Below are 72,089 nucleotides of genomic sequence, written 5' to 3'. Positions count from 1 at the left end.
AAATGGCTGGTTAAATCCAGAAGGACACAGCACTGCTATTTTATTTATTACGATCTTCACAATTCTAGGGGGTACATGGTAATTTACAAATGTAACAAGACCAGAGTTCTGCCCTGAGGAGCTGTTTTAGCTTAAATTAGGCAGACCAAGCATAAACAAGTCTGTGTAACAAGAACATCTAGAATTTAAATAGTAAATATTAAAAAAATAAATAAATAAAATTAAAAAGTAGTGCTTGAGGCCACAAGTCATCCTTTAATTGACAGCAGTTCAAAGGAAACTTTCCCAGGGGTAAGGCATTTCATAACTGCCTGCTGAGGGCTCCTTCCCTATCCCCCCGAAGCAGCTGGCTCCAGCAACTGCTCACAATGGGGCTCAAGGCTCATCACGGTGGCAACCGAGCCACTGGGGCTTTTCCTCTGAAGGCTCAGGGATGGCAGTGGAGGAGGTGGCTCCCCAAAAGATGCTGTGACATGCAAGGGAGGGACAAAGGAGAGATCCATGGAGCAGCAAAATGCTGAACAAGGAAGGTGAGACAAGGGGTCAGAGCGGGAAAGTCTGAGCTAGCCATGAGTCAGGGCCTGGACAAGGATGCTGGAAACCTGGATTTCATCCCGGCCTTGACCTTGGACAAGCTCCTGTGTCTCCATTAGCCTGCTTCCACTCCCAAATGCTGTCTGCCTTCATTATGTAGATTAGAAAGCTCTTCGAGGCAGTAACTGGCTCTTGCAATGTGCTTGTGCAGCACCACTCACAACAGGATCCTCAGCTTGACTCAGGCATGCCAGTGTTGCTGCAATGCAAAAGAACTATAATAATAATAAATAAGAAAGGTGTAATCACTTTGAAATCTGGAAAAATACTCAGAGACAGGCAACTGAAGGGAGTTCAAATGAATGTCAGCTGAAGATCTCATTTCCAGTGTTGCTACTAATTATTAAGTATGAAAAAAATAGTTTAGAAGATCCAAACCTGGCTTTGAATGATCACTCAGAATGGCTGGGATAAATTTTTCATTCAGTAAAAATAGAAAAATGTAGAATTTTTGCATTAATTATGTTTTAGATGAAAAAATACACTTTTCAGGATTTTCCTTCCTTTTTCCAAAAAATAGTCATCATTTATAACAAAATAAGCACTGAAGTTACTACTGAGTACTTTTACTCCCCCCCCAAAAAAAAATACTTTCAGGGCATTAAATATTTGAAGAATTATTTTGTTAAGAAATTGCATTAAAGGATGCTGTGGCCTGTTTCACAAGAAACAAAAAAGCCCATTCTGGTCCCTGCACAATGAAAATAACTTTAAAAGTTCAAAATTTGATGAAACTGTTTTCCCGATTTGAGGCCTGTTCTATTTTTCATGTAGTGTTGACAAGAGCTAGATGAGAACAAAATTCAGTTTCCATCATCTATTCAGTCTCTGGCCTCTCTAACGATTAACAAAAGTGCTGTTTCGCTGGTGTTTTCTTGTTAAATGGAAACCCGTCCCATAGAAACAGAACTTGAAACCATCAAATCATTTCACAACCAACAGATGGTAACAGCTATATAAGCAGCCCTCAGCTGGTTTTAGCCAGCGACGTGGAGGTAAAAATTGCTGTATCACGATCAAATTCTGTATGCTACATCCATCTTTTTAAGATTTCCTCTCTGAAATTTCTGTGGCCTGATTTTGAAGCAAGATGCCAGAGCAGGGCATCCTTCAGATGCAGAGAGCATCCTTCTCTGTAAGCAGGGACCGAGGTCAGCTCCCATTCGTGACACATCTTTCTGCAGATGGGGATGTTAAATATGGAGTGCCTCTTTAACATTTTATCATGCCACTTGAAACTTCGAATCAGCACATGTAAACCAACCAAATCTTGTTGCTACTTCCCCTGTCCACCAAGAGAAGGTGGGCCCTGGGGGCAGGCTGCAGGTGGCACAGGGCTCGTCCCCATCTCAGTGCAGCAGGGTGAGCTCATTGCAGTGTTTTCCTCCAGCGTGATGCTGTGTCACGGGCTGATAGCATCGCTCTGGCCTTTAATCCAGGCTCAGCAGAAAAATCAGGAAGTATCTGAGAGACAAATAAAACAGTGTCCCATTGTGCTGTCACCTAACAAAATCCTTTCAACTTAGCAAACTGTTGTTGTTCAACTGGTAGCTGCCTGTCTCTCCTCCATAGCAGCAGTCCCCACTTCTCTGTGTATAAAAACTGCTGAGCAAAATGGTCACTGTAAAGTAAGCTTGCACCCAATGCTTTGCTCTGTCTCCTAATTAACTTCTTAATTAGGAAACCTTTAAAAAAAATTTCAAGGGAAATTGAATTCTCTGTTCATGTCTCCCACCTAACCTGGCACACAGAAAAAGATGAGAAGAAATAAGAGAGAGTTGAAAGACTTGGTATAGTTTCTGAAATCCAGATGAAGCTGTTCCTCACCACAAAGAAGATTTTTCAGCTTTGTCCTGACAGTTTATAAAAGCATTTATTTCAAAGCAAGCAAGCCAGGAAGGCTGAGGGGAGTGGTGAGGAACAAGACAATGTGGGAACCCGTCATCTCTGCACCCCACGTTCTGGTTTCAGCCTGGCAAACTGATGTGCGTGGGGAAGCTACCTCTGCTGCTGCCCTGGCTTTGTGCAGAGACGCTGCCCTCCTGGGGCTCCCACTCCTTCCTCCTTCATACACACCAAAATCACCAGAGAGAAAAAAGAAAATAGGCTAAAGGGAGGTTAGCTGGCTGCATTGCATGCCCAGCCTTTTCCCTCACAGGTGTTTGTCCCCTTCAGGAGAATTTCTAGATTGGGCTTCAGGTGCCACTCACAAGGGACCTGGGAAATAGTCAGGAGTGCAGGTACTTACAAGGGATACATAACGTGACAAAGCACTCATTGCACTGTGCCACTATTCAATGCCACCACCAGGCAGAACAGCCTTCACGTACACACACAGCTCAGAAAAAGTTTGAATTCAAGAAACTTCACAGAAACTACGCAGAAAAAAAAAAAAAAAAAAAAAGAAAGAAAAAAAAAAACTTTAATACACTAACACTTTCTAGCTTCCAGTACAGTGACTCTCATGTAGCTGTGGCATTCAGGCAGGGTTTGTATGCAGCACTCTGATGCATCGTGATCTGGACAATTCTTCTTGTGTGTGTTTTTTTTTCTGCCCATTCAAACACCTCCACTGTACTCTTTCCTCTGCCTTAACCTTTGGGGCACTAACAAAGAGCAAGCTATGAAGAGCCCATAATGTTGTGGAAATAAGAGATAAAAAATCAGTTATGCAAAAGGAAGAAAAAAAAATAAACAAAACACAACCTGAGGTTTTGCAAAAAGCTGCATAACCTGTCTTCAGGGCTGGAGGAGAAACAAATGCATTTGGCTTGGATTAGTGAGAATTAAATCCACCTATGTGTAAGCTGCAGTATTTTTGCCATCAGTGCCCTTTCACTGTTCCCTGTAAAATATTGTGGCTATTGCACAGTGTTAGCTGTTGGCAATGCTGGAATTATGTACGTACCTTCTTGAATCTAACCTACCAGTAAGCTGCAGGTCTGTTCATTTTTACTTTTAGTCACAGAAAGGAAGTCTTTTTTAAACACACAGTAAAAGAACAGATGAATACTTTACCATTTACCTTAAATTTAAAAAAAAAAAAAAAGGAAAAAAGGAAAAAAGAAAGGAAAAAAAAAAAAAAAGAGGGTTCCAGCACTCTGCCCTCATTTTTATTTGTTTTTGCAACTGCATCTGCAAAGAAATTGCTGTTTTCCTGGGATGCTTTGTTTATTTATTTATCTACCTATCTATTTATTTATTTGTTTATTTATTTATTTATTAAGGGAACTCTCTGCAATTCCTGGGCGAGCACTGCCACCTACCGGGCCGTGCCCGGGGCTGCCGGGGGGCTCGGTGGCCACCCCCGCCCGCGGGGGAACCCCGGCCCTCTGACATCCCGGGGTGTTAACTGGGGGCTCTTATTCCAACGGCAAATGGCGAGAGCCTCAGAAGGAGCCCTCTGACCCGAATAGGGTGCCGGTACTTCCCAAAGAGGGTCACCCCCCTGGGATGGGTGGCAGCACGGGTGGGCTGGTGGTGCAGCACTTGGACATCCTTGGGTGACCTACTAACTAGTGGGGGACACAAACCAGCAGCACCAGGCTCTGCACCACCCATCACTGCTGGCGGGGGGGGGGGTCACTATGTCTGTGACTTCAGGCTTGCTTTTGATTTTATTTATTTATTTATTGACTGGACAAGTAGGATTTTGCTGCGAGACTGCAGTCCTAAAGAAAACGCAGTGGAGGGGTGGATGGGTTGCTCAAGTTTTCAGCAAATCAGTCCTGGTCACTCACTGGTCCTCCTCACTGCTGCATACCACATTGTCACATTTTGTGACTGAGCGCTTAGCAGGATTTTTTTTTAATTTAATTACAGCAATCTTCTCAGAGTGACCGGCCAATTTTTCTACACCGCCTTCTATGCTGCTCCCCTGCTCTTCAACCCTGAGCTGAACAACCAACTTTCATGTTTCTGCCTTTGGGAAGCACAGGGGGACAGCAGGGTTGTCCCTCCCAGGGTGGTGGGCAGGGCCCTGCTCCTGCCCCCAGCCCACCTCCACCCCATCGGGTGCTGGAGGCCTAGACTAGGAGCAGGAAAGCAAGAGCCCTGGAAAAAAAATAAAAATGTTTTCCTCTGCGTGTTTGTGTGTGTGTAATTTACATAATAATTGTGTCTGTTGTCTGCAGACATGAATTCATTACAGCAGGAGGTAGGAGAACAGCCAGCATCAATATACATTTCAAATTCCTTGCTACGTCCTTGATTTATACGGCACAACCTGAAACACTGACGAGCTGCTTGCCTTTCAGGAAACTAACTGCACATAGCAGGAGAGCTGAGAGGACCGAAAAACAAATGAACACTTTTTTTTTTTTTTTTAAAGCACTCTGTTTTTCTGTTGTTGTTGTTGTTGTTTTAATAATTTTTAAGAGTTGCCTGCTGTGTTCCGGGTATCCCCCTGCTCCCCCCACTCCTTCCCTCGCCTTCCTCCTATGCATGCTCCATTGGCACTTGCATTAATCCAGGCCCAAAAGCACCAAATTGATTCACTGTAAGGCGGGCACCCAGGGGCAGAAGATTCAAGGAACAAATGAATTCATCACCCCAGGGCCTCGGTGCCAGCCTAGCAGCAATACGGGGAGCAGCACAGCCCCTCTGCTGCCCACCTGTCCGCGGGACACACGTGAGCCAGCACACATGCTCCAAGAAATGTGGTGCTTAGAGAGGGGTGTAACAGGAGAAGGGAGACCTGCAGAAAGAAAGAAAGAGGTCAGCAGTCATTATAGATGGACCTTCATGGCAAGAAAAACAGGATTAAAAAAAAAAAAGAAGAAGAAAAAAAAAGCTTTCAGGGAGATACGGAAAATAATGCTTTGCAATTACAGCCCACAGCTGCGTGCTGCACACAGGTGCAGCTATTACGGCAATGAACAGTACGCGCTAAAGGTGCCATCCCTATGGGTAATGACAGTGGGACTGAAAAGGTATTTTCATTTGCAGCTCTGATGCTGGGAAGAAAAGCGAAACAAAGCAAAAAGTCAGCCACGCAGGGCTCAGCCTGTTTGGAGGCTCTGGAGCAATGGGTGAGCAGGTGGGTGCTGGCCGAGGAGCTCCTCCACCATCAGGCTGGGGAAAGCCTCCCGAGGCACTAGGTAGCGTCTGCATCAAGGCCACGAGACTTTAGCCAGCAGGAAAACTGGCTGCTCCTTCTTTGCTGTGAACAGGAAGTTTGGGGAAGTGTCTTCCCTTTCTTTTGTTTAAAACACCTGAACTTAGAAAGGTACCTGGGAGCAGTGGAAAGCTGGGAGTCTCTCCTCCAGTCTCTTTCCAGACTGTTCTTTCATCAGAAACAGGAGATATTGAAGATGCTTAGCAGAAAGATTAGAGGTGTCAACGGTGAAAAGTGGAAAAGGGATTACCCAGTGCAATCTGGCATTTCACCCCGTGGTTAGCATTTTATTATTATTATTTTATTTTTTTAAATCTGTGGGCCAGTAAATATTTTTCTACTGGCAGTGGAGATGCAAAAAATGCAATTGTAAATCTCCTGCCATCAGCTTTGCTTTTTTCTTTCAGAGTTCTTAGCACTTGTCAGCAGACCCATGAGTATCCATGGGGATAACCCCACCTTAGCAGGCCACAGGAACAGCTTTCAGGGGCACGAGGTTGTCCTCACCCCCCTCACCTCTGCCAGCCCCGAGGTCTGTGCTGCTGCAGAGACGGCTAATTCAGGGCCAGCAGTGGGCATGAGGCTCAGGACCAGCCCTGCTGGGATCACCCAACCCAGCAGAGCGTGGGGCAGGGTGCGTGCCCCCGTCCTCTGCCAGAAACCAGCTGGATGCAGGCGGAGGAAATGGATACCCCCAGCACCGCCACAACTCCATCCTTTGGATTCCTGAACAGGTCCCAGCTCACCAAGGTAGGCAGAACCGAGGTCTTTTTATAGGCCTTGAAATGGAGGGAAGCATTAAAATTAATTTGAAACTTCACAGGAAGCTGGCATAATGGAAACAAAAGTGGATTGATGCACTGGCTGGCATACCCGCGCCCTGGGAAAGAGCTCAGGCAGCCGTTTCCAGAAAAGCTGGAGCCTGCTGGAGGAAAGCACAAAACAGAAAACACTGCTCAAAGGAAGCTCGCAGACAGAGTGGCAATGTGGAAGAAATTATAATGATTAATACGGTGCCTGAAGTGTGCAGGGGACTGCAGAAGATTGAAAAAAAGGTCCCGGATTTGATTTTCCACTGCTCTTCATCATCAGCAGTCATTTTGTACCAGTGTAAAGTGGGAGAGTAATCTTACCAGCACAGAACAAGTGCATTTTACGTTGCTTTTCTCTCCATTTTCCTGCTGCATGGATCCCAGGGAAAGGAGCAATCAAGACTGCTTGTCCCTGACCACTGGGGATCAGGGTCCGTGCTAGGACATAGACCATAAACAACAGACATAGGCATCAGGGGAGAGGGAAGGCACTGAGAGCAGCTGCCACGTCTGTCTTTGGGTAGGATGGGAGAAGGCTTGGAATAAGAACAAACTGGGGGCAACATCCATTGACCAGCTGCAGGAAAAGCACAGTTGTAGAAGATAGAAACTCATTTCTTCTCTTAATTTGATTGGAGTCAAGAGTTTTACTGTGATCAGTCAATCTTTTCTAAATGTCAAAAGCAAACCCAATTAGACCCTTAGATAATAAGGTTTTCAGGCTGCCGTTTAGATTCTGCCACCTTCCTATATCCCTCACAGCAGGTCACCAGCAATAAATAAATACAAATAGACAGACAAAACAGGTATAAAACACTACCAATCCCAAACATCAACTGTTTGCAACGGAGCCAGATTTCAGCTGACGAACAGCACATCACCAGGGGGTTGTGGGTTTGTCCCATGAGAGGCCACCAAGGTTCTGGTAATGGGGCTTTTTCAGAATGAAGAGGGCTATGACTTCAGCTCCTGTTTTGTGCTCTGAAAAGCCATGGTGTGAATTAAGAGGCTTCTCACTCAGATTTACTGTGAGTGGGATAATGTTCTTGCCAGGTCTGACCACAGAGCCTCAGTTCAGATGATCATCAAACCAGACTGCTAAAGGAGCTTTCATTAATACTGAATTAAGTAACTTTTAAAAGGGGTTAAAATGATGGGAAAGGGGGCTCATTAGGCATATAATTCCCTCAGTAAGTTAAAAACACATAGGTTTGCCAGTGATTTATTTGCTGCATGATGCCCGGAGCAGCTGAGGTTTGCATGTTGCACTTCACCATACCACACAACTGCAGCCTGCAGTTTCACTATTTACAATAAATAAATCAGAACTGGCCTATACAGGGATGACAAAATCTCTGGACATGTGGTGAAGGAAAGGATTGACTGCACCTGACCTCCTCCCACTGATGCCTCAGCATCCTGCACCGTTCTATTTTTAAAAGCTGGAACACAGACCCCTTCTATAAGCTACATAAGCCACCAAGCACAGAGTCCTGGTGCCTTTTGCTCTCCTGGTATGCTGTAACCACACAGCTTTTCCCCACATAACCTCAGTTACACACAAGCGCTCCTCATTTCTGATTTACAGTCTGTACATCACCATGCGGCTAGGTTTCTCCCATGGGTTGTGCCTCTGTGACAGAAGTAGTATGCTCTGTCTCTCTGAAATCTGGCTTTATAAGGCTTCACAAAGACATTGAAATGTATAGTGACGTATCTCAATGCGTGTTTATGTTCTGTGATAACGTTTGGACGAGGCTTCTGACAGAAAGAATAAAGAAAGGGGCAACATATAAAGCAATAGGCTACTTCCACCTATATCCAAGAGCAGACAAACAAAGGCAGAACAAAATGTTATAGATAGATCTTTTAGTTGATTGTTTTTAAAGTAGAAGAGGAACATTTTGTATCTGAATATCCAGAATATTCATCCAGCTCAGAAATATTTATCTCCTTACTTACATGCTCTTGCGGCACTGTCCCTGAATTCCTTAGAGTCATTAAGGGATTTTGTCCTCAAGTCATTCCCATTAGGGGAATATTCAATTTAGAAATTTGCCTCCTGCTCAGAGTTCGCATGTGAAATTCATGCTTCATATCCCTCCTCACCACGATTCAGGTCAGTGCCCTACCCGCTCAAGAGACAGACACTTAACAATTAAACAGTCTGCTAGGCTCTGCCTATACCACGGAGCCTGGAGCACTCCCCAGCCCTGGGATCCACGTGCCCTGGCTGCTTTCACTCCAGGCAGGGGTGGTCTCGCCCCACGGGGAGGCACGCTGCTGGTCCCCCGCATGGACAGTGGGGGTCTTTGGCCACAGAGCCAGCCCTAGGGCAGCTGAACACTGCTGAAGAGCTGGGAACAAGCCCCCAGAATTACCTCACAGTGCCTGAATACCTTTTGTAAGGTCCTGTCCATCACTTCAGGGTAAGAGCTAGGAGCAACCTGAAAGGCAGGAGGGGGGAAGGACATTTCTTGGCCTGGTCAGAAATGACGGGGCTCTTCACAGTGACAGTAGGAAACAAGTTATTTCTCCATTCTCAGACTTTTGGTATTAAGAATTAGCTATTCACTTTCCAGAAAACAGGGAATTAGTCTTTCCAGACTACGTGTTTAGCAGAGAAGAAATGAATCTTCATGAGCTCAAGACATATTCCCTCTTCTTCTCTTAGCCCCTCACCCCCCGCCTCATATCTCTTCAATGCAGTTTTTCAAATAGTTTAATAATATTCACAGGGACATTAGATTAATTGGATTTTAATTCCAAATGACTGTGAAAGCAGAGAAGTGAGTCACCAGCCCATGCTAATGAGAAGATCTATTAAGGACCTTTCTCTGATAGACACATAGAGTAGGGTTATAAATATTTCATATTCAATTAATTGAATTTTGCCCCCTGTTATATGATGCTGCCCTGGAATGTTAATCAACTGGGACCAAAGAGAGAGAGAGAGAGGAAGAAAGAGAAGAAAAAAATTCTAAAAGAGAGGCTTGAAACAACATCAGAGCCATTCCCATCCCCAAATCCTCCCAGTTCACACAGTGCCTGTACATCAGAGCAGAGGCTTTCATACAGACTGCATCTGGTTCCATACAGTGGATAAATTAATGTTAATTAATCAGACAGTCATTTTATGAAGAACTGTGCGCAAAAGGTTATTTGAGCCCTGCTGCAAATAGATTTATAGGTATAATTGCCATGTTGAATGACCCTCTGTACACAGGCTCATTAAACTGGCCATCAGTCAAGACGTCTAATTGAAGCAGGCTAATAGCACGCCACCGGGACCATGTGGCTGTCTGCAAACAAAACCGCTCCACACAAGGCAGCTGGGAAAGCCTCAGATAATGCCACTCGCTCTCCTGCAGGCAGTTCCCAGGACCATCCTCCGTGCCCACCTAACCCCAGGCAGGAAGTGGAGAGGGGAGCAGGGCACTCCCTTTCCCATCGTGGCTTCACATCATTGTGAAAAAACGTGTCAGGGGAGAAGCTCCCTGCTCGCCATCCCTTGTCACAACCTCTCTGTGCTTCTAGTTCCCACCTCCACTGTTATTTCTGCTGTCCGCTGCCCAAAGCCATCTGCCTTTCTGCTCCCCATTATCCTTACTGAGGATTGTCCCTCATTCCACACACCCAAGGGGCTTGGCACCGCACAGCAAGGATGTGGGTAGCTGTGAGCTACTTGCTGCATTTAAATAAACTCATGGGGGTCACTTTCCGAAGAAAGAGCAGGTAGAGGTAGAGTCTTGGAGGAGTGGGATTGACCCAAACCTTGGGAGGGCAGGGGGGAAGCATCGAGGTGACTCAGCTCCTGCCAACCCCACGGTACAGAGGTGCACGTGGCGGGAGCAGAGAGACACCGGTGCTCCAGATTCACAGTGGATGCATCTCCTTGCCTTGTGTCCGCTTCCTTGTGCCAGTGTGCACTCAGCCCCAAGAAGAGAGCTTAGTGTTTCTGTGACCCAGTCTATAAAAATATCATCTCTAAGCAAAAACTGTGCCACCTGCTGTGCATTGGGAGGTGTCATTTAAGAGTAAAAGAATGAAAACAGAACGCTTCAGAGCCACAGAAAGGTAAACCAATTAGTACACTTAAAAGTATTCAAGCTATTCACCAGGTCTTTTGAGTTTGCCTTAAATTGTCTAGCTCCCTGATCAAATATAAACCAGCCATCTTTCTGAAACAAAAACAAAAAATGAAAGTAAACAAACAAAGCACACTAATACTGAAGCCACCAAGGCAAGAATAAATAGGCACCATTATGAACAAAGAGAAAGCCACGTGTCAAAGCAGTGACAACGTCACCAACTTAAAACATTCCTGAAGAAGAGGGGCACCAGCTTCCACTACTGGACAAGACAAGGGATGCTCAGCGTGTCGGGGTGCTGGCCGTGTTTCCCTTTACCCTGTCCCACGGTGACTGGTTTAGCCTCAGTGTGCCCCAAACTCTTTTGCCATTACTGCAGGGCACGATGGTCTCATGCTGCATCCAACAATGATTCAAAAATGCTCCCAGACCTGCTGCCACCATTCATGCCAGGCCCTCCCAGGCAAGCTGCAGCGCTCCTAATCCAGATGTGCAGGGAACCACGCTACAGCAGAAAAGCCTCCTCCAGGCAAGCCTTGGGTCTCACTTCCAGAGCTGCTCTGTGAATGGATAGCAAATGAGGTCTTCAGGGCAGCCTCGGGGCACTTCTCAGCACTGTTTTTCCCCCATCCTGTGGTTCACTTCCACAGGCAATAATTAAGTCAGGTGAAAGAGAGTAACCCAAGTTTTTAAGCATCTTTGCTCCCAATACAGCAGCATTTCCTCCTGTAGTTTTTTTTTTTCTTTTTTTTTTTTTCCCCTTCTAACTAGATCTTTTCTTTCTGGGTCCAAAGCAGAGCCCATTTGTTATGACACAGCTGAAAATCAGCAGCTCCCTGCAGCTAGCCTGGCTGTACTGCTGCAAAACCACCCAGCCAGCACGCTTGAATCTGCGCTTAAAGCCTGCTCACCCACAGAGGGCACTAGCTGTAAATGTAACCGAGCAAATGCATTTCCACTTCGTGTCACACCAGCACTCTGTCGGCAGGCTGCGACTTCAACCCAGGAGCAAATGCAGATGCTTCATGCACATCATCACTGTCGTCTCTAAGAAGAAAGGGAGCAGCAGGCTGGTGATGTGCGAAAGACTAGATCTAGATCTAGTTTGCTAAGTCTGCTTTTGCATATACAGAGAGGTAAGTGCAGGTTCACAGATCCTACCAATATCCCTACCAATGGGGTAAAAATCCATGGCCTTCTTACCCACCTACCTCATTTTAAGCAATGCAAAAATCCCAACTATGTGCTACGTATACATGCAGAGCAGCCAGAAAGGGAGGAAAAAATATCTGCCTACCTCGTATCCCATGTTTGTACTGCCTCCTTTGCTTGGCATGCTCCAAGGGGACATGCAGGAATGTACTCAGGCAGGGGGACAGCTTACAGGACAGTAACGGAAAGGGCTTTGTGCTTCCAGCCCCCCAAGCAAATTGCTGAGTTTTTGCTTCTTTAAATACCAGCCCCAGAACTAAGCTGAAAAGTTTTACTCTTCATTCAGGCCTCTCTCCCAAGTGGACCTCAATTTCTAGTTCAATTTTAATGCTGCCAAATATGTTGAAAAATAACAGCTAGAACTCATCTTCAGTCCAAAGAGTGTGGAGGTTGTCTAATTTTTATATTCATGTATCTAAAATAGAATCTTTGTTAAAAGAAATGTAGTACAATCTGCATTTTTCAGTTCTGTCTGATGGTCCCGTATTTCTCTTTTATAAAACATAAGGATTGTTTTTGTCTCTCTGTGATGACAGCTCTCCAGCTTTTTGCAGCACCAGAAACCCAGAGAGTGATTAGAAACTAACATCATATTGGTAATCACAATCTTGTTGTTCAGTTGCTGAAGCACACCTTCAAGTCATAGTATTCCAAGAAGAGACCAGTAATGCCAGGCCGGTATGTGAGATCCCAACAACACGCATCCATAACCTGAATTTCTACTTTGGTTCTTAGAGTAAGTTACTGTTAGCAAAGGAGGAGTCTCCTCTAACTAGTAGTGTCTGTTCACAGTCTTTCTATAAGGCAGGAGTTTCTCCCCCTGAGAGATGACAAGGACAGGGAGACTCAGTGCAATGGATTTAGAAAGACAGTTCCAAAGCTAATAGACTTTTTTTTTCAAATGAATATTTCATAGTAATTTAAATCCAGTATTACTATTGCAAGACAGACTTGTCTACATAAGCTGCCTAATCTACAGTAACAAAGTACAGCAAAGATTTTAGATTTCTTTTCTTTCAGCTTTAAGATTAGCCCAACTAGCAAGTTTCCTTGAGATGTAATGTCTCAAAAAAAAAAAAAAGACTCAATTTTAATTCATTTAGCATATTGCATAAAACCCACACTAACAGTTCTCCTTGAAGCCCAGGGCTCCTGTTTTCAGGCAGTTGCAGACTGAGAACACAAACTCATGGGAGAATAAGAGTTTGCTCCCTAACCCTGACTTCATCACACTGTAGAAGCTGAAACCTGCAGCACAAGTAGATGGCATTCAAGTTAGCCACTTCATCTCTCATGAAACCCTGCAGAAGATGCTCCACTGGCAATGCCTGGCCTCCCCTACACACTCAGTTCAGGAGAGATTGCAGGCCAGGGCACGAGCACCGTACATACAGATCACAGGGCACAGAGCACCAGATACAAACCAGCAACCCCTTAAAGTGCATTTATTTTCCAATGCAGGTGCTGAAAAGCTGACCTGATGGAAACGTTTGCCTTCTGCAGACTTGCTGAAGACTGGAGTATATGAATATGCCAGCATCCGAGGGAGTTTTGCTAATGCTTTTAATCTCCTTTCTCACCCAAGGAGCAGCCAAGGTTTGATCTAGCCCAGTGGGATGGGAACAGCCCCAGTGGGCAACACAGCTCTCACAGCCGCTCTCCGAATGAATTGTTAGGTGCCTAAGATGCAACTCAGGTACATCAAGGAGGAAAAAAACACACAGGGACAAACAAAGACAGGCCAAGTTAGGGACAGGTCCTTCTTCCACAGACATACGTGGGTGTTTTCTTGTCTTTATTTCAACAGGAGCACAATCTAAAGCACATCTATCCCGTAAAATCTAGCAGACCTAAACAGCTCCCTTTCTGTGAGGCATTCACCCATTTTCACATTTGACTTTCATTTATAATGCCAGGCAGTGACGCAGAGCAGTTTGTTTATTCAGATCAATCTTTTAATCCCATCTTGCCTTCAAAATAAATTACCAAATAAACTCTTCCATGAGCAATACTCTAAATCATGAAGTGGTCACAGGACAAAATCTTCCCACCACAGAAAATAAAATCAAACATTTTTAAAACTTGTTTTGGTTTAGCTGATTTGTTTCCTCTCAAAACATTAGGATTCTGCAAAATTTTAATCTGACATGAAAATCAGAGTGCAGTAAACAGCACATTCTTTGCTCAATCACACACCAATTACAGAATCAAAAAATACCAATACTTTAACAAGAGAATTGCTGCTACAAAATCCTGAGAAAAACATTCCTGGAGAAGGGTGAGTTTTTTTTGTTTTTAATTATTTAGTTGTGTTGATGTGTCCCGTCAGTCTGTTTTGCTGGGGTAAGTGGATTAAAACAAACAAATTTTTTTTAATGACACAGCACTTTGCAGCAAGTTATCTCAAAGCACTACAAGTCCTTAGAAATTAAACCTCACAACATCCCTGTAAGCTAGGGATTTTACAAGCAGAGAAACTTGCACTGAAAGGCTAAATCACTTGTCAAGATTGCACAAGGACTCATTTTTGACTCTTGTGTTCATAGCCCATCACAATCTTTATTTTGTACGGAATTATTTATTATGACTGATAATTACTGTTCAGGTTTCATTTTAGTGTTATCCTGGTGGAAAGTAACACCTTCACAAGACAGGATGCTTTGGAGTAACAAAAAGTCTGATCCATTACAAATCTTTTTCAGATTTAACTCATAACCATGATCTTTAACACTCTAGATCTGCATTGCTTCTCAGTTATTTTCATACTGAGATGGAAGTGCTGCATCACTCTAAAACTGCAAAGTAAGGCTGATGTAGCAATGAGCACTGTGTCATTAAAGAAGCACAACTCTACAGACCACAGGGTGCACGTCCCTTCTTTTACTAGTTTTTTCTTCCCCCCTTTTGTTTTGCTTTTACTTGGCTTTAGCTTTTGGCCAAGGCAGTTGACAGTGTTCCCAGACACCTATTCCCAAGGGACTTGTCTTGCCCTCATACCAGCAGATGCGACTCCGAGGAAGGTGAAATACCTTTGCTGCCAAGCTCAGGCTGCAGTCCCTGCTCTGGGGTTTGCTGGGGAAAACCCTGCGCAGAAAGCAGGCAGAAGGCAGCACCAGCATGTTGAACAACCTCTTTTCTATGGCTTTCTACTCATACCATCTCTCTCCTCAGCCAAGATACAAAAAACCCTCCTGCCAGCCACCCACAGCACCAAACTATCAAGCAGCTGATCTAGCTCTTTGCTAGCTGCTTCCTGTCCCTTTAATCACCAGATTCTTTGACTAATAATTGTATATTTCTGTAAAAGGGCAAAAATGCCTCTCCGTGTGAAAAAGTTTAAATATATAAAAACACTTCATAAAAATATTTATTAAAAAAAAAATCAAAATGCCCCATGAGCCTGTAAACATAGCCTGTAAATCTCTGTTAACTGGAGTCGTTTGAAATGCAGTCTTTCAGGCTCTTAACTGCCCTATCCAATAAGATTTTAAGATAACTGATAGAAATGCCACTTGTCTTGTACTTCTACTCCCATTGCTCCCTTTTTTCTTCTTTGTTTCCAATATGACAGTTTGTTTCCCAGTGTCGGCAATTTTGGAGATATCATTTGTCTTTGCTTTTAACAGAGTTCTGTATGGCCTCATTTTGAGGCTTTCTTACGGACCGGGCTTGAGGTCTGATTGGTAACACGAGCAACACCAGGATGCTTAGAATGTGCATGTGAAAATACATGGACCTGGGAAAAAGCAGAAAGAGAATATTACATTTTTATTGGTAGTAAGATGAATTGTACAGCCTCAATAAGCCCATGCAGAATTTAGTGCTAAGGGATGAATGCAGAAAGTATGAACATGACCTAGTAAGGACCAAAATAAACCCTTGATTCTCACGCAGCCTATGCGTCAATGAAAATGTTGCCATGGATGTTAATGAGGCAAGGAATCAATCAGCAAACACTAGAATCCGAAGTCTGACAGCTCGGATAAACTCACATAATTTAACTCTAGACTTAATACAGTTCATCTCTCTTTTAATGTTAGAGTATACAAGGCTGCATTCTGAAGAAAAATTCTTCAAGCTTCGGACATAAAATTGTATCAGTTAAAAACAATAAATAATAAGCAACTGAATGGAAAAGAAAAAAATCATTTCAAATGCTGAAATCTGAAATAAACCAAAAGTTCACCTCTTATCTGAGGAAGGTTAGATAATGGCAACTACAGAAGGATCTTGTTTTTGAAGGCTACTACTCAGGGACACTTTAATTTGATATCATATTAGATATCAAATATTTTTATTTCAAATAATTTGGTATACACAGGACTGAACAGAAACCAAAAATACTTAAACTAGCCACATAAGGCAACTTGGTGAGGAGCCAGTTTGGGAGCAGTAAGGTCCAGCTCTTAACCATGGAAATGCACTTTTGTATGGTCTCACTTATGCTTTTTACCATAGCTCTTAATTTCTTTGCAAGGTGCTTACTACCGCTGTTAGGTGTGTGGTGCTCTGAAAGTTCATGCCCTGGTCCAGAGGCCTACAATTTCCTTGCTTAACATTCTCCGCATTTAATTAAGGTGTTAATTAAGTTCAAATTCATTAGGGCAAAAAAATACTAAGGTGATGATCCAGCTTTGGGCAAGGGTGGAAAATCATTTTCTCTGCTCAAAATTTGGGTAAAAGTAACATTTCTCCCTTCTTAGACACTGCCATAGTAATACCAAGTTCTTTACACATATTTGTTTCTTTTGTTTTAAAGTTAGCAATGTAATCTCACATTTATATTTACTACCTGGAATGGCCTCTTGTAGCACAAAGGGAACAAATTTACGCACATGGCAGATTTATAAATGAGTTTAGTATTTTAGTCTTTTCTTTCCCTTTTTGTTCTGATTGCTCTTTACTACTTTTGCCTTGAAAGAAGAAAAAATAGATATCAATGTGGTAACTGGGAAAGCATTTTACTAGAACTAGGAAAGATTTGGAGTCATTTCTATATGGTAAGTTTTCCGTGTTGAAGTCCAATGTTTTAAGAAAAAGGAAAGAAAAGGTCAAAATTAAAAAACCTTTCAAACAGACTTACTGACAGCAGCTGTCTTGACTATCAGATTAATGTTTTTATTCTAGAGGAATGAATCATCTTTCTTCTTAACCAAAACCTGTTATTCTGACAGTTCACTGTAGAATCAAAGAAAAGTAAAGCCATATAGAATAGTCTCCCTTTTTAAATTATTTCTGAATTTCTCTATTTCAAGCTATGTTTACTAGAGTATATTCAATATACTCTGCAAACCCAGTGCTTATTTGCACTTATTTTTGAGTGACCTACGGAAGTATTCACACACAAAAAGAAAAACATAATGATTTCAAGAAGTAATAAACTGTCTGGTACCCTCCTATCTCCTGCTGATCAGTCACCTCTTCTGCTCTGTGCAGTCAGCAGCTGGAAATCTGTTCTTGTCTCATTGAGTCCTTCCTACTGTCAACTCACATTGTTCTTAACCTCTCCAGCCTTGACCACTGCTAACGGCTGAGACTTGACTGCTTTGAAAAAGGAAGCCGAGTATGTGAAAAGTCAGATTAAATAACACAAAAATACTGAGAAGCAAGGGAGAAGGGCTCTACCTTGGCACTACTAGCTAATTAAGTTACAGGAGTACAGAAATCACTCCTTACGTTATCAAATATCCTGTTTGAATTCCTTTCAGATCTGACGAAATGCCAACTGCCTTTCAGCGTGGCTTGCATTATTTAACAAAGCCACGCTGGTCTGAGGTGCCATAGTCAGGAGAAGAGAACTTACTTGTAAAACTTAACTGTGGGCTCAACAGCCAGCATCACAAAGGGTGCAACTGTATAGCAAACTGCTAGTTGAGTGACAACCCAGGTAGCAACGTCATAGGCTATCTTGAGAGGCACCGATGAGAGGAAGTAATGTCTGCAATTGCTTCTTATCTGCGTGTCAAGGAAAAGTAAACAGAAAGTTACATAAATTCATTTCTTAGGCAAAGTCACGCAAGCGTACTGCAGCATATGTATTACACTTATTATCAGCATTATCACCAAAAAGTTTACATACTCTTTTGAAAGCACTGAGAGTAGGAAGGCAGGCAGAAGTGCATTAACCGTCATATCTAAGATCCCACAGTTAATCAGTGGTAAACAGAGAAGTGTCCCAATTTCCTCTGCCATAATCAGCAGAGCAGATTCTCATGCAGGAATCTTGGACAATATCCTCGAGGAGGGAAGTTATGATCTGATCTTCCTCCCTCCCATTTTTTTTTTATTACTGCTTTTCAACTGTGAAACAAAGTTACTTTATATGAACAAGTATGTGTTTATACCTGCTCAGTTCTCTACAGATTTGAGTTTAACTTCACATCCGTGAAATGGATCCTCATAAATGAGAGGCAAAGCACATGTTAAAACAGTATGCTCAGCAACTTGCTATAGCCATAGGGGCTAATACTGACCATTAGCTTAATTCACCTTTCAAATAGACCTGGTTATTAATCCACATTCAAATGCTGAAAGAGAACAGAGGGGCTTCCCAGCCCTGTCCAACTGGCTGGTTCAGCCTGAAGGATAAATTGCACCAGTGATAAATGCAGCCTCAGTGAGACATGAAAGCTGTTCTGCCTTTGGTGGCTCTACCCAAGACCAGGCCCATAGACACAGAGCCCAGTTCACCCCATCAGTTGCATCCACATGACAGCATTCCAGCTTGGGCTAACGCTCAGCCTATAACAGTTGTGAAAGAGCAGACCCAAAGCTAATTACAAGTCAGCATCCATGCAACATGAACTAGCAGAAGTCTGATCTCAAGCTTAACCTTGAACACCATGCTAATTTGACTGCACAGACATAGCCGGTAGTACTACCAAACTCCCACCTAACTATACACTCAAAAGCAATGTTTTCTCTGACAGCCAGGGGCAGTATTGCAGCACACAGAGAACTAGTGCTGGCTTTAACTGTTGGGGGTTCTTTGTAATTAGCATTAAAGCAGAACAAAATTTCAGTGAACATCAACCCTGCAAAGGCATGAAAGAGAGCTCGCAGCAGGGACAACCTGCTTGACTGTGCCAGGGTGGTCCCTGCAGCTGATAGCTGGATAACGTCTAGAAAGGGCCTTGGAAGAGAACAATGAAAGGTACATACTGCTCTGGCTGCGAGTGTGATAAGGATTCCAGTGAGAAATGTAAAATAATATCCAGGATAGATACCATGCCACAGGGCCGACAGGATAAACGTTAAGGCTGTAGGGTACCAAGGAGCTCTGTCATAGCAAACACTGTGAAGAGGAAAACAAAACAAGAGGCTGAGTACAGCAGAACAATGGAAACTGCAAATCCCTCTCAGTTTTTAACATCTTATTCTGTTTTCTTACAGGTCTCATCTTGCCTCGGTTACAGTCCAGGGCATAAGGTGTTCTCCCTTTGATAAAATGGAAGGTTAGATGGAAAGAGTTAGCAAGCTTTTATGCACCGAGTATCCAAAGAGTGCCCTGTACAAATACTCCCACTGCTCTCAGCAATCAAATAAATAGAATAGCAGAGAGCAGGGAAGACTTCCCATTCAAGTTTATATTTCTAATCTGGAATTGCACACTACTCTTCAAAACCCTGATGGTAAATCAAGAGCAAGTAGAAGGACAAACAGACACCACCACACCCCTCATGGGTGAACAGAAGTATTTTTAGGCACTGTTATCTGAGAGATGCTGGGAACAACAGGGAGCGCCTTTAGCTATTGCAAAGCAGGGGATTCCTGCTAATTTTTGCCGCCCAAAATCTTACTCCAAAGATGGAAATGAATGATACCAGTTCAAGAATATATTATCAGGTCTATTTGGCTACCTGAGTTTAAACAGAGATGCTGTGTTCCAAAGAAAATAGTAAAGATAATAATGTATTTCTTACCAGGAACATCATTTGAATTATGAAAAATAGGAGATGGTAAGATAACATTTAACAAGAAAAATAGTCACAATAACCATGATATATTTGTGCCTACACTTCAGACACTGCGTTAACTGACTGTACACTGAGCTTTAATCGTGCCTAAAAGCGTAACAAGTAGCAGGAGACAGTTCCATCAAAAAAAAATGGACTTAAGCTAATATTTACATAAGCCTTATCAGACAGAGATTAAAATCGGATCATCTCAGTGCTATAATAAGTCTCTTCTCCATATCCTAAACAGGGACTCAGTAGAAAGCTTCTTATGATAACGCCAAACTGGACTACACCAAGGCTCTGAAGATTCAGACTTCTCCCCAGTTCTAACTGAAATGGATCCCAGTGACACAATGAGGCTTGCCTCCGGTCGTAATACGCATGGGAAACATCATATAGCACCGTGAAACATTACAGCAAAAACAGTGGAGGCAGACACCAGCCTAAAAAATGCCATCAAAATGCTATTATTTTTCATTTTGGAAGATCTGAACAGTTCATTTCTGGCTTTGCTGCTCATATATAAAATGTGGACATTTTAGCACTTGCAACAACAAAACTTCATAGCATCAAAACCCACTGTGTTCCACCAACTGTTAAAGAGAGGGAACAAAGAACAAAACACTATACATTGATAAGACTCACCATCAGCATTTTTTCAGGCCATCTAAAGTTTTTGGGTCTCACAAGCAACTTGCTGTTTCATCCCACTTACCGTTTTAACCAGGCAGCTGTCTGAATGTTCCAGTTTTCAATGTACATTTTAAAACTTGTCGCAGTCTAAGAAAGAAGTTCACATGAAACGTTAGCACTGAAACATTTAAAATAATACTTGTATTTTAAGTTAGAGAAGTGATAATACACGGGAAATATTTATTCTAGTAGCTAACTATTGTGAAGATTGTGCCACAGTCCATCATTACACTAATATATTTTGGGAGGGACATTAACTAGGTTGATTGCTCACTGCCAGCGCTCGGCACTTGCTTTGTTTTGTAAAATTAAACACAATGTTTGGTTATTTTTCAAATTACAGGAAATCTGAAGAGCTTTCTTGTTTTAAAACGTTTGGCCTTCCCACAGCTCATAAACAGCTTCATTTCTGGAAGAGAAATCTTGCCACCCACTACACAGTCTGGAATTCCCTAGAATGCTATTAAAACAAAGCGTTATAAAAACTAAAAGATGTGCATTATTATTTGGAGAAGGAAGGAGGAAAATTGCAAAAACACGGACAAAAATAAATTCAGGACTAAATTTAGAACTAACTTTCAGTTTGCTATCCAGCTTGAGAAACTGGAGTGGACTCCAGGGCCCTGGGGAAACTACCTGTACCTCCTCACAGCATCAGTTCCCCCGGCTTGAGGGGACTGCTCGATCCTGTCCAGCATCAGTTCCCCTAATCCTGGCCAACTCCTTCTCTGGCAGTTCCCTGTTCCCACTCCCCCTTGCTCCTTGCTTGCTGACAGAAACTTCCCAGGGTGTTCTCATCAAGTAGGAATAAATAACTGGTCTCCACTGATTCAGTGAAACTACATTATTTTGTGCTATCAGCTGAAGGCATGGGCACACCAACCAGAAGGGATAAAGACAACAGTTTCCAGGGGGAATATTCAGATACTTTTGCCTTTTCACACAGAATCCTGACGATCGGCATTGTATCCTCTGTTTAAAAAGTTAAAAACGATTAGCAATTCCCAATGCAGCACTGCCACATTTTAATTGCATTACTGCATGACTGCACCAAGAGAAGCCAAGAAAAATATAATTTCTCTTCCAACTAATATTGTCACTCTTTTTTGGTCTCCTTTAAGTTCCCGTTACTCTACCAAGAGAGAAAGTGGTCACCAGCTGCCAGAATATGCATGCTGCCAATGTTTTCTTCAAGCCCTCCCCCACACATTTAGCCACCCATGTCTTTTTAATGTCCTCACAACTCCTGACACATGCTTGTCTTCATCCAACCTCTACAGTCCAGATTAGACTGTAACCACATTTAGCACTCAAGTTCCCAACCCTTAGCAGTTTTACACATGGAAGTGGCTATCCTGCTCAAAATGCACTGCACAATCACACTTATCCTTTAACTCCCAGAATTGTTGTTGGTGCATACAGGAACAGTTCAAGGCTTACATGAAGCTGTACCCTCTCTAGCCTCTCCTCATCGCACACATGACCAAATCAATGGAGGCCTGGTATTTTGTTTTGTTTTTTTTCCCTGCTGACTCAGATGCTCTTTCAGATAAGACTGGGAAATTTGGAAAGCCACAGTACATCATCCCTCCTGGCAGGACTTCTGAGGCCAGTATGACCCTTCTGCTTTATGCTCCTGGAAATAATTTCTCCACCCTGATCTCTGTTACTCATCTGAAGGAAAAAAATTCTGCAGAGCCTACAGTTCACCAGGTAGAGGAGAGCAAAGGCTCCTGTTTCCTTTGTTTGGCTTTACTGAAGAGCACTCTCTACACTTTACTATCCTCATTCAAACAGGAATTGCCCTAGCCCATCTAGGCAAGAATTGTTTCCCACCCTGAAACTGAATTAGGTATTTATTCAAGATCTCTGAGTAGTACCTTGCATGCTATTGCTATCCAGGAGTATAAAGCATTTTTGGGATGTGTATTCTGTACTACTCAAGGAGAGATGTATAATAAGGATTAGGGTAAAAAAAAAAAAACACAGAAAGGATGTTGAGAAAGTGAGAATGTATATACTTTCAGCTTTGGCATTTTTAAACATTTTTCAACTAATAATTACAGGGACCGTTTCATTTTTGAGAAGAGCTATTGAAGCACACTTGCTTAATCACAGGTCATTCAGCAATAAAGCAGTTAACTTGTTGTTTTCATCTGCTTTTCCTTTTAAAAGCACAACTACAGAATTACAGGGGGAAGTTCCTCCTATTGCTAAAGGAAAGAAGCCTTTAGAAAGCAGTTTTAGACATGTAAACATTTTTACATCCCCCTTGCACTCAGAGAATATTCTTCAGAGCAAACAAATAACTATACTGGCCATTTCTTGCATCAAAACACACACACACACACAAAAAAAAAAACAGTTTACAAAAGACTAATGGATGTTAAAAGCATGCTGCAGTCACAAGAAACGTGTGTGACAAAGGTTTGAGAAATCATGTGGTTTGCTGAACGGAGCTCCAGATCAGCCACCACATAAGCTCTACATGGCCCTGCCAATCTTGTTCAGGTTACTTGGTTTGTACCTGTTACCTCTTGCACCCCAGCTTGTTTCCATTTACAAGAGGCACTCCAGCCATACGCAGAGACCCAAACTCTTTCACGTGTTTGTGCAATGCCTATCAATGTGGTGGCCTCTTTCACTACCACCACATATTTCAGCTGGGTTATGAAAGGGGAACACTGCAAGAATCAGATAGATGCAATACACCACAGATGGTGAAGAATCATAGCTGCGAGCAATTTATTGACCTGCTGAACTCAGCCACAATCCACAGTAATTGACTGCTCATTTATTAAACATCTGATCAATCATTTATTAGCCCTCTATAAACTATTTACAAATGCAACCTGAATACAGAGCATGACAAAGGTGGTGTGACAGATGCTATTTATCTGCCCAATAGATAAAATACAAAACCTCTCAAATTAAAGAGAGGCAGCCTGGTGGCATGGACTTACTTTCCTTCTAGCAAACAATCTCCCCATTATCGTGGCAATTTCTCTGTGCCCATTATGCTAATGTGGCCACTCCTTTAGCTCACCTCAATGTTCCAGATATTTAAATTGGACAACAGGTCCCAGCGGAAAGCACCTCTCTCATCAACTCCACTGAATCCATAACCAGCTGCATTGTTGACTGCATCTGCTGCGATATCAAAGCAAAATGGATCAAATCAGACTGCTGGAAGAGCCGTGTTCTCTTACAAGTCTGTATGTCACTGAACACACATTCAAGCCATCTTTGTAGTAATTAGCAACTTCTCTTTCAAAAAGAAGCTTCCTCGTAGTAAGGGGGCATTGCTATACGGCAACACAGGAGAATCATTTGCTGAAGAGGAAAGATGAGCTACTCCTTTGACAGAACAAATAATAATAATTAAAAAAAGAACAGGAATATTTTTTCCTATTATTCTCCTCTTATCATGCATTGGAGATAGATGTAAAAGAGTTGCCATATTTATTAATATGTAATTAGTATTTTCCTCAAAAGGATATCTGGATGTCCCAGCACTTTCCAGAATTCAGAAAAGCTGTAATGTCTCCAAGACATGATCACCATTTTGACTAAGAGTTACATCATGGTTGTTTTAATCAGGACTTTTATTCATACTTTGGTAGACAAAGCCTTTATCTTAAATCCATTGTTCACTCACTAAAGTACCCGACCATCTCTACAAATCAAATATTGAGCAACTTCAATTACAGACTTAACTACTACATGTGCAAATAAAAGCCTGGGTAGCAGTAGGCATTTCACATGCTGTGCTCCCACTTGCTGTTGCAATGAAGCACAGCAAAATTCCACAGGCTGAATGAATTTCTTGCTCTTCCTCAGGGTACGTGGGCAACTATTTCCCCTCTCAGCCTTGCTTGGGAGCCATCTAGTCACCAGATCTTAAATAATGCTTTTAATGTGCCTCTGCCAGAAATCCTCTCTCTGTGTACCAAGAAAACAGGAGGGGATCATTACCTCTAGATGCAGCCACCACTGAGGAGATGGGAAGAAAAAGGAAAGCCAAAATACAGGTAGGTAGGTAAAGCTTATCCTTCTAGATTGATTACATAATACAAGCCTGGAATAAGCCAAGCTCTAAAAAGGTCAGAATTTATTTCCGGAGACTGAAAACTGATTTTGCTTTGTAAGTGCTACAGATTTAGGCACAACTTCATGGAGAAACCCCAAAGCACAACACCACAGAGAGAACCTAATTAACAACAACAATAGCAATAAATAAATAAATTAATAAGCAGCCTTCTCTAATCTGAAACTTCCCATTTACTTCCACTTTACTAAATGAGCTAGATTTTACTGATGGAAAGAAAGGTCTCCCATTTTTCAGATCTCTCCATGTATTTTTTTATTTAAAAAAAGAACCTTGTCTAAAATTTACTGTATGGCCCGCCAGCGCCTTGCTATGAGAGCAGCAGCAAGCTGCAAGACCCATAGGACTGTGCCTGGAAAAAGACTGCCACACCAGAGCAGAGGACTCCTAGGTTTGTTCCTCATTGCTCGAAGGGTAGCAGGGACTGCTTAGTGTTTCTTCGACAAATGCAAGAAATCAGAAATCCAGGGGCACAGCAAAACCACGGACCTGTTGGCCTTTTGCTTCACACAAGGACATCTACAGAACAGCATGGTTAGGGCACAAAAGCATTTCAGCTGCCCAGCCCTCAAATTAGTTGCAAAACCCCAACCTCCACAAAGTCCACCAGAGGTTGCCCTGCTGACTTGGACAGCTCTGGCATATTGCTTTTGCTCTGCACAAACCCTTGGATGCAGGTGCTCAATTCCAAATTGCTTTCATCAGTAGCTCTGAGTCAAGCTTGCAGCTATGCTCCCGTGACTATTGCTACTGCAGGGAGAAGCTGAATTTTCTGTCTTTCCATGGATCTGGAGGAATTCAGCAGCACGGCTCTCGCACAATGGCATGACTGTCCTCTTCTGAGAGCAGGAAGTGTTTATCAGCAGTTTCAGCAGGCACTTTTACAGTGCCTTGTGCTATGCCACAGGGAGCTAAACAGCAAAAGGATAAAACATCTGCTGTTTTGTTGGCCAGATTTGTAACACGAATAACAGAGACCTCACCCACCAGCGTGCAATGCATGCTTTTCCTGAAACCCCTCATCTGTAAGATATTTTTACAACCCCTAAGGCTCGCTCACTCCCGTCACAAATCCAAACTCAGATAATCTCTTTGATAATGGTCTTTTAGTTAACTATGACACTGGTAAACTTGTAAGTGACAAATTAATATTGGGTCCCTCAAAAAAAAAAAAAACACTTTCTGAGCAAACAATTCTTTATCCCAAAGCCTTTCCCATCCTACAGATGCCAGTCCTCAATGTTCTTTTCTTGATCCATCTTGATTTACTCCCAGCAGTTCAATTACAGCCTCACAACAAATTTTCCTGGTTCTTTCCATCCCATCCCAATGACACCCTTCTCAGTTTTGGGTGTATATATCACTGTAGGATCTCCCTACATGCAAAGTCTTGTACTACCCACAAAAAAAAAAATAATCAGTCACTCAATTTTCAACCTAGGCTAGAAGGATTTAACTCCTCACACATAGACAGGAATGGTGACTTCTAAAATGAAGTAGGCAAAATAGAAAAAGATTATTCTGACCACCAGTCTAGCTGGATTCCAATATCGAAGCCAAATTTTTTTTTCTTCTCTTTCTAATGAACTCCCTTCTATCTCTTCTCCTTTTCCTTGCAGAGGTTCTTGGGTCCTTCCCATAACCTTCTTCATTGCCCACGTGCCCTGTGGTTCTCCAGTCCTCTCTCTTGGTCGCTCAAGGCTAGCCCATGCACAGGACCACAGAGTGCCTCTGAGGCAAAGCCTAATTTTAGCTCTCCACAAGAACCACAGCTTTCTAATACAGATGCATGTGCTAAAGATGTCTCATAACAAGAGAGAGGTCTGTACATCACAACATACTTGTCTACATACACCGCCTACAGGAACGTGTATATCTCCTGGATTAACTACAGGTCTAGGGACTATTTTATTTCATTTATTTCCCACTAGTTCAGCCCTCCCAAACCCCCTCCCCACTTATGAACCGATTTGTTACTCACAAAAATAAGCGATGCAGCCAGACTTACCTAACGTCCATGCAAAGTAATACTTTGGTTTTGCTGCCTGTGTAACAATGTACAGGTAACCAAGTCTTGATAAGAAGGGTGTTTTATCAAGAAATTCATTATCAATAATATATGCCATAGGAAAGTTCTTGGTAAGTGTCAAGAATAAAACAAGAGATACTAGTGTGATACACAGCTTGTACATCACTGCTCCCTAAAAAAGACAAATGACAGTGAAACATTCATTAGAAGCATTTGTTTAAGGGAACAAAAAATACCAGTGCTCGTGGCATACAAAAATAGTGTGATTCAAGAACCAATAAAGTTAGCAGTGACAAAGTTGACAATAATTTAGAAGGGGTGACGAAGAAAAGGCCACAGTCCAACCTTATGTCTAATGTAGTTTACTGAACTAACTATAGTTGAGTACAAGTGAGAATTTATAGTCAAAATTGGCCATGATCTTCACCAGACTCCTACAGCAGTTAGTGGAGGTCCTAAACTGAGAAAGGAAACAAACAAAGGAAACAAACAAACAAAAGCAAAATAGAAAGGAGAAAGCTTTCCTATATGTACTGTTGTCTCTTGGAACTAAAGACTGAGCTCCTCCTAGAAGCCAAAAGCTTCGCTATTCGGTACAGCAGCAGTACAATTGTTCAGCTGCCATCCAGGTGCCTTGCTAAAAAACACTTGTCAAAAAAGCATACACACGTGTACCTTTCCATGATATAGGGTATCTGCAACACCATGCTTGCTTCTATTACTGCTCTCTAGTTTTTTATATAATAAAATTATTGCCAGTCATGTCAGTAGTTAAAAGCTTCATTTCAAATAAGCATCCAGAGTAAACATTCCTTGATACAGGCATAATTAAAAAGGTAAATCTGACACTTGGGTACCATGTAAAAATTGACTCATGCATTCTCAGAAGACCAGTAAAAGTGCAATACGTTATTGAAACAACAATGAACTTTTGGATCCCAAGTACTCTTTTTATACCTTTTCCATGTTCAGTAATAATGTGCGATTATTTTTGAACGGGTACAATGCAAATTTTAATATTCTCTGCAGACTTGCATCTAACACAAGATGGGCCTTATTCTGACCTCAGTAATACTAACGTAAATCAGAAGTAACACCACTGAAGTCAGTAGAAATGCAACTGTATGCAAACAGGAATCAGATATGTAGCAGCAGATACTCAACCTCAGAAAAGACATACTGCACTCACTCACAAAGCTATGCATTCAGTGTCACTTTAAGACAAGAGAGAAGAATCTGGTTCTCACACTGTTATCCTGTCTTACAATAAGGTAATTTATAAGAAGGTCTTACGTAGTATTGAAAAATAAAACAAAGGTGTTGCACTTATCCTTCTTAACCTTGTATGTGAAAAATGACCTCCAAGTAATTTTAAAGAGTGAAATTCTCTGGCAAAGCACCTGGACACACTACAGTTTCTGATGGGTCATGATTCCTGTACTCCCAATGTATTCTGCATTACAGGCAGGATTTGACTTTTCTTTCTGACAGATGTGCTGTTTTCTTCTTCTGTCTGGAGCTGAACTGCAATTGATAGTTATTAGAACCTGCAGAATGTTCCCACTGCTGCACAAAGGACACCCATTGACCAGTGACCCATTCTGCAAGCCAAACACATTTGGGGAATTCAAGGGAAGACACCAGCCCCTTCACCTCTGACCCTGTGATAAAAACAGCAGCCACTTCACAGAGGAAAAAAAAAAAAACCAACAGCCACCACTACTAACATTTACTGGCAAGATAATCCAAAAATGGCTTTTCCTCTTCATTTTTAATTATGAGAATCCTGTACAAAGCTGTACTCTCCTGCCCTTTGCAATCAATCTTTGTCAGTTTAAAACTTACAGTTGGAGAAGGATCAGGAAGTCTGTCATAACCCTTCTGCTTCCAGTTCACTTCTAATAGTTTCATGTGCACATGCCTCCCTTCAATGAAGGCTATATAATCCTTGTAATTGCTGCAAGGCCCAGCTATGATGCTCATAAAATTGAGGAGATAGCTTAAATACTCCAGTAAAGACGGTCTTGTCCTAGGGAAATCATCCACACACAACAAAACAAAACAAAACAAACAAAAGTTAAACACAGCAAAGGCTTCAGTGAACACTTTTTGTTGTACTGCCTGCTTCAGTCCTCAGCTCTCTCCTACCACCTCCCCCCCAGATGAGAGCTTACTATATCTTTTTTGGGGGTAAAGATGAATCACAGCCTCTCACATATCCCAGTGATGTCTGGCAGATGGCAGTCTGAACAAGGGCAATGTGGAAGTGTACAAACTACAGGTGAACAAATCTGATTGCTAAAAGCATTGTAGTTTAAAAATAGTCATAAATCTAAGTATCTGCTCTCAAGCAAATTGACTTGCACATTTTGGCCAGGCCAGCAGTAACAACAGCAAGAAGCTGGTAGCTGTTTTGGACACCTGCCTGGTAAGTCATGGACCAGTAACGGCTGGCAGACCACAGGCTGAGCAATACCAGCCTCACCAAGCTGTTCAATGCAATACTTTGTGTTGTTATGCAAACTATAGGGCAGGGAGCTTTTGAGACACCGACTGCCAGGCCTGAGAGGAGCTCTCAGCCACCCTTCTCAAAGCAGCTGCCGGCACAGTTCAGCCTTCTGAAAAATGGGAAGTGCGATGTGAGACACACAGCAACAGAATGAAGAGGCACTCTGTCCTTCTGTGCAAATAAAGGAAGTAATCGTGTATTGCATCATGGACAGGAAAAGGAAGTATGGGGAAAAAAATGCATAAATCAAAAGACATCTGAAGAAAGTCAAAGTCCATCTTGGTTGCTATTTCCATTTTGCAAGCGCATAAACCACAAGTTCCCATGGGAGTTTTACCATTAGATGTAAAATGAGGATTCACTGTCATTGCAACAGATTAGTAGGACAGAAAAGAAAGATGTGCAGGCCTCTCACTGCTAGTGTAGTTTCTAAAGTGCTAAGCTTGCTTTATTTACGTGACAGAAAAACAGCCATATCTATACACAGCACTGAGATACACAGTGCTCTCCATTAATGTACTAATAGTCACCAAAGTAAATAAGGACTCCCCCCAGATGAGAACAGGAACTGAGGCACAGTGCTTTAGGACACTCCTGTCCAAGATACAGATGGACATGCATAAACCAAAATCTACTTAAAATTCTTTCAGACTAAAACATAAATTTCTATGTTTTCTAGCAGAAAAATTAAGCAACGGTTAAGCAACTGCTGTTGCCTACTTTTATTCTGAAGCGGAATTAGTTTGAATAAACAGTTAGCTTAGCCAGGATTTTCTGCATTCACTCCGCTGGTCATTGTAGATGCTAGTGTCTGAATGATACATTGTCTGGTGAAAACATTTCACAGAAAGATGCAGCAAACAGTTTGGGGTAAGGCTCATCTTTCTGTCCTGTAAAATTTTGATGGTGATTTGGGCTTTTGAGAGTAAGATAAAAATAAGAGTAAAAATAAAGTCATTAGTTTCAGCTTAGATTGTGCACATGGGTGGGTGGGGAGACATGAGCAATGCACGAAGGAATGTACAGAGGATGAGTAAGAAACAAAAACAGACCAAGAACAGAGGGAAGACAAAAGGCTGTATTACCAAAGGGGATTTAAAACTCCTCAGTTATGATTTGTCTGCCACCAACACTTGAGCTATTGGCATACACTTCTATATTGTGAGCTCATCTACTGTAAAAGAAAAAAAAAAAAGAAAAACAACACAAACAGCCTGTTTGGTGAGAATTTGACTAGAATTAATCATATGGCTACAAGGGCCCACTGCAGTTGAACATTATTGCTGTGTGCTTTAAAAACAGGCAAAAACATATGGGCCACAGCAAAAGTTATATAAGTCTCCCTACAGGATTTTTGCTTTTCAAGAAACTGTTCTCTGCTTGCTTTTAGAAGCTCATAGGCAGATTTTCTGAGGGCTCTATCTTCTGCCTTAGAAACAATTTCCTTGGCCCTAAACATTCACTTCATGGTGAAAAGTAGTTATGAGAGTAGTCCTAGTTCTTCTGAAAAAAATAATTCATCTGTATCAAGGGACAAGAAAGGAAAAAAGATGCTTGAACACGTGATTAATATGCTGTCTCCCCCTGAAAAAGGAGAAGATTAGTCACATAACTTGAAGGACTAGGAGTACTAATGTTATGGAGGGAGATAGGAAAAATAAAATTTCACTGAGAATTTTGGTGAAGAAAAGCAGTACTTAATGTGTCAAACAAAAATGGACTTCTGGTATGCAGTAGTTTGCCAGCAGAGGAAGAGTATTCTATTGTGGAAAAATAGAATATCAGAGGTAAAATGAAGACAACAGACAAAAAGTCTGCACAATACAACCTTAGCCAGAATATAAAGAATTTGATTTCACCAAAGACCACTTTTGTTGCACATGGAGGATACATTTAAGTCAGTGAGATGTTGCCATGACCTTAAGTGTGGTATTGACTAGCACAGGGCGATAAAGGCAGAAGCCCTAGGCCAAAGAAATAGAGAATAGAGCAGAGAAGTTTGTGCAAGGAGGGCACTAACAGTACCATTACAAAAACAAAATTCCTCAAGCAAATAGAAAAAGCAGGAAACACTTTTATCCTTTTATGAACTGGGAAGAAGCAGGGAACATTTTCATGGTTGGACCACTTGTTACCTCTGACATTGCAAAAGGAAAAATAAACACAACAAACTAACAAACAAAACAACAAAAACTAAACTTCTTCAGATGAAATTAAACATATATCAATGGGTGAATTAAATTCTTACTTTACAGCAAGCCGATTTTGCTCAGCAGTAAGTTCCTCAGCTTGTCTCCCTATTCCTGTACAGAAAAGTCACATTAGATCTTTTCAAAAGCTGAACACTGAAAGCCACCCCCAAAGCCTTATGTTTGCATCCCATGGATAGGAAGTTCCTAAAGCCATAGGCTTCAATATCTCTTTGCCACAGGCAATTTTCAGATAGCTCAATTCCCAACTTTTAGGTCAAGTATATTCATGTTCCCTCTACCCTGGTTCCTTACCTCATCTCCCCCTTTCTCGGCTTTCAGGAGGAGTAGTCGTAGTATTCCCACACACACAATGCAACTCGCAATGGCACCAACTGGCAACCCCCAGCAGCCTCTGCTAACGGTCTGGTGCTGGAAAAACCTCTGTTCCCAGAAGCTGCTGCCTCATTTAAGCTCCAGCCTCCTGCTGGCTCCTTGGTGAGAAATGGAGCATTTCACAGCAGGAGGATCAGTGGAAGAGAAATGGGCTCTCAAGAAACAGAAGCTTCACTAGTGTGAACTAGCAGCCTGGCTGCCTGCTGCTGGAGCAAACCAAAACACACGTATCAGTAATAATCTGCAATTTTACAAGGTCCAGTCTGGAAGGGCAACCTCCTGTTGAGTTCATGTGACTTTTGGGGCCAGAGGCAGAGCACAGAGTCACTGCCCAAGAAAACTATACAAAAGTCTTGTATGATGGCCAGTGTGTAAACAGATGTCACTTACAGCAAATATCTTAAAACCTTCACTCTGAAGCCTTAGCTGTGCTTACTGTGAGAAATCCCACTGGTTTCAGCAAAACTCACCACAGGATGAGTCACATCACTTGATGCTGAGCATGCATATATATACATCTTCACAAGATCAGGGGCTTGGCATCACTTAACATTACTGTTCTTGATGCACTGGCCATAATTACCAAGGCACATCCACATGGCCCATTTTCTGAAAAGACTACTTATAAGCTGCTCATATGCATTCTCTCTTCACTGTTTCAGTTCCTAAATACTGGGAAGGGCATGAGCTCCAGGGAAACTATTAAGCACTTAGTTACTTAAAGGGCTGGTTATTTTGTTTGTCTGTTTCCATTTAAGGCAGCTGCATTAAATTTTTACAAATGGAGATTTGTCACCCATGCTTGAACTGCAAGCTGCCTCCATTTGAACAACTGCTCCATGTATGGACATTCACAATGTAATGAGCCTTTTCCACTATAATTAATCTGTAGGATTTCTGTTTTAAGACACACCTGCCACTGCTGCTATCTCTTCCCTTCTGTTCGTTTACCTTCAGCATTCTAGGGGTACATGTAGGCTGCACACCACTGTGGCACACAGTGATACCAGAGCTAGCTGGCTTGAATAATAAGGGCAGAGAAGCCCCAGAGATTTTGTTGTGAAGGTTAACAAGGTCAATTAGCCCATGCAGAGCTTCAAGCTGCACTTGCTTATAGCCAGCTAGAAGTAACAGACTGTATTGGGTGTATGTGACAAGGGTTTGGTAGCAGGGAAGCTGTAGGGCAGAGCCCAGCAGCTGCCCCTTGTCAGATCAGAGCCAGCTCTAGCCGGCTCCAGAAGGGACCTGTTGCTGGCCAGAGCTGAGCCAGGGAGCAACGCTGGTTGGGACTCTGTGAGAACATATTTAAGAAAGGGAAAAAAATGGCTGGGCAACAAGCAACTGGGAGATGGAGGACTGAGAAGCAGCCCTGCAGCCCCCAAGGTCAGTGCAGCAGGAGAGCAAGAGGTGCTCCAGGCACGCAGCAGCAGTTCCCCTGCGGCCTGTGCAGGGAGAGGCCCCTGGTGGAGCCGGCTGTCCCCCTGCAGCCCATGGGTCCCACATGGAGCAGATCTCCATGCTGCAGCCCATGGGTGGAGGAGCCCCCGGTGGAGCAGGTGGATGTGGCCTGGAGGAGGCTGCGGCCCATGGAGAGCCCCTGCAGGAGCAGGCCCCGGGCCAGAGCTGCAGCCCGTGGAGAGGAGCCCACGCAGGAGCAGGGGGTCTGGGGGGAGCTGCCGCCCACCCGTGGGGGACCCGTGCTGGAGCAGTTTGCTCCTGGGGGATGGACCCCATGGTATGGAGCCATATGGGAGCAGTTCTTGAAGAGCTGCTGCCTGTGGGCAGCCACCACAGGCTCAGTGCAGGAAGGATGGTATCCTGTGGGAGGGACCCCACAGGGAGCAGGGGCAGAGAGTGACCACGAAGGAGCAGCAGATGACAAAGCATCAGGAACTGACCGCAGCCTCCATACCACTGCACTGCTCTGGGGCAGGAGGTAGAAGAGGGTGCATGGGAGGGAAAGTATTCTTAGTTTGCTTTTAGTTCTCACTGCTTTAGTCTGTTAGTAATAAGCAATAAATATTAACCTCTCTATGCTGAGTGTGTTTTGCCTGGGATGATAATTGTTGAGTGATCTCTGTGTCCTTGTCCTCGAGCCCTTTCCATTGTATTTTCTCCCCTTTTTTCTTTGAGGAGGGGGAGTGAGAGAGCAGTTGTGGTGGAGTTGAGCTGCCCATCAGTGTGAAACCAACACACAGACCCATTCATGTAAACTTGGCTTGAAAACAATGCCAAACCCTGCAGTTTGTATGTGGCCATCACCTACATCCTCGATCACAGCAATTCTAGACCAGGTGACTTATTTAGTCACCCACAGCTTATAATTCACTGGGCATTGGAAGTTCACAATGCACCATCAGCAGACAAGCAATAACAGTACTGATGACAACTGGCATTTCTAGTCTTTGCACTGTACTAGACACAAGCATTTTACTAGAAAATAACAACACTCTTTGTCACAACACAATGCAAGAATGAAGACAACATTATTTTGTCTGCAACTGTGCTTTTCCCAGCACTGGGAAAATGCTATTGAATTCCACCTTTCACAATTTATGCAGCATCATATAACTGAATATAACCATGATAGCACAGATTTGTTACATTAACGTTAATGGCTGAACCTATGTATCAAATACAACACTTGATTTTTGAGAGTCAAGAACCGATTCAGAAAGCTTAATAGAGTTCCACTTTAACGTCTAAACAGTGAATACAGGTACTAGATAAAATCCCAACTGGGCACCAAGGAAGCAGAGCTCCCAGAGGGGAGAACAGTTATCTTCACTACTGCAAGGGCAGTTTGACCCTAGAAAACTGATCAAAACTTGGAATTTCTTATTTTTTCCTCTTCACTTGGAGCAACTCACTGTACTACACTCATCCTCTGTATAAATCAACCACAAAATGCTCTGGAATAAAAATGCTGTCTTCAGGACACGCGAAAAAATTCTCTTCCTTACCGTCATGTAGTTGGCATGCAAGTGTTGTGATCTTCTGTGTAATTATCATCAGTGGACTGTAACAAAGACAGAAACAACAGTTACACATCTTGTAATACAAATTTTTCTCAACTTTCTTTCTGAATGTCTTTATCCCTTTAAAAGGCGTAACTGTGTTAGCAACAAGTGGAAAATATCCAATTAAAACTGAATGAGGAACTCAGGCATAAGACAATTGCCTGGGTTCAAAACAACCTCACAGTTACTTGCGCTGGAATTTTTAATTGCTAAGTACACACAAAGCCTTATTTTATTTCTCCCCACTCTGCATCACTGCAAATTGTAATTCAGAAGAAATCACACTGCTAAGGAATAGAGGCTTCTGTAGTCCACTGTGCACCACTCCATGCAAAGACCTGTAGGATGCAACACTAGAATAGAATAGAGCAATGCCGCTGTAATGTAACTGCCTTTCCTTGCTGTTACTCGCCTATCAGCTGTCTCCTCAGGGCCCTAAACAAATGTTGACTCTGCAAATACACTTGCTTATTTCCACATGTGAATAGTCCTGTTGATAAAGTGCAAATACCAGAACAGCTGTCAGCACAGCACAGTTTCCCCCCACTTTTTGGCTGTGTGACTGCTGTGTGGACAGCCTGCCCATGATGTACCATCCAACTGGGAGTGTTTGGCACATGGGATCTGGAGTTTCCCAAAAACTAGCCAGCTCTATCTGGGCTTACAGGCTACAGCACCAGCAGCTTTGGGGACAAACACACAGTGAGGAACAGCTATTATATGCTGTTGTGTTGCTTATATTTCCAGTATCTGGCTTTACAGAGCTTCTTAGCTCTGTAGGTAAATGTGAGCCACCACAGCTGAGAAATAGAAAAAAAGGCAGCAGGAGCCAGTGCCCAGGAGAGACCAGCTAGGAGCATTCAGAGGTACCTAAGTAGAAAGAAGGGGGAAACTGTGGGGAAACTAATCAGTCCTTCACAGGGAAAGCCTCCACGGCTAATTGCTGTCCATATAGAGCTTTTGGAGGCCTAAACACCAAACCCGGCACTGAGCACCTGTAATTTGGAAGAGCCCATGCCAGGAAAAGTGAGTGACAAGTACCTGCTGACCTTGCCTCTCCCCATCTCTCTGCTGCTGTAGACACCAGCACAGGGTGCCCAGAGGTGCTGCTGTCTACAGCCCTGAAGTTGTAAAGGGTGATAAGGATATATATTTACTTTAAAAGCGTAATTTATGATGATTACATGTAAAACCAGTTCCACAGAGGAGATTTGTTTTCTGTGAGGATTAATACAACGGATTGTTTCTCAGTTTGGTCCTAAATTATCAGCCTAAGTCATATAGAGGTTTCAGCTTTGAACACTAATGATGTCTTCAACACTGAAGTTAGAACAGGAGTTGTGTGCCTGCTATTTATAGACTTTCACTGCTATGGGGAATTTTTTAAAGAGAGGTAGATGATCACTCCAAATTGTATAGCTATTTATTTTAAACACCATAATGTATTTTCTGGGATCCAATGAAGGAAAAAAAGTTGAAGGCTTTTTCTTAGTTCAACTACTGGATTTTCCACATTAATTTCTCAAGGTATGGAAAAAAAAAGTTACATTCAATTATATCTCTATCTAAAATATTAATGTTCTGCGGAGGTTTTCAAGAGATTTCAAATCATTCTTCTCTAAACTGACCCACTCGCTATAATCAAATGTAAACCCAATAGCTAAGATAAACTGCTTGCAATCTGGTTATCCTGCTGCGATAAATCAAATTGATTTTCAAGGTAATTAATATGGTGAGCATGGTAAACAAGAATACTGGAAGAAAACATTTTTTATTCAGAAATGGTCTCTTTTTTAATATTAAATATGGCTAATCTGTTTCAAGAGTCCACATGTAATTCCATGTGGGTAACTTGCATTTTCTGCCCAAAGACACAGAACATGCAAAATCAGTCAATTTCTTAATCAGAAACTATTTTTATGGTTTCAATAGTCTCCACTTGAAATGTTGGTAAAAACACTTGCACATAAAATCCAGAACAAGCTTTGGTATACAAAGATCTGGAATACAACTATAATACAAGGGTATGTGCAGCATCTCTCATTGGGTCACCTAGATCACTGATTACAGCTAAAGAATGGCCAAATCCAATAATGACTTTTCTTCATCTTTCAGACAGCTCCAATAACGTGAAATAGTCATTCTAATTTTTATTCCAATTAATCCTTCCATTTTATGAAAAGTTTCTTATAAGCTGTTTTCAGCATTACCTTACACATCCTGTTTCTCAAGGTAGGTTTTCCCATTCAGACAGTCTATAGCTTTGCTTTCAAAGATACAGAAATCCTACTCCTTTAAGCCTATAAAAAGCCGATTTTTTTTTAATCCTTAGGAGAGACAGAGTCTTTCAGTGAACCACCAGTTCTAATGCAATAAACAGCTTTTTATTTTGTCAGTGCTTGACCCTTTAGCTTTATGGGTGAACACTAACACTTGTTTAAAATTACTTCAATTCGTAGCGTGTGTCTTACAGCAAGCACTTTATGCTAACATCGAAGTGGATAACTTTAAACCTCAGGCTCAGAGCCAAAACTGTATGCCTTTAAGTGCCTAAATTTAGACACTTGTCTTAGCAGATTGGGCCCCCCACCGTACAACATCTAAACACAGAGAAGAGAGAGGTCGTTTTTATCTATATTAGGAATTCATAGTCTAATTCATAGCACATTGTATCCCGGCAGAACAGACGAGTCTCACGTGCACTTTTATCAGAAAGGACATACGGTCTGCTTCCCTCAAGCCCGAACGCCAGAGAAGACACATCATCAAATGTGACACCACTGACCCACGGGTAGGAGGGTAACCCACAAAATGCATCTGAAGCATCTTTAGTTCTCTTTCCTGCCACCTTCGTATTACAGATCTACCTATCTATTCTATACCCTGCTTGGGAAGGTGGAAACCTGCTGTATGGGAGCAATGGATGACACCCACTAAATCTTTCACAAGGTCAGCATCAGATATCATCAAATGTTTCGCACAACAGGTGAGCAAGGTTTCAGGTGAACAGGGACCATCTTTCTTCCCCCCCTCACCTGTCTACCATTCCCCCATCAACTTGATCTCACTGGCAGCCCAAGCCTTGGCTGCAGGAGAGGTCACAGCACAACAAGGCAATAGCAGCATTGGAGCTCTCCCTTCTCCTGGCACCCTCTTGGGGTGTGGGGCCACCGCTTCTGCACACCCACACCCTGTTCTATTCCTCCCAGCAGACTCATGCATCTTTTATCACACACACACACACACACACACAGAGCAAGTCTAAACTTGCTTTTGTTTCTTCAAAATAAAAGAAAAAATACATCCTTCTACATATTTGCACAGTAATGTATGGCAGTACAAGTCTTGAATCAATATTAAAAATCAGACAAGAAAAATTTATTCTAGGGAAAAAAAAAGTAACATCATTTCCTAAATATGCACATGAACTTTGATTATTAAAATTTGGCTATACCAGCACAATGAATTGTCATTTCTGTTCAGCCTTTATGGTAACCTCTAATTTTAAATAGTAATAAAGTACTGAATAAGTTAATATGTAAAATACAGAATCATAGAACCACAAAATCACAGAATGGTCAGTGTTGGAAGGGACCTCTGAAGATCATCTGGTCCAACGTCCCTGCTGAGCAGGATCACCTAGAGCACATTGCGCAGGATGGCATCCAGGTGGGTTTTGAATATCTCCAGAGAAGGAGACTCCACAACCTCTCTGGTCAACCTGTTCCAGTGCTCTGTCACCCTCACAGTAAAGAAGTGCCCCCTCATATTCAGCCGGAACCTCCTGTGCTTCAGTTTGTGCCCTTTGGCTTTTATCCTGTTGCTGGGCACAACTGAAAAGAGACTGGCTCCATCCTCTCAACACCTTCCCCTCAGATATTTATACACATTGATGAGATCTCCCCTCAGTCTTCTCTTTTCCAGGCTAAACAGGCCCAGCTCACTCAGCCTGTCCTCGTATGAGAGGTGCTCCAGCCCTCTCATCCTCTTAGTAGCCCTAATATTATATCACATATAGTCAAGTGTTTCTAACACGATAATATTTTAAACCTTAGACTCAACTGGAAAAAAAGTTAGAAGTGCTACAGATAAGAAAGGGAGTTTGCAGAACTATAAAACTTCAAATAATCTTTTCTTTCTCCCAAATTCTGAGAGAGATGGGCAGATTATTGAGAGTGGGACAAACTATTAGATTGAATTAAAAAAGAAAATCTAGACTTGTGTTTACAGATGAAGCACAAAGATCTACCCCTAGGACAGAACATCTCATAGAATCACAAAACGGTTTGAGTTGGAAGGGACCTTCAAGACCATTTAGTTACAACCCCCCTTCCATGACAAGTTGTAGCTGCATTGTGCCACCTACACACAAAACATATTGGACAACTTTTAATTATTTTTTTTAAACTGTCCCAAGCATTTAATATGAAATAGTAAAGACAATTTACTTCATGAAATAAGTTTTAGTGAATTTCTTTAAATAAATTATTAGCATGAAAACATTTATTAATATGAAATAATTTATTTCAATAAGTAAAAAATCCCTGTTTCCACCTAAATTAAAATGCATTGAAAAATAACAAAATAAAACAAAGATGCAACAGTTTACAGAGAATGCTGAATAAAGACAGAAGGTTTTGCTCCCCTGAGTAAACCTTCCAAACAGAAACACGCCAGTTAATGTCATTTTCAAACATGACTTGTCCCATCAAAATTTGCACAGCAGCACAGGCCAGGGGAACTCAAGATGTCTGCATTAGTTCATGGCCTGCTGTGGGGATCCTCCCCATATCACAGACAGGCTTCTGCACCAAGCAACCTTCAGTGCTTATGAGAGAAGACATTTACCAAGCAGACTCTGCTTGACCTTAGGTAATCCCATGGAGAAGTCTGGCACACACTAGCTAGAAATAGTTTCCACTGACCTGATTTCACTAAGAGAGTAGGTGGAGTCAAAGGGCTCATTGCAGGAAAAAAAGAAAAAAAGAAACAAAAAACAAAAATAGCAAACATTTATTTCAGGTTTGTCTCTTTAACCTGGAAACAAGTATGAGGAGTTCACATAGACACACTCTGCTATGACATTAACTGTACTGGCAAGGTGATCACTAAGCCAGGGACACCACAACAGCTTCACTGGCAACAGGCTCAGACTTCCCCTTTCGACAGAAAAATGAAGAACTGCTGAAGCGCACACAGAGGAAGAACATTTCACTGAACATGCTTATGCCTCCAAAGCAATTTCCAATTTGCTTCTTGTCATTTTTTGGCAAAAGATCCCGAACAGTATCTTACACCTTCATGACAGAAACATTTCACTTAATATAGCATTTACTTCTAGAGAAGCATCCCAGGGCACAGTAGATATGTGGAGCTTTCTGGTATCGACTGACTGCTTGAATCTTGGCTACTTGGTAGTTCCCATGTTGCAGCTCCTTCAGGGCTTCTGTGCAACCATGGTAAGCGATCTCAGTGCAGTGTCAAGGACACAAAGGCCTGGCAGAATAGCCAAGCAGTGAGCAGGCATGGAAAACAGAACAGCTGCCCTTTACAGGGCAGTTTTAACAGCAGAAACCAGCCCCAAGCTTGCGCTGCTCGCCCTGCACCTGCTCTGCTAATACTGCCTCTAGAGACTTGCTGTGCACCAGAGCCATCCAGAGCTTCTGGAACGAACACTGCAAACAACACACTGCACTTTATATATTTTAAGGAGAAGAAAGTAAAAATAACCAACTAAACTCACAGGACCAGATAGTATTTCTGCACTGTGGTTCAACGCAGCATTAGGGGAACAGAGTAGCTCTATGTCTGTTTCCATCAGCAAATGTATTTCCTTTTATAAAAGCTGGCTGTTGTACCTTTGTTCTTTTCTTTTGTGGTTGACACTAAGCCACTGAGGGGAAAAAAACAGTAGCAAAGCATTAACCTTCACAAGAATTCACTTGCCTGAAGTGACACTCATTACTGAAGTATCTGGTTATAGGGCTTTTCTGGAGAGCTCTTTCAATGACCATCCTTTTCAAAATGGCTTGCTAACAATGCTGTTGTTCAGCATGTCAAATATCGCTAACAGGTTAAGATATCCACTAGTTCTTGGGAGCGATGTCCACAATAACACCAACCTAAGAGGTTTCTGTAGGAAGGAAAACCGCTTGCATCTCCGTGGTGATCCAGGCTCTGGTGTCCCCAAGACTGTCAGAAGACTGAAACCAATGCCAGTGTATATGGTGATTTTCACAAACTGAGCTTTTTTCTGTAAGGAATGGCACCAAGAAGCTCACATATGCATGGCTGACCATTTCCTGACAGAAGGAGCTGCAATATTATAAAATTTTGCTCAGGCACTACATGAATTCGGAGAGGAAAAACCTTTATGGTCTTAATCAAGCAAAGGATTAAAGCAGACACAAAACTTCACATGGATGAGGAGTTCCCCTGAATTCTGTCCAGATGATCATATGCATATGGTATTTGCTCATGTAGCTTGCTAGACTGAAGCCATATCTATTACTAGTTCTCAAAAATCACATCCAAAATCCCTTGATTTTATTTTAAACTTATTTCTCCCTACAGCCACAATGTTACTATACGCAAGTCTAAGCCTGAGGCAAAGAACAAAAATGTATGTTAGTATTACCATTTTTATAACGTTGTATACAAACCAGGCAACTTACCAGCATAATCCTCTTAGCATAAAGAAGAAATAAGAAAAAGAGAGAAGGAGTTAGGATTTAGTTTTCCTCGGTACAATGTATAAATGCCATGCAAACCAAGCAAAATAAAATATGCATGTTTCTCTCAAAGACTGATATGAGTTAAGGGGGAAGCACAGCATTCATGTATCTTACAATTAGTGCTGAAAAAAAGAAATCGGGTTTTCTTTGAGAAAGATGTCAGGAGAAATTTCCTAAGTTGTGTCACCACATTTTTGCAAAATAAGATAAATGAAAGAACTTTGATTAAATTTAACTATGTATTTAAATATAATCAAAATTAAAGTATAGCAAGCTGGATTTTGTCTTCAATAAAACCTGTCACGTAGTTTATAAAAGAGGACTTTTCCCCTAAGTCCAATGCAATACATGAAAACTCTTAATTTAAGAAGTTGCTGTGAGCAGCTTGAGCATCTTTTTGATTGTGGGAGTCAGTGAACAGACCTACCCTTTGCAGGACTTAGAAGAATTAACTAGTCACCAGTAGAGAACAAGTTCTCTTACTCCTTAAACTTGAAGTGATGAGTCACAGCTTGATCTTTTGTTTTCCTTTACTTAAGGCATGACTCAAAAGTTACCTTGTTCTCTGTCCATCTCTACTCATGTTTTACAAGCTGTCTTCTCAGAAAGGAAAGGGGAAGACCAAACAAATAGCACAACCATCTATTACTAAGGGACCAAAAAAATACGTTTTGAAACACACACAGAAAGGGTTATGCATGCAAACTGTTAAGTGCACAAAGCAGGTCACAAGAGCAAACGAGGTATACCAACTTGCAGCACTGACATTGAGAAACATCCGCTTAACATCTGGCTTGTCACCTCAAGGAACCAACATTAGAAAGCTGATGACACCAGAACAGGTTACGTGCCTATCTGATGTGGATTAAAACTTCCTCCTTGTAATCAGGTATCACCAGAGACTTAAGGGATACTGAGAGCTCAAATACAAATTAGCAGATGTCAGGCTTTTTGTTCACTCTTAACAATTCCCCTAAATCCAGGGGTGTGCTTTTTGATTGTTTCCCCCACTGTGTTCAAACAAAAGGCTGGGAGGCTGAAGGGAGATTGGCATCGCTACATGGATTCTGTTTTAGTAGTTTCTCAAGTTCTGACAGAGATTTTTAAGGAGATCATTCTAGCCAGAAGCCTGTTTGAATGCTTCCCAATTGTTGCACACAATATATGTGGAACCATCAAACATGGGAGAATGGGGAAGAAGAGGTTCAGATCCTGCTTATATATGGCAAAACTGTGGTCAAGGAGAGTATTTTCTCTTTTTCAGTCATAACATCTCTTTAGGTATGTGCACAAAGCCTCAGAGGGCATGTATTGTTCACAGCTCAGGAAAACAGGTTGGAAGAGATTTATGAGGATGACCTCAGTTTGAGCACTTTAGATGGCAAGTTTTTATTAATACCACTACAATATTTTCATTTATTCTTAATTTTTAAAATGTGCCATGAAGATGTAGTTGCCATCTGTATTATAGTTTCTAGTTGTTCCCTATTTGACAGTTTTATGTTTGATTCAAGTTTAAGAATTGGTTTGTATCTTAAGGATCAGGATAAAAAATAATAATAAAAGTTTGGGTATTATTCTTTCACTGCTATTATCCGCAAGCTCATCATTAGATGAGTAGCTCCCTTCTCACCATGAGGGAAGAAAATGCTATCTAGTTTATAAAAACAACTACCATTCCTCTTCTTCCATCCCCAGTCTCAGCTGGATCCTTACTAAATGTCTTCAGAAAGAGACAGCTAACATGCCTCACAGTGCATTTCTGAACACGCTATTCAGAAAAGCATGCTCTCTCACATTGCTTTCTCTGTCTCATACACACACAGAGCTATAACATTCCAGTCCCATTTATAGGCTTCTTGGTATGCCACGCTCATTCAGGACATGCTTTTGTGTATTATGAGAACCACAGAAAAATTAGAGAACTAAATTTCTCTAAATGTGTGAGTTCTGTTTCCTACCCCATCCTCTAAAAAAAAAGTTCAAGAGTACGAAAATGACATTTTTTTTCCAGAAATGTAATTAAATGGTTAAACCCACCACCACCTCACACAGAGACACATGCACACACAGTAGAGTAGTTTCCTACTCTATGCCTGTAAGACGACAGAAACTTGGAAGTCATCTGTAACTTACTGTGACAATTTACAGAGATTTTTCATGGTATGTTAATAATTACTCTGTATTCAGACATTCAATTAAACAAGTGGAATATGGATTAGCACACTTTTTAATTCATGCAAAAAATATGCCTTTCTCTCATAAAAAATATACAACATTAGCTGTCTATAATTTTGCAAAGCATCCTCTACGGCTTCAGTGAAATCAAACAGAGCCAACAGTTCATATAAACACCACTGTTCCACAGAAATGCATGGCATATTGAGAAGCTGTGCTGTTTAACAGCAGCCACAACCTGCTCCAAGGACAGAATCCATACCACGGGCACAAAGATGGACAGCTGATCTCTCCTCTGCTTACCCAGCTCCTCCAGCCAGTCACCCCCCAAGCCTCTCCTGCCAGCAGCTGGATCCCCTGGGGTGGGAAACACCTTCCCAGTGCCACCCCTGGCCTCTTTCCCAGATGTAGATAAATGGGAACAGGGTAAAGGACAGCTCCGAGCCGATGGCCATGCCCAGGAAAGTGGGAGAAGGGAAGCCCACCCCAGCCCATGCCACCTCTCAGGGCTGAGCACCAGGGACCCAGAGCACCAGCCTCGCTGGCTCACCCCTCCAGCACCTGCGAGAGACTGTGCAGAGCTGTCCTCGCAGGCTGCTCGAGGGGGAACCACCACCTACTAACCAGGTAGCGCCTAGCAGGGAAACAGCAGAAGCAATGAGTCACTAAAAAAAACAGTGTTTGTTCCCTCCTTCTTTAAAAAGGTCTTAGAGAAAGCTTAAGGCAAACAGAATTGAGGGCGCTCCCCAGATAACATCAATACTATTCTTAAAATGTACTAAATTCAACTAATATTAATTGATGCAGGACCCAGCCTGCAGACTCACTCACCCGGAAAAATCTGTAGTGAGAATACCATAGTGAAATATGTATATTCGGCTTATGTGGCACAACGTGAGGTATCCCATAGCTACGACAAAGGAGTACCTAAAAACATAACATACAGAACACATAGTTACCAACACAAGTACCAACAAGAAAAGGAATCACTCAGACTGGGTTTGGGCTTGTTTAGGAGTGTGGCTTGATTTTTGCAAATTATGTTGTTTGCAAGTCCGAATCTACGTTTCAAGATCTCACAAAGAGGATTTGGAAGAGGATTTCTACGGATTTCAACCCAGCTGAAAAAATACGGAGATGTCTCCTCACACTGTGGGTAGAAAAAAAAAAAGGAAAAGAAAATATAGGATCACTTCAAGTTGGGCATCCCAATTTCAGAGCTCCCCCTCTAGCATGCTATTTTGAAATTTGTCTCACTCATGTATTTGATGTATTGAAACCAGATGATGTTGCACGTGTGTTGAAGTTATCCATTGCCTTTTTTATCTGTATATGCCCTTTATTTACATATACAACTCTTACTGACCTACCAAAAACTAAATTATTTCAAGTTTAAAATATTTTCTCTCTAATCATTCTGTATAAAGGCAGTTAATGACGCATAGCCTAATCTTTTCAGTTCTGAATGCCAAATTATGCCACCTTCCAGAAGAAGCATTCCTTAGGTGGAGCTTGACAAATTCACTCTCCATTTTCCAAGATGACCCCAACATTGTTAGGCAGGTGAGCAGCGTGACACTTTCTACCCTACAACTTGCACGGTCTGAGGTCTGGAAGCGTTGCAGCATCCCAGTGGGCCAGATGCAGCACTTCCCACAACTAACTTCTCCCTGTGTTTACCCAAGCAAGAAAGAGGACACCGGGAAAGTGAGAAGCAGGTGGACATTTGGAAACGACTGACAAATGAAGCAAACCAGACAGCGCAATGGTGAGCTGGGACACCAGAATGAAAGGCTTATGTCCCATGGACTTGAGATGGGCCAGGACCAGGCCTGCTGGTGTTCCCTGCATCAGGAGAGACTAGCCAAAGAAGAAGACACAAAGACCTACAGAGGAAAGAGACTGCCCACCCTGCACACGCAGCAGAGCCGAGCCACAGGCAGGATCCTCCCCCACCAGACACAGAATAGGATGGGGCAGAGCAGCGAACTAAAGATGAAATCACACAAGAACCACAGTCAGCAGATGACTGAAAATGAGCCAGGCCTTTCTCAAATTATGGCTGGCTTTAAAAGAAATGAGTTGGTTTTTTTCTCCCTGGGGACTAATAAACTGTAGTGCGAGTGACAGTGATGTGTTTGAAGCCAAGGATCACAAGACAACCTGCAGTGCACGTGGCCACAGCAAACAGCAAGATGAAAGGCAGGCTGAGGGGACATGACAGCTTCTTCAGGCGATTCAGAGCAGAATCTATCTTACTTTATCTCAGTCAGACATCCAGTCCAGTGAGGTCCTCAGGCTCCCTCTCATCAACTGAGAATGGCAAGTCACCCAGCCGAGATATGTAACCATGATAGATGGGATGAAGTGTCTAAAATAAGCCTCAGTGCTTAAGTGTAAAGCACCTAGATTGAAATGGGGGTGAGCAGAGAGAGGCATATAGAGTTGCTGCTGCGGCTGGGAGCATTTCCGATGCTAGATTAATTTGTCAATTTATAGGTCTTGAAAGCTGGCAGCCTCATGAGAGAGCATGCTAGCTGAAAATAACCAGGGAAAGGTGCATGCAGGTTAAACTATGTTGTTGCTTTATTTTCTTTGTTCACTCCCACTTGTATTTGGGGGGGGGGGGGGGGGGGGGGAGGTGAGAACAACTCTTGGACTCCCACTACAAAGGTCCCAGTGTTCTCAGCCTTCTGCATGCACAGGTCCAGCTGTTACACTTGATTTTTTTGAGTTTCTCAAGCAGCTTGAATACAGTTATTTTGTCAAAATTAATTATGTGTATGTACTTCAAGTATAGTGGAATACAGTAGAAAAGACCTAACCCAATCTTCCCAGCCCTCCTAAGGTTTTTCAGCATGTTGAATTGCTATTTCACGTTGACTCAAGTACACACATGACTATCTCGCTGTAGTAGGTGACATTATGCAAACTGGCTTCGTTTCTGTTCCAATGCACAGGTGTTTTTTCCATTGTGACTAAGTGGCTAAACAGTAAGAGTGAGGGGGGTTTCCTGATGAAACCATGCCTATTTCCCTACCACCACTCCAACTTGTCTAAGAAGATGTAAGCATTGGATGACTCCCTCTGTAGTCTTGGTTCCTACAGTTCATCTCTCTCACAGTTATGAGTTACTCCTGCATTTCTTCAAGGGATGGGCAGGGATAATGACTGGAAAACAAATAATACACATCTTTAGCAACTTTTCCTTCCAGCCTCTGGATGGCACTTCTGTCACAAACATTGTCCAATTACTTTTAAAAAATGTATTAATTATCTCTGGACTTCTGGGCTTTGCCATCATACTCTGTGATGGGCTGGGAAAAAAATAAAAAATAAATAAATAAACCTTCTTCATTAACATTATTGTGCTGGTGCAAAATGCTAGTGACAGCTGTAACACAGGCCTGCTGTTTATCATTCACACTTCTAAGCACTCCTCAACAAATCATAAATTACGGTTCCCGTTTGGATATTGGAGAGGGGTTGCCTCAACAAGTGGTAAAGAAGAAGGGGAGATCTGAGCATTAGATCCTCAGACAGCCATGACCCTGAAGACAAGTGAAGAAAGTGTTTCAGATCCCCAGTTCAGACTGATGTGAATTCAGCATGCTGAATTCATCAGCAGCTGCAGAAAGAGCCACACTGAGAGAGAAACCACCTGTAACACACCCAAACCAAACCACAGGATGAACCACGTACTCTGAGGGATGCCAACACAAAAGTAAAGTAGTGGGAAGAACTGCCAGCTCATCCCTCTAGCCTGCTATAAAGTAGCAGTTTTACAAATAAAATTTCCCAGTTATGCAAATTGATGGGAAGCAAATAACTCTGCCTACACAATTTTAAAAAATCCTGCTTCCTATAAGAGTATGGCACCCACATGAGAAGGCTAAATGACTGAGCAGAGGAGTTCCTTCACAGGAATTTCCCCTTATTCAGTGAAAGAAGCACACGTAACTTCCACATAGTTTTCATTTTCATTAGAGTGCTTTCCGTCTTTCAGCTGGCACTCACTTGATAAAGCCCTTTATGTGGCTTAGGTGTCTTCCTCTAAGACATCTCTATAGGGAAAGGAAAGATCCCATGGTCGAGAACTTCTCATGATGCTGCTGTAAGCTTCTGCTTCAAAGTAATAAAGCATGTGGAACTTTCTACTTTTTCAAGCTCCAAGCCCAGCACCTAATACAAGACTTATTTCACAGATCACTAAGTTAAGCTGCCACAGTGACCTTAACTGAACTACCTAACTCAAGAATAAGTGGAAAATACTTAAAGGTCAAGCAGCAAGGGGGAAAACCCATTAAAAATGATTATTTAAAGCAATCCTCAAGGACACAATACCAAGGAGAAAATGACTTCATTATGTTCAAGAAACCACGGGATTGGGCATAAAATGCTAAGCCTGCAAAAGACTACTTTTGGGACCAGCAATTTCATAGGGAAATGCAATATATCAAGGCAAAAACCACAAACTGCGATTACAGCTGCTTCTGTAACTGAAAGGACAAAGCCCCTACAAGTAACTGGGAAAGAAAGTAAGGAAAGAAGATAAAGTGGTACTGGAAAAAAAACTCATGCTTCTCAATGAAAGGAAAGAAGCCCAGAGGAGCAGCTCCAGTCTTGTGGCCACATATGCTCACCTGTGGATGTTGGGAATACTCGCCGTATTCATAATGCCATAGTTCATCATCACCAGGACAAAAAGATGAATGGAATACCTTGAAGACAACAAAGTAAATATTTAGGTGATTTCTATGTGACTTGCAGGGGCTGGCAGTTCAGAGTGAGGGAATATTTTCTCATGTGAATGACATAAATGTGTGTTGATCCAGTAAACATGGATTATCACAATGGCATTTTTATAGCCTGAATATCCAATAAAAATTAACACTTATTGACAAGATGTCAGCGTGTTTGATTCAGAGAAAAAGCTGCCTAGCTCAAAGTGTACTTTCAAACTGGATGTATCTTTTCCAAACAAGCTATCTTCACAGCATACTACTATGGCTTTAACTACCAGAACAAATACATCACAGATTAAATACCTCACTCACAAATGTTTTCATGGCTCATTTTAATCTGAGGGCTTGGGGTGGTTATGCTGGTAGGAATCCCCCCCTCTTTTTTTTTTTTTTTTTAATTTTAAAGGATCATGAAATAGAAAGTTCCTTAAGACTAAAAAAAAAATATCCAGAAAAGCTGATATGGAGTTTAAAAATATTCTTGCCCAAGCCTTGTCTACTTGGCGATTAATACTCACCACCCAAAGCAGAAGACAGCAAAGTATATTCCAAAGAGGGTGGCAAATGCATGGCGAACAGCAGAGCTGGCGTGACTGGGACCCAAGTAAATACGAAACCAAAAGGCAGCCAAAAGGGCAAACAGTTGACAGGCTACAAAATTGATCTGTAAGAGAAGAGCAAAACAAAGAATAATATTTTAATTCTTGGAGGTGGAGGAGGAGAAGTCTCTCCATTCTCAGAACAATAAAGAGCAGAGGTAGGAAAGGGGAAAAAAAGTGAGAGAAACTGATTTTTTCTTTGTTTCTCTGAACTCTCACTTGTGAGCCCAAGTGGTGACTCGCCACCCCTCTCTGCCCTCCTGGTGCAAGGCAGAGGCCAGGAAGCAGACTAGGACTTTGAATTATTATATGATTCAATCAGGTATACGTGGAGGACAATCAGTCCCTGGCTGGAGGCTGCTATCAGGCACCAGGACAAGCAAAAGCTGCAATGTCCTCAGAGCAAAACTGACACCAAGCTGCCTTTCTCCAGTCAGCTTCTCTTTGACAGCCTCAGCAGAAATCACAGGAGCCAGAGAAACAACAGAACTCAGGAGCCATCTCTAACAGAGCAGTAGAGCACTAGGGTACCACATCCATAAGACCAGCCTGGGCCCTAGACAGATGGAGTTAAATTAATTTATTCATCCGCAGTCCTTTGTTATTATTTTTAATTCACTCTGAGCTCTCCAGCAGCATGTCATCCTAGACCACGCAGAGCTAAATAGTCTACAACATATTAGCAGTCACTTGGATAAGAGGGTTATCTGAAACTATCAGTGCAGGACGGGATGATATATCACACTTGGACATGCTGGCTGTCCAGAGGTTGTTGGCTTCAACCATTCTTCTTGTCAAAAAACATTTACAATGTGTTTAATGGGATGGTAGAGACCCATATTGCTTTTATTCTGGAGGACTACATCCAACATGGTGCTGTTCAATCAAACACTTTTATTAAAGCCTAGTTGGCTATATTACTGCCTACATCACTGAAATCAAGGAACTGCAGCAATGCAATACAATAATGCAATTATGTAAATACTTGGATTCACTTAATCTTAGTTCTTTGGAGCAGGAACATCTACAAATATTATCTATTTATTTACTGTTCCTGTAAATTACCAGCATTTGCAAACAGAAGATATTACAGAACTATACCTAAAAGCAAGGAGTTGGGCATGTCTTATCATGACAGTACTTTATGCTTTCTTTGAATATAACAGTTCTTACTTTTTAAATCTTACACGGAAAATAAAGGAACACAATGGCACCAGTCTCACAAAACCAAAATGCTGCAGCATAAATTACAAACACTCATCTGGCCTGTTGCAATACAGTTACACTCAAAGCACTACATCCACATCCTCCCTCTCCCCCTTCCACAGCATAAAGGCTGAAGAGAGCGCATCCCCTACAGGGCTGCTCTGACTGCATGCTTTCTACACAAGCTTCCACAATCAACGGATGCACGGAAATGACTATTCAGTGAACCTTAAGGCCACCTAAACCTGTTCTCACTTACAGTCTTATTTGTACATCCAGGGAAGCTCAATTTTGTGGTATGCAGAGCCCCTCTCACTCAGTGTACAGAAAGAAGGAAAGAGCAAACAGTCCAAGAGACCTGATGTGACCAGTTTAAAAGACAATATCCCCTTCTGTGCGGCATTATTCATGGATGCTTTACACCACTAAAGAATGTCAAAGTAAGCAATCTTTTTTTTTTTTTTTTATTATTTTACTTTCATCTAGTCATTGTATGTTCAGTCCAAGATGTTAATGATGGGACATCAGAGGTTCATACACACAGCAAAATTAAAGTGCAAGATCCCATGACAGACACACTCATAACAGCATTTATATGGCTAAGACAGGTAACCATAGCAGCACCAGAAAGCAAGCAGCAGCGACTTCATCACAAGCTAACACACAGTATATAACAGCACAGCAGCCTTGTGTACATACCCTGTCGCTAGCCCATACCATTGCTTCTTCAGAGCATGCATTAACTGTGCTACTGGGATTAAAGGTAGCAGGGGTACAACAGCCATGTCCCTATTACATCTACACTTTGTTGCACAGATTCACCAAGACAATTTCTTCCTTATGCTGCTTTTGCAGAAGTTGGGGTAAATACTTGTACCAGGATAAAAGCAAAAGTATGCCCCTTATGCTTTGTTTTGGTTTTTAAACTATAGTCTTGGATTCTCTCCCACAAAATAACTCATCCACAGTTTGGTTTGTAGCACCTTCACCATGTACAGCATGCAACAGGATGCCTAACATAAGGATGCCAGCTCCAGCTCTTCAAACATCTGTGGTAGATGCACAGAATCAAACTCAGGGTGTGCTGGTAGGTCATAATGCTTCTGGAGAAAACAACATGAACGCTGTGCACAAGATATGTGTTTATAGTAACACATACACATTACAAACAACATGATTGGTTATAAAGGATTCATCAACAGAGGGAACAAAACACTGATGAATAAGAAATCCAGGTAAATATAACAATTACTGATAAAACCTTTCTGTCATCCATCAGCTATCTGGTACTTGTTGAGGGAAAAAAAAAAAAAAAGAATAAACTTGAGTATTGAGGAATATTTCTTGTACCTTTCCCACTGGACACTTGCACTTAGAATTCAAACATGGCATCTGATTTCTGTGGGGTTCAGCCTGAAGATCAAATTTAGCTGAACAGAGTTCCCTGAAAGGTCTAGAACACAATTTACTGCAAGATTGACTTTTAAAGATGCTGAGTAACTGCAGGATACTTCTACTGATCAGTCCCTAATGAGTGTACTTGAGCCAAGCTGAAAGCACAGATAAACCAAACCAAAACTTTTCTTAACTCCAGCCTGTCACAAGGGGAGGGGGGGGTGGGGGGGGTGTTGTTCGTTTCTTGGATTTGGGGAATGTAAAACAAATGTGAAAGTACCAGCAAAACTGGGGAACTCCATTCCAAGTGCTGTGAAAATTCAATCTGCCTGGAAGGCAGAATTCCTTATTTAAAACTGAGCACTAACTCTGCCACCAGACCTGGCCTATTACTCTACAGAATAACAGAGTGATGTGATAGCTTTTCATATGACTGCCACCTCTATTTAATTATTTATACCTAACACTTTTAAACACATGCACTCACACACAAACACTGCCAATTCATTTGACAGTGACTTTACTGCATTCCATTTAACATGCATCTTATTCTTCACTATATAGGTATTTAAGGTGGTTAAGTGAACATATCCCTGAGAGTTTAAGAAATGTTGTACTGGATCACAAGCAAAGTAAGAGTCACACTTTCCTCTCCTTCCTAAAGGGGAAAGAGTCCATATTACTCCTTTTTGGTTATTTCCACTGTTGCTAAAAACAATTTGTTAACAGTAAATTGAGGGCTTCTGAACTTGGATGGATGGTGTCCACATAAAAATAACATGGAAACAGAAAAGAAATTATATGGGAATTATCCCTGCAATTATCTCCCATTGTGACCCATCATTATAAGTCATTTAACCCTTGCTTTTGGCTAGTCACATATATTCTGTGTTGTCATTAATTTTTTTTCCACATCAACTTTTCTAGCAAAAAAGAAACACCTTTATTTTTTTACACAGTCATTTTCTTCCATGGTCCAGCAAGTAAGATGTAACAAAATCAGGAATCAGAGCCCATGATACGTTGCCAAAACAAGATACTATCTTCATTTTCCATGATTAAACTTTGGAGGATGTAAAGCCCGTCTCATCATAGTATCCTGCACTGACATCTGGAAGACTTGCATCCAAGTCACAGCCAGCTGAAGGCAGCCTTACAATGCAGAAACAAGATATCTGTAATTTTGAAGAGAGAGAAAATCTGGAACAGATCCAGCCCAACTGAATTGATGGTTATTGTCATCCGGTTAAGGAATTCTTTAATATCTAATAGTCTTGACTTAAAAAATTCAGATGGCTCCAGAGCATGTAAACACCAGGTATGAACAAGGAAGAAAAATAAATCTTTGTTCCATCCTTTTATCCATTCAAATTCTCTAATAGCAATAACACAAAATGATGTTCAGTCTGCAAATCTGAATTTTACACAAAGCTAGCACTCTGATCAAAACAACAGAATAAGCATGGATGATGCTGATATAAGAATAACTAAACATAATGGCTTCAAAATCCCCGTACAGTTCTTCACACCAAAATCAAATGCCTTGAAGGACATAAAAGGTTTGTTCAAAATTCAAACATTTGGAGCTTCTCCCATTTTTAATAGGGTAAAACCAACTTGGCAAATATTGGATTGGTACTGTAGAAAGGGGAAACACTAACTCCTTCAGTCACCTTCTCAGTTGTCTCTATCAACATGCAGGGTGTACTACATGGGGAAGTCACCTCCAACTTCCTAACCTTTCTCAGAAAGAAATGAAATAAAACAGAAAATTCTTGTCTTATCTTTTACTGGGTCTCATTAACCATCTGCAGTGGGACACTTTTATGGGCCAGTTGGCAAGTCACAACATCAAAGTTCCAAATACCTGGCATTAGATACCTGTCTCTAAAAATGTCAGCATCTGGAAGAAATGAACCCCCTGCCAACAACATTGAATGGGAACAAAGATCACCTTTTGTTCTGGAGGAAAACTGGCTTTGGGGAATAGCAAGTTGCCACACTTCACTTCCAGAAAAAGACATGTAAATATGTAGTTTGGTGTACTGGAAAATGTGGAAAAAAACCCCACACCCCTAGCAATGAAAACCAGAAATCTTACAAGGATAAAATGGAAAGTGCTTTTCTTCGGTTGAAGTTCTTGGGATGGAAAACAGAAAATATGGCAGGAGGCAAAACTTGGCTTTGCACCCTTTCACCAAATCATGACAAATAGTCTTGGCTACTGCTCACCACAGATCAGGGTGGGCTACTAATCATCCACTTTGGGAAGCTTCATTCCACTCATCCCACAATCCTTGCATCTGCAAATCTCCCTATTTAACAAAGTGGTAATAGACATTTGAGGATTGCTAGATCATACTTCAGGAAGAGAAAATAAGCTTAAACAAGTAGTCTTATTTTAATGCTTTTAACATTTTCCTTATAGTTAAGTATCAGGAAGAAACATCCTACATTCTGTTCTGACCACAAAAATACTTTGCTTTTCCTTTACTACTTTCTTCCTCCATTATACCAGCAGAAAATCTGATCTCACTTTCCAGAAATCTAGGAGGATGTAACAAATTGACCACAGAGTTCCCTCCAAACTCCAAATGGCAATTAAGTTCATTACTCAAAACGGACAGTCCTCTGTATGCAAAAATCTTATTAATGCGATTAATTTGAGTTACTTCTCATTCACTGTGAAAATCAATACTAAAGTCACCCTGCCAACCTGTCACTTGTTTGATGACACGGTGCAGATGCATCCCCTGCAACATACAGCCCTTGGGCAAAAGCAGGCTTGATGCACGTTCATATATGCTCACAGACAGAGGTGCAAGTGAGTTCTGCACAGACAGGCTGCCAAAATATTCCCAGCTGTCATTCAGGTCCATGCCAGCTTCATCAGGCAACAGATGACGCAGACTGTCCTCAGATTATAGATTGCACAGAAGGTACCTCTACTCTTATCCCAGGCCTTGAGCTTACCAGCAAACTGAAGAACAAGGCTTTAAGTCTACCATTCACCAGCAAAACTAGAGAATAAGGCTTTAAATCCATTGCACAAAGAAAGCGTGCAATCGGTTTAAAAATGACATCATAGCATGGTCAAGATACTAAGCATTTGCTGCTGTCTACTAGTGAGGTACTGAGCAATAGTATAGGAGGCTGCTACAAGGTTTTTTATCTTGTAAATTAGCATCTTTTCTCTACTCATTAACCAACTTAACAGAACACCAAACAGCTGTTTTCAGTACCTGGAAAAGCATAAGGAAGCATATTAATAGAAACTACTGACAGCAATAGCAACTTCTTCTCAAGTCATACCACTCACTGTCTGTGGAGTCCAATAGTGCTTGGGTAGTATTTTGAACAGGGAATGCTGTAATAAAACATAACTCTTCACTGGAGATCAGCCCCATCTTCCAGGAAGGTATCACGCTTGCAAAGAAAAAGTGAGCATTATAGAAATGCAATAACTTGGTTTTCCCCTTTTAAAAAATTATTTTTCACATATAACCGAGGACACCTGGCAAACAACATGTTTAAGTTCATTTTGTTGGAGACGTTTCTACTTTGATGTTGAAAAACAGACCTGCTGTTCTGATAGCATTTTGTAACATCCAAACTGTGATATTTGAAATGGGTGTGTCAAGATCTTCTCAAAGATATCTGATACTTTGTGATTTTTTTTCAAAATATTTTGATCTTCCAGACTATTTTTATGAACCCTAAGGACAAATATTCTCTGCAGAGATCACTTAACTCTGCAGGGAAGTGACAAACACCCCAAAAAGAAGGGCAATATCGCAGAAATCATGTCAGGTTTCTCATTTCTCTGAATTTGTGTTGTAGGAGCCCTGTGGAAGATTTTGAAGGAGCAGAAGCAAAGCAAACCGTAATCTGAGAAATACCTCTCCTGAGGGAGGGAAGAGTACATGCATGATTCATTTCAGATTATCGGCCTCTTCAGCAGTAGCACTAAATTCTTATAGCCCTGGCTTTTTTGATGCTGTTGTATGCTGAATATGGAGTTGGTAAAGTAGAATATGCCAAATCGACTGCATTTTGGCCTGTTGTGCTGTTTTCATGGATGAATTCTGCTGTTTCCCTACTTGCACAGTCAAATATCCTTCCGTGATTTAGACTATAAACTTGAAACAGATGTTCTTTCTGGATTACCTCTACGAAGCCACCAGCAGAATAATCACTAGCAGGACACACAAATAGAGCTACAGAACAGATTAAATCCTGAGACATCAGAAATTTAAAAAGAAAAACATTTAAGTAAAAAGTCTGGTAAGTCAAACCTACATCACAGTGCTGAGTTACACATTCATACATACGGTTTTGATGGCTGATACATTTAACACGTGGACCAGATCCAAACGCAGCTTTAGCTTGCTGTCAACAACTCTTGCACTGAACTGTATTGACTCTGTATGTTGAACAGATGTTTAAGTAGTGATCATTTATGTGCAGTGATGTTCTGCCACTACCTGCAAGTCAGTAATTACTGTTCTCTCAGTAACTAATGCCAAAACATAGTGATGAAATTCCTTCGTACCTGAGATAGCCAGCACTAAATTCTACTTATAATAGAAGCAGCAGTAAAATCAAGCAAGCTGGAACTTTTAGTCATTCAGGACTAAAAATAAAATAAAAAAATAAAATAAAAATAACTCAGAACACCTTTAGGCTGTTAGGAGAGCTGCTTCATTTCTTCAGGCTACTCAGCAGTGAGGCAACACTGTAATTACAGCACCTTTTACCCAAAAAGTGTACTTTAAACAGAACAATTTGACACACCTCTGTGCAGCTACTGCATTGCATGATATATTATGGCAGATGTCTAAAAGCAAAACTACAGCCAGCAGGTCGAAGTATGGAGGATATTTTAATCAGAAAATAAAAAAAGAAAGAAGAGTTAAATGTAGTTATCCAAACAATAATTTTAACAGCAAAAAAAACTAGGACCACCAGCCTTGTTTTTTTTTTTTACAAAAGCTTCCAGAGGAAGTAGTAAGTCACTGGGACCTTATACTTCCCATAGGGAAAATGGCATCTTCTATTTTCTACCTTCCTTGCTTAAGCACCAGATTCATACTAAAGCAGAGGGAACAGATCTGCCTTGGCATCACATTGTTCCATCACTCCAGCTCTTCTCAGAGGATCCACTCAGAAGACCCAATTTAAGCATACTTGAAGTTAGGAGAGAGAAGTGAAAATGAACGGAAACAAGGAAAAGAACAACTCCAGAAGAGTAAAACACAACAAAGCAGAGACGTTGGTGCCTGTGAAGCTTCTTCTGAAAGTCCCCGAAGCACTGGGAATCACCCATGGTAGAGACACCACAGCACTGCTTCCCTCCTTTCTCTGCCAGTTGCAGGGTTCAGGCATCTAATTTGAGTTTTTGTATTCTATAGCAAACAACTTCAAAGCAACAGTGCTAAGAGTATCATCAATACAGATCTGCATTTTTTCCCAGATTCAGAGGTTTCGGTTTTAAAATCTTGGAACACAGCACAGCAAGTCAAGTACCTTTTTGCCTTGTCTGTGTAATAGACACAATTTATTCAATACAGAGGAGGAAGACGATACATATGCATATATGTATACCCAGCCATCCTGCTGGCATGTCTGTCTGTGGCTTCAATGTAAATTATATTCCCCAACTACCAATGGAAGTTGCATGAATGTAGGAATGGCACAACACTTAGAGCAATGTTTCTCAAGTCCCAGTTCAGAAGCATGCTTAACTTTCAGGCCAGATGAAAACCTAGTGCCTATACATATCCACCAGTTTAAAAACAAAGCAGAAGGCTTCAAGTGCAATCCTGCACTAGAATGGGAACTGGCAAATCTAAAATGGTTTGCCCCATTATCGTTGTTGCAATGTCTGTGCAATTCTATTTTCAGTTCCTTTTCTATAGAAAAATATGTCACACCATAAAAGTGCACACCAACAAACTGAGCAATTTTATTCACAATGATATCCCAGTGAGTGAATGCAATGAAAGAAACAAACATCCGCAAGGGAAAAAAAGTGCCGACTTCATGAGTTATTCTACACCAAAAGAAAGTTGTTGTCCTGTCCCCCCAAAACGCTGAAGAAACTGTCAGCACTATGATAAGTTTAAACCCGTTGTCCTTGGAATAAAGTGTCTTGATCAAAGATTAAGACTTTCAGACATATCAGTGGTATTATGTAAGAATTTATTAGGCCCTTACACATCTAAAATCTGGAACATCATGTATTAAACTTTAAATCATTCTCTTAGTAACTTAAAACAAAGGCACTGTAAAAAAATAGCGTATTAGGATATGATTTAAAACTGTATGAAAGGACTTTGCTAAAGGAAGGTGTAGAATTTATCTTTCCAAACACCAATGTCAGTATTGGAGCCAGCCCATCAAAATTCCTTTATTGTTAATGGGGAATAAAGGGAATTTTAGGTTGCGAGTCCTAAAATACAAGTCTGAACCAGGTCCTTCTACTGCCTATAAAAGTAATGGAGATGAATAAACTTAGCCACAGAAATGCACCCTGTAGACTTAGGAAGATGAACTGAGCAATACTCCATGCATTAACAGAAGGAGAAAGGAGTCTCAGGACCATGATACAGGACTTCCACTTCATTGTAAGAGGCAGGATTGCCAAAAATGACCTACAATTCCTGGTGCTCCACTCTTTGGTTTACCACTTAAAGCCAGCTTAAAATGGTATATTTCAGAAGCAGGTGTTCTGCAATAAACTAAGCCCACTTCAAGTGCTTGAAATAGAGTCGGGAAAAAAAAAAAAAAAAAAAAAAAGAAAACAATGTGCCTGTGTATTTACTGCCCGGTACGTGTGGAAGAGACGCAGGTAACAATGCTTCTCTGTCCCGAGTGCTGTCAAACACCACCAGCTTCCTGCTTCTGCAGGCAGGTGTTGCAAACCTCAACTCTTCTTGTGCTCTTCCCTAAGTAGCTGTGCATCTCCGAAACGCCCAGTAACAACACCTGCAGAAGAAGGGAAGGAAAACTGGTGAGCACTGAAGAAAACGTTTTAAGCTGAGTTTAAAAGCAATCCCTTCAGGGCACGCCAACTCAGACAGGTGAACACCTATGTTTTTCTGCCCACAGTCCAGCGTAGCAAAACGTGGGGCACAAACCTCAGGGTGCCACCAAACCCTCTCTGACACTGCAGAGCCACAGCATTTACTGAAAGGTACTGAAAATATCCCCAGCTACCTTCCAGCGTGGATCTCCCACTGGCAAAAGAGGATACACAAAGATTCTGGGAAGCCATCAGTAAAGGCAACTGACAGGTTTTTCCACGAGAGAGGAAAAAGGAACACGACACCAGGGGAGGGTGTATATGCAGAGCCACCTTTTTTGTAGTAACCTCTAGTCATAACCATTTATTTGATCGGGAAATCACATTTTCAATTTACATTTAGGCAATTATCTTTGCAAACATAACAACTAGTAACTCGCTTTCTTTGTTTCCATAAACCATGAAAACTTTTATTTTCTGGAGTTGCATGCAGAGTCTCCCGTTGCCACCCCATACTTTGCTTCTACTGGCAAATACATTTTTCCAGATAACCTTTTTCTTCACTTTTTTAGCCTTTTTCCAGAAGACTGCATGTTTTCTTTATTATTATTATTCAAAGGGACAATCATATTTCTCCTATTCCTTTGCTATACTGGTGACTGTGTGGAATCAGCAAGCCTCAGTAAACTGCCAACAGCTGATATTTGTTTTCACAACCATGAGGTTTCAGTCATAAAATACTACTCTTCTCTATTATTCTACAGTTTAAAAGGTAAAATTATTGCTCTGTGGTATTTAACATAAAATGTGTTTATCTAACCTTCATTTATGTGGGCTGCAGACTTATTTTTTTATCCCTTCAGAACCTTGGCAGGAAGAGAAGCCACCAATAAAACGTGTACAGCTACAATATCCTGTTGTGGCTGTTCTTCCTTTCCCTTTTTTTTTTTTTCTCTTCTCAGAATTTGCAGTATACTCCAGCATTACACTCATTTGTTTTGGATCTTGAACCATGCAAGAAGAAAAGAATGTAGCCAGCTGTTGAGTTATGCCTGTGTTACAAGCACCTTACATCTACAGCAAATATCTCTGGAAGCTGGAGTTTGGAACATGTCTAATTTTAGGTGCCTAACTTCAGACACTAACTGAAAAAAAGTAACTTAAAAGTGACAACCACTCAGGACTTCCTGCAAGTCGAACATCTCACTGTCACTAAACTAAAATATCTGGAAATCATTAGTACTTTGCTGAAAACTTGCGCCCTGAATGAATTCCAGGGGCTTCTCCCTCTCTCCCACAAAAAAAAAAAAAAAAAAAGTTTCCTAGTTTTCAAACTTAGCAACCAAAACAAAACAAAACAAAAACTACAGGAAAAAAAACACAGCATGAGCAAGTGTCAATTGCTCAATAAGAAATGTAAACAGTTAAAAAAAAAAAAAAGAAGAGAAACTTGGATTTTGCTACAGATTAGGCTTCACTTACAATATACTACATTTAAGAAAAAAAAATATTTTATTTCCTTGCCTCATTATAAACATGCCACCTTTTTTATATACCCCCCCCCCCCCCAGAGGTCCATACTTCTATTTGTATATCATTCAGCAGACCTTTGGGCTCTAACACTGAAATTTTCCAAAGATAACTGCTATATCAGGAAGGAGAAAAGAAAACACACCCACTTTTGCATTAGTTAGTCACAGTATTAACACTTTTCCCCAGAAGTACTTTTGCCATGCTTATGAGTCAGCAATAGCAGAAATCTAACTTGGTTTCCCCTGCAAAGGAGACCAACCATTAGGCAACAGGAGTATGTCTCATTTTTTTTCCCTTTAGCACTTTGGAAGAAAGAAAAGAATGCCCTTATATTTTAATATTATTAAAGTGAGGCTCCTACTATGCAGTGACAAGCAACATAATGTCAAAAAAGAGGGAAAAAAAAAAAAGAAAAAACAAAAAGCACAGCAACAAATGTCCAAAAACTCCAAATCAGCTCTTCTCGATCTACACTACGAACATGAAAATAGGTGGGGGAAAGAAATTCAACAATCATTTAAGTTGCATAAATAATTATAAATTCCCCTTCAAACAAGCCCTTTACACATAAAGCCTAAAAAAAAATGCTTTGAAAGAACTAGTACAGTGCATGACCTGCACAGCTAGCTTGCAAACTTTATTTTAACCTCTTTCTATTACAGCATTTTTACTAGTAACATCTAGATACTTCAGAAGCACTTTGAGAAAGTATTTCAGGTTTTAATTATTTATTTATTTAAGCAAACTTAAGCTGTCTTAAAATACAGACAAAATTTTTCCCACTGCTGTATCACTTTCCCTGATGCTGGAAGGCACCTGAGCAACAGGTAGTACATACTTTGTACCAGACAAGGGAAAGGGGTCTCGGAGGGGGATGACCAGGGACAGGGGTCCCCACTGACTGCTTGACACCTCTCAAGGACACAGTTAGTAGTTGCACCTGCCAGCAAATAAACGAGGCCATTGGCTCCCCCAGCCAGCACGCAGAAATAGCCAAGGAGATTGCAAATAGCTGATCCCAGACGTGGGAAGCAGAGTCACACCTGCCATTTAGGGTCTTCCAAACCTGCCTGGTACATTGCCCTTATTAGCAGTTGTGCTCAAATACTGAAGCGTCAAAGAAAAAGAAAAAAGAGGAGGCAGAAATGGAATCAATTTCCTCCCAATAATTATTTGAGCCCTGAAATTCATCTAATTTAAAGCCTGACTCAACTCTATCCAAGCCAGAAAATCAGGGAGTCCAACTGAGATAGCTAGGCAATTCAGGTAATGGCACACGTAAAATGTATGGTTGATTAACTGTTAGATGACAGACTAAAGATCAGCATGTCAGAACCCTATCAAAGGATGAAGGAAGACTACACCAGACACCTGTTGCACCACATCAGAGAGAATGAGTGTGCAGATCACAAAACTCCCAAATACAGTGTAAGAGATCTGCGGCATGAACTGAGCAGACAGGAAATGCTCACCACGCGGATAAAATAACCTATTAAAATCAGAAGAGACATGTGAAGGGATACACAAGAGGAGAAAACATTGCAAAGCATGTAAGTGGACAGTGACTTAATATATAAGATGACAAGATAGCTGTAGGCTGGGCTCCCTGAACACAGGGCAATGGGCAGGTGAACCTTCCTGAGTGTCAACTACCTTCCCTACAGAGATCTGCTCCCTGTTTTAACAGCATGAAGAAACTCAAGAGATAAACTCAGTGTCGAGTCGAGCCCTGGGAGGGGAAGATGACTGCCAGAGCCACTCGCCTGTAATGAGAGCAGCCGTGCTCCGGGCTGCCAGCAGTGGCTCGGGATCCCAAAAGCATCAGCAACACCAGAGGCAGAGCTGCCAGAAGCTGGTTACTGCAGAGGGGACAAGCCCTGAAAGGAGCCAGCAAAATAATATGTACTTCCAAAAGCTTTCCCTTTTAAGCTGTTAAGTATTTCACTCTGGATACTCGTGTTTCTTCTATAAACATCCAAGTCCTCACTGGCTTTGGGCAAGTTCTTGGCCTTAGCAGCATCCTGTTGAAATGAGTTTCACAGCCCAGTTCTAGACTGTATGAAAAATCATTTGAATCACTGTTGAATCTGCAGCCTTCAGCATTATCCCATCTTCCTCTTCATGTGGACAAGCACTGGGAGACTGAAGGGAAGAAGCCCTATACTTCCTTTATACCGCTCACATATACTTTTACCATGATCCCCCTTAAAAGTCAGTTTTCTAAAGCAAAGAGCCCACTTCGTTTTTGCACGTTTAAGAAAAGAAGTCTAGCTTGTAATTTTTTCTCTTTTACCTTGTTCATGTTTTCATTCTGGTTTCATGGCAAAGAATACCCATAGTTATCCTTCAACTGACTGCTGCAACTGCAACCAGACAAAAACATGTATATGTCACCATTCTCCTTCTACTCTGGACCTCTCTTTGTTCCAATTTTATTTGCTGTTTAGCACGAGCAGACCCTCTCTAAAACTTTCTTTTTCCCAACTGCTGAGTCCATTTTCTTCTCTGCAATTGCAGGTTTGCAATCAGGGAGTAGTACCCTAGCAGAGAAGCAGCAGTACAGGTAACACTACGTTAAAGTTACATTCTCTGAATGAAAAACAAATAAGATCACTCTCATAGGACTCTATCATATCCCTCAACGTACCACAGTATTATGCCTACGCTTTCAACTTAGTGGTATAAAACAGACCAGAAAAAAAACACTACAAGAGTGTAGTGTTATTGTTGCTGTGGCAACCAGAGACCACAAATTCTTGCCTCAAGAGAATATGCATGAACACAAACACACACACAAAGGTACAAACAGCTGTGGGTGCTAGCAGTGCCTATAACTCACTGTGGATGTAAAACACCATGCCATCAAAAACGATGCAATTCAAAGAACAAGTCCTTTAACTTCCCAGTCACCGTATTCGAATCATTTGTCTGCACTGGTTTTTCCTTGTCTTCGAAACAGCATACTTTGAAAAACTTTCCCAGGAACACTGCAGCAGAAGAGGTATAAATGCAAGGTAACTTAAACTAAGAAACTGCAGTATTTGTGAGTGAGCGAAGTAATTCTAAAAATGTCTGTCCTGCAACCAGATAAATCATTGATCAGCTGGAATTTGTTGGTGAAAACGCTGCAAAGCTAAAGAGCCAGTGATTGAAACTACCTTCTCCCTGCACTCATGAGATAAACAAAGTCAACACCATACCATTCTTTAACACTCCCATACTCTGATAACAGGAAGAAAAAAACCTACTTTCACTAGTTGATAATGCCATTTAAGCTGGGTGTAAGAGTTAATAATTAAATCTCTTCATCTCAACAGTACTTGGAAAAAAAAGTTCAAAATAAAACTGGTATGTATGAGCATGAAAACAAGCATTGAAGTTATCTGAGAAATGTTGGGAGTGGGGGGTCCTCAAATGCCTTGTTTTTTTGCCTTGTCATCCTGCCTTCCCCATTCCTGCCCTATCTGCACAGCAGTGCTGAAAGCCACTTGAACAAGAAACCACACAGATGAAGAAATTGCTCAAGCTGACCTAGAACTGTTGTCACAAGACCAAGGCCTGTCAAAGGAGCAAGCAGTCACCCTGTGCATGAAAGCCAGCAGCTGAAGATGCTTTCTTGGCTTGAGATAGGTATTTATTTATTTATTCATTGTTCTGCATGTGATCCAAAAGACTGATCTAAAGGATCAGTCCTTTGGACTCATTTCCTTTCCCTTTTTTCCCTCCCAGAGGTCTCCAGCCTGACTCACTTGCTGAACTGGAAGGCTGCGGAATTTAATCTGATACTGAACCACAAATTTTGAAGTTGCGAGTCCACAGGATTGCCAGATTTTTGTCTAGGATTTATTAGTCAGATACATGCACTCAAGTGTATCTGCCCTTTGGACAAGTCATCTAGATAGGTAGCTCAAATGCTTCCAGGAGGCATCTGACTCACTGTGGTGTACAGTTCGTTCACACACAGCAGCCATAGGCAAAATCCCTGTCATCCAGCAACCCCATCACCCAGAAACACCCAGCAAGTGTTTAGAGTCCCCAGATACCATCTAAAAAAAAAAAAAATCCAGAAAGAGGCAGGTTATGAGGTTATGTACTAGAAACCATGGAGGAAGAATTGTTCTAACATTTAGTATTTGTTTTGTCTAGGACCAGGCAGTACTGCTATCAGCGGATCGACTACCTTTCCTTCTGGTTGTTGGGAGCATTATTCCTGCTGTTCAGAAAATACAGATGACAGAATGCTTCAAGCTGGTAAAGCTGTCTGGTTAATAGTTAACGGTTTGAGTTTGGCTTTAAAAATTATTTTTCTTTTGGATATTTTGTTAATAGAGGAATGATGGGAACAAACTATTCAGGAATTTTTAAATGTTTCAAAATAAATTTATCTGGTTCAGAAATACACTTAGAAGTTTTGTGTACTCATATTAAGATTATAGTTTTTTTACCTGAAAATTTCTTATCACGAGACAAGTGTGAAACACTAAAAATTGTTTCCCACCCAACTCCATTTAGGATGCAATATACTGTAAGCAGGCAAAGGAAGTTTAAAAAAAAATACAGCTGAAACTATGGTTTGTGTTTTTCTTTTTGCTTTGTACTCACCTATAGTTCTGCAAACCTGTTTAAAACACTTTAAGTCAGGAAAGAAAAAAAAAAAAAAAAGAACTGGTGAAAATGAACTTTTCCAATCGAGGCCGTAAGAAGGGAGAATGATCAAATCCCATCTTGCTCTGGGGAGGGACGAGCCAAAGGGTTTTGCCTCAGCCCTTTCTCTCCAAGTGCAGTTCTCCCTGCCTGCAGAGCTGCGACAGGGTGACCAAGCTGAACCCGATACAGAACGGGCTGGATTCCACCTTATCAAAGTAACCAAACGAGCCTGACCAGTGCTGTACTCTGAAGAAACCACCAAATTCATGTCAGAGGTGTTAGCTGTGCCTACGTTAGCAAGTAGCGTGGCCCAGAAAGAGCAGATCTGGAGAGCAAAGCAGGTAATGCCGAGGACCCCACGCTCAGGTTACTCAGTGTGCCAAGTGGGGACAGTCAGAAGATTCATTCCCAAATTGTTATATTAACTGCACATTAACATAAATGCTCCCACTATTAGTGGAGGATGGCGGAAATCTGTGCACCAGACTGTAACTCTAAGAGCAAGCCTGACTTTCTGGAAGCCCTCTGCAGATACTCTCACTAGACTACCTGAGGATCCAGAAGACTCTAAGTTTCGTACCCTCAAGGACACCCGCAACTACTAGGTGACATATGGGATTTTTTTTACTCTGAGAGAAACTAAGCCTACTGACCTCAGACCCTTTATTTGGTTTTAGACAAGTACAGGAGGTCAAATTCACCTCTGCACCAATGCCAAGCCTGGTGCCGCAGCCTCCCCTGCCCAAGGAGTACCAGCACCATTTGCAGCTTGGCAAGCCTCAAGAGCTGTCCGTTCTCACCTGTAACAGCAGCCAAGGAGCATCCAGGGCACTAAACACCATGCCAGGCCAGCCAACATGCAATAAATCCTAAGTATCAGGGGCTCCCCTGAAAGCACAGAGCCAGCTCTGTGCTCAGTGCCTAGACCCCAATGCTGGTGCCCAAGCTTCATCACTACTTTAAACTATCTCAGAATAGCTGCAGGGCACTGCTAAATCATTCCCAGTGTGATTAATGCACGGGGAAGGTTACAGGAAACTTTATGCAGCACTCTAATGCTTATTTTTCCAGGTCCTGTTTAACACAAATGAGAAGGAAAGTGCTTAAAAGGGGGAAAATTGCAAGCGACTGATTCCCATTGCACTCTTGTCCCTTGCCAAATGAAAAACTTACTAGGACAGACTTTTTTTTCAAGGAATGGAGGGATGTGGAAATATTTACACGCATAGTACCAAGACATCAGCCATGAGGTCAAAGACTCTGATGCCAAACTGAGGGAGAACATGTTGAAAAAGGCAATGCATGTTTCCAAGGCAGAGGAAAATGTGTATCGTTGCAATTGTTAATAATAACTGACCTGAACAAAAAGAAACACTTTGGAGACAGCCTTAATCCTTGGGAAGAGCTATGCCTCCACCTCAGGGCTGTCTCAGTAACATACAGCATCCCAGACCCTGCACAAGCAGAAGAATGGCTTTGCTCTACGTGCACAGAAAAGCTGTGCAGAACCACGAGCACTACGAACTGTGCCCTGCCGGGGACCCAAAACAGGGTCAGCAACACAGTGGCCCCATTCTTTAACAGATTGCTGTGTCCTTCAGGCCATTATAATAAAAAGCTAATGATTTCCTTTACAGGCTACAGTTTTTCAGAATCTGGGTACCAAAAAGCCAAAAAAATATAAAAATTAAAGCTGCTTTTGGCAGCATAACATCTCTTTGTAAATATGTATTAATACGTTGATTTCATATTCCATTTTTCCTTACTGTTTCTCAAATAACTGAGGGTTGCACAGCTTTATTTTTTCCAGCTGAGGGCATGTCAGGCAGGGAGGCAGTAAATCTGACAGCGCTGCCGCAATTCAAAACGAAAACATTGAATTTTCAATTGCAGAGTGACTGGCATTAGGGAATTAAAATAAAGCCGAGTTCATACCAAACCTGACCGGTTACTGCTGTCACCTTCAAGTAGCTTTTTTCAGATAAAAATTAGGCATTAACTCCACTTTTCTTTTCAGTGAACTTCTATCTTCAGTTATCTTGCCTCGATCTGTAACAAATTGTTTTTTTTTTCCCCATCAGCACTATATCTTCTAATGCTTATGTTGAAGACAGGTAAAGAAACCATCAGGTTCCTGCCTAAGTCTGTCGAGTTCCTAGACAGCTAAATCTTTATTTCTCTTTTTTGACCCCAAAAAATAAATTAGAAAATTTATGCAAATCAGCTGAGGACTAATAAGTCTTCTGACGAGCTAAAACCAGGAAATGGGGAAGCAACACTGGAGTGAGAGCAAAACAGTAAGTTGAAAAACTGTTACATTTAACAACCCCCCAATTTTGAGATCAGAATTTGTGTTGATGTTTGATAAAGAAAAAAAACAGCGCAAATTTATCAACAACAACAACACCACCACAGTTCACGAGCATGCTTTGAGCTATTTGAACTGAAGGGAGGGCAGGAACTCTTCTCTAATACTTCAGCTACTACAGGGCTCAGATGCATGCCCTTCAGTCCCTCACAGAGTTGGTGGTTGATTCAAACTGTTGCCAAAACATGAATATGCAGGTCAGCTGCAGTGAAAGGATTAAAAGATAAGGTGCACAGCTAGCAGCCAAAGCATCCCGTGTTAGGTTTAAATACATATTTTTCCCCTCGGGGGCAATGCGGCAGGGCTCATCAATGAAAACCCTCCAGTTAAAAACCGTCCAATATAAACACGAGAAGAGGCTCATACACCGTTTTTTGAGGGATGCTCCTTGAACACGACGCATGTCCTTGAAAGTCAACAAACGTGGTACTGTCAGAGGCAGGTCAGGGTCAGGCCTGCTAAACAACACGGTTTGTTGTGGGGCAGCTGCTGTATGGCACCTGGGCAGCTGCTTCCAAAGCAACCCAGGGCACCAAGGGAGCTGTACTGCAAAATGACCCTGCCAAGTGAAACTTCTTTCAATCAAATGTTTTAACCCCTCGAACCTGACCATCCTACTTCTAGAGATGCCCAGAGCTGAAGAAGGCATGGTAGAAATGCCGTACGGATAAATGATGCCATTAAACATACTTTTAATATACCTCTAGATTGTGTACTTATTTCTTCGCCGTATTTATATACAAATGCATTTTGCTTACAGAAATTACACTATTAAAAGTTTAATCCTAAAGTTACCACATCTCACTGATTTGTGCTAGAGGAAGATGTCCTAAAAGTCAGTGATTTAGGGTACATATGACCAAAAAAAAGAAAAAATATATATTTTGCCAAACGTTACCGTATAAGCCTACTGGAGGGGATGGTGCTCCAGAATTAGTGATTTGTAGCATGTGTGACAAGAAAAACAAACAATCAAAACACCCCCCCTCTTTTTCCAAATGCTGCCAGAGGTGTGTCATTGACCTAGCCAGATATTTTTAGAACACAAGTCAGCTAAACTTCAAAGTCTGCTTTCCTGGGATATGAGGATGAATTGAACACAACGAGTCTTTTCATCCTCTTTCAAGCTCATTAATCTTGTTACCGAATATAGCTCTTCCTTAAAAAAAATGATATTTCAATGTTAAATTCAAAGATAAATCATCCATTAAAGAACCATGTAAATACACTCTGCGACTTTGGGGCTATTTTAGCATCTAAAGCAGAAAACATTGCTATGTTCTCATGCGATACACTATCTAGTAAATAAAACATGAACAGTCTGCCAGGTACATCGTGCAGCTAGGAATTACACCCTCTGGCTTTTAAACCTATGTCACAGTTGGTAAAATAAATTAAAAAAACAATGTGAAAAATGATGTTCTCAGGTTCACCCCTGCTTCCTATGGTTAGTGACACACTGGCTGCTTACTTGATGACAAAACATTTTCCACCTACCACGGCTGTAGCTTTTCTGACCTCGGCAATGAAAGGCTAACAATCACTACTTTCATTTGCCTGACCTTCAGCTCAACACTTTTTCTGATTTTTCTCTTAGGCTGGAACCTCTCTCAGAGCACAGACCTCACGGGAAGAGGCCTGTGCAGAAGTGACAAGCCCTCTGTGTCGAGGCGGCCACGTCCAGCTTTCCCACAACTCCATGCTCCCTCCGCCTGCACACCTCGCACCGTGCTCTCCCGTTTTCGGGGGAGCAGGGACAAGAAAACCCAGCAGGCACGCACCCACTGCCTGCCATCAGCAACTGGCTCAAACAGTCCCGGGGGCCTGGGACAGGCAGGGTGCACAACCAGATGCAGCAGTGCATCCTCCGGCCGGGAGAAGCGTGGGGAGGGTTTTCCCACCGCCAGCATCATCTTCCTACCAGGGTGCTGAAAGCTTCGAAGGAAAAGCTGCAGGCCATCCAGTGGCACGGCTCGGTGACCCAGCCAGCCCAATCTGTGTGTGCTCCACGCTGCTGCAAACAAGCTGGAGCAGCAAATGCACACTGCTCAGGGCCCCTTCCCCCTTTTCCTACTCACCAGTCATGGCGCACAGCACCTCGAACGGGAGGTGATCACCTTTCCTGCCCCTTCTCCTGAACATCAGTATTAGCTGATAGATAATTATAAGCCTTTATCACTTAAAAATTTTAGTGTTGAGCCACAGATCTCTTTTTCACAGCAAAAACTGCTATTAAAAAAATAAAATGAAAAATTAGCGTGTTTGGGGCTTTAATCTATGAAATGCTGTATTTCTTGCCCAACTTTAAAAACAAATAGTAGCAAAAAATGGCATGTAGCACCGGCCGCTCTGAACAGAAGAGAAAGCAAGTAAGTCCCAATCTTCTGCTGACTTCTAGCAAGCTGTTCCTGCTGCCTGGGTTTCTCGGAGCACAGCTCTGTCTCCTCGCAGCTTGGTGGAGACTTGTCCTGGCCAGCACAAACTTCCAGAGCGAACTTCCTCGTCGCTGGAAGAATGCAGGAAAAAGGCAGCAGGTGCATGCAGGCTTGAAACAACAAAAGGAGGTGTGCGTGTGTGTGTGTGTGTGCAGGGTGTGGAGAAATCAGCATTTTCTGCTGGAGGTCAGCGTAACCGGGAGGCTGTAAGCAACCAGGCAACGCCGCTGCCCGGAGTGCATTACGCCGGGAAGGGCTTTGTGCAGCTCGCTCTGCTGGGAGGCTGCTTTCCACGTTTCTCCGGACGGGCGCTTCGCATTGCGCTGGCAGGGTGCTGGAGGAGCTGTGCCCGTGCCCGTGCTCTCTCCCCGGTGCGCCACCCGCCACGGCACGGCCCGGAACCGTGCAGGCTGAGCAACCGGAGGCGCTACAAATCCTCCGCTGCTGCGACCTGCAGCATCCTCAGCACCAGGGGCTTCTGTCAGGGCGCTGCCGGAAAAACAACGGCTTCCCACCCAGGCAGCCGGCAAAGCGAGCCACCAGCGCCTCCAGCTCGCCCCGGGGGGCTGCACAGCCCTGAATTTAGCCCAGTCCAGCCGAGCCCAACTCGGCTCATCCCGGCTCCCGACCCGGTCCCCCCGGGGGGCTGCAGCTCACCTGGTCCAGCGGGATGCCCAGCAGCGCGCTCAGCGGGTGCAGCAGCGTGGAGCCGGTGGTGCGGTGCGGGGCTGCGGGCACCTCGGCCATGCTGCATCCCCGCCGGGACACCTCCGCTCCGCACCCGGCACCCAGCACCCAGGACCCAGCACCCAACGCCCAGCAGCCGGCACCCAACGCCCAGCGCTGCCGCCGGGCCGCGGGGGGGCGCACGGCAGGGCGGGGACAACGGGCCGGGGAGGGGCTCCCGGCCGTGCTCGTGCTCGTGCCCGTGTCCGTGCTCGTGCCCGTGCCCGTGCCCTGGGCTCAGCTCCCCTGCATCCTGGCTCTGCCAGCCGAGCATCCCCAGCCGGGCGTCCCTTGCCCCACGCCGGTGCCGCCGGAGGTTGTAAGGGAGGATTACCGAGCGCCCAGCGTTTTTGGAAACCCAGATGCAGTGACTTTTTTCCCGATAGGGGAAAAATGAGAAAGGAGTGGGGGTTTTAACTGGTGCGATTAGCTTGCGAGTGAGATATGGTTATAAAGGTGCCCTTTTTTTCTGCCCCAATCGCCTATCTGCAGGAGTGTTGGTGCACCTTCCACTGACAATGCAATATTGTGTCGCAGGGAGAGCTTTCTGTTCAGCTGTGCTGCTGACGTGTTTAGGGCCTGAAGTGCCCCAAGAGTCGTTTGCAGGCTCAGCACCAGGCTCTTTCAGAGGCCATCGTTTTCTCCAAATAATTGTCGGCAAGCCCTACTAAAAGTGCCCTGCTTGTACTGTGCAAGTGAGTGCTGGGCTGGAAAATCCAGGCAAAAACCATTCTGTAGGGAAGTTTTACAGGAGTGACATTCCCTATTGCTCAAGTGGTGCCAGTTTGTGCACATGCATATAAACATACATATGTACATACCTGCACACACATGCTCAAAGCAGGACAAGAGAGCCATTTGGAAGGACTGGGTAGCCATGTGTAAGACTGCCTAACATTTTGCAGTAGAAGTCCCTCTTTCCAGCGTAAAATTTGCCAGCCTGAAAACGTCTGGATGGAACTTTCCATGGGCCGTGTCTGCCACAAAGGGATCGCTTGTTGAACTTTGGCTAAAATCGTTAACCTGATTTTGGGAACAGAATAAAAGTGATTTATTACACACACTACTCTGGGGCAATGACTTCAAGTTTAGGTATGGTAGTTGTCCTGGAAGCAAGGAAGTGCCTTTCTCTGGCCTTGTGAGACTACTCAGCAGTGACCAGCTGAGAGAGTTCTGGGGAAAAATACGCACATCATGTATGTGGAGAACTGGGAGATCAGTGTATAGCTTCTCTGAAGGCCTAAAGCATTCTTCAGTTCCTCCGTGTGAGCAGGTTCCCTGTCTGCCTGCCCCTAGAGGAGCAGAGCGGGATACTGCAGGGCTCCAAGCGCAGGAACTGAGGAGTGTGTGCCTGCCTCTCACGGGCAGTACTCGGCCACCTCGGGGGGTGTGGAGCGGAGACAGAAGCAGCTGGAAGGAGAAATGGATAGGTAGAGAAAGCCAGAAGCGAAAGCACCAGAATAAGAAAGGCGGCAGTTCCAGCTAAGTCCAAGTGAGAGCACGCTCCTGTCTCAGCAAAGACACATTTATGATACACTGTGCTTAGACTAGAAAGCTCTCCTACACCCAAAGAAGCTTGAATGGGTCCAGCTGAAGTATCTTTGCACCACTGCCATATATTTGTTATAAACTAATTTGCACATGGGAATTGTATGTCACTGTCCGTCACCCCCTCTCTGCTGGCAGGACCACCAGATGTGAAATAGCCGTGACCAGTCAGCCCAGAAGGTTGGTTAGGTCTCTTGTCGCTAACGGGGACAACTGTGGGTGCT

At 42.3% G+C, this 72,089-nt stretch overlaps 1 protein-coding gene across 3 annotated transcripts; it reads right to left on the bottom strand.

Moving 5' to 3' along the window:
• Window positions 1-15,174: 15,174 nt before the first annotated feature.
• MBOAT1 (membrane bound O-acyltransferase domain containing 1) lies at window positions 15,175-70,458 on the bottom strand. Of its 3 annotated transcripts, none has more exons than XM_035549663.2 (13): window positions 70,249-70,458; window positions 48,903-49,048; window positions 48,283-48,360; window positions 44,471-44,566; window positions 34,671-34,726; window positions 31,371-31,425; window positions 28,459-28,642; window positions 26,593-26,785; window positions 23,523-23,626; window positions 20,499-20,563; window positions 18,987-19,119; window positions 17,629-17,780; window positions 15,175-15,561 (listed from the first exon to the last, which is right to left on the bottom strand). In XM_035549663.2, exons 1-13 carry the CDS (start codon window positions 70,336-70,338, stop codon window positions 15,429-15,431), a joined length of 1,485 nt encoding a protein of 494 aa, XP_035405556.1. In that variant the 5' UTR covers window positions 70,339-70,458; the 3' UTR covers window positions 15,175-15,428. The 3 variants fall into 3 exon arrangements, 2 of the variants coding, with proteins under 2 accessions (XP_035405556.1, XP_035405557.1); XR_004779132.2 differs by having other exon boundaries at window positions 15,412-15,561; window positions 19,052-19,119; XM_035549664.2 differs by lacking the exon at window positions 44,471-44,566.
• Window positions 70,459-72,089: the final 1,631 nt, after the last annotated feature.

The sequence above is a fragment of the Cygnus atratus genome, chromosome 2, assembly GCF_013377495.2.
Source record: "Cygnus atratus isolate AKBS03 ecotype Queensland, Australia chromosome 2, CAtr_DNAZoo_HiC_assembly, whole genome shotgun sequence".
Taxonomy (NCBI): domain Eukaryota; kingdom Metazoa; phylum Chordata; class Aves; order Anseriformes; family Anatidae; genus Cygnus; species Cygnus atratus.
This window is presented reverse-complemented; position numbering and strand designations above follow the sequence as displayed.

Excerpts from the sequence above, each read along its gene's own strand:
- MBOAT1 (XM_035549663.2), bottom strand. The coding sequence starts at position 70,338 with ATGGCCGAGGTGCCCGCAGCCCCGCACCGCACCACCGGCTCCACGCTG. Across the intron at positions 49,049-70,248 it reads TGGGCATCCCGCTGGACCAG|ATCAATTTTGTAGCCTGTCA; the intron begins GTGAGCTGCAGC and ends CTTCTCTTACAG. Across the intron at positions 34,727-44,470 it reads CTCACTACAGATTTTTCCGG|TCCACTGATGATAATTACAC; the intron begins GTGAGTGAGTCT and ends TCTTTGTTACAG.